This window comes from Wolffia australiana, chromosome 10, assembly GCF_029677425.1.
Source record: "Wolffia australiana isolate 7733 chromosome 10, ASM2967742v1".
In the NCBI taxonomy this organism is placed as follows: domain Eukaryota; kingdom Viridiplantae; phylum Streptophyta; class Magnoliopsida; order Alismatales; family Araceae; genus Wolffia; species Wolffia australiana.
In genome coordinates, this window is record NC_135844.1 from 6537070 (window position 1) to 6608899 (window position 71830).

General features: G+C 39.6%; 5 protein-coding genes across 8 annotated transcripts; 3 read left to right on the forward strand and 2 right to left on the reverse strand.

The window, feature by feature from the left end:
* The first annotated feature begins 14675 nt into the window (after window positions 1-14675).
* On the forward strand, window positions 14676-17308 carry LOC144708557 (putative B3 domain-containing protein Os03g0621600). 3 transcript variants are annotated; one of them, XM_078581932.1, is made up of 3 exons: window positions 14676-14940; window positions 15340-15880; window positions 16881-17308. In XM_078581932.1, the coding sequence occupies exons 1-3, from the start codon at window positions 14888-14890 to the stop codon at window positions 17157-17159; spliced, it is 873 nt and encodes a 290-aa protein (XP_078438058.1). In that variant the 5' UTR covers window positions 14676-14887; the 3' UTR covers window positions 17160-17308. The 3 variants fall into 3 exon arrangements, with proteins under 3 accessions (XP_078438058.1, XP_078438060.1, XP_078438059.1); XM_078581934.1 differs by having other exon boundaries at window positions 14677-14940; window positions 15062-15880; XM_078581933.1 differs by having other exon boundaries at window positions 14677-14940; window positions 15389-15880.
* Window positions 17309-24141: 6833 nt separating this feature from the next.
* LOC144708605 (putative B3 domain-containing protein Os03g0621600) lies at window positions 24142-26654 on the reverse strand. Its single transcript, XM_078582006.1, has 3 exons — window positions 26369-26654; window positions 25009-25503; window positions 24142-24542 (listed from the first exon to the last, which is right to left on the reverse strand). The coding sequence occupies exons 1-3, from the start codon at window positions 26495-26497 to the stop codon at window positions 24240-24242; spliced, it is 927 nt and encodes a 308-aa protein (XP_078438132.1). The 5' UTR covers window positions 26498-26654; the 3' UTR covers window positions 24142-24239.
* Window positions 26655-40877: 14223 nt separating this feature from the next.
* On the reverse strand, window positions 40878-43074 carry LOC144708593 (B3 domain-containing protein Os08g0324300-like). 2 transcript variants are annotated; one of them, XM_078581991.1, is made up of 3 exons: window positions 42820-43074; window positions 41634-42208; window positions 40878-41330 (listed from the first exon to the last, which is right to left on the reverse strand). In XM_078581991.1, exons 1-3 carry the CDS (start codon window positions 42880-42882, stop codon window positions 41252-41254), a joined length of 717 nt encoding a protein of 238 aa, XP_078438117.1. In that variant the 5' UTR covers window positions 42883-43074; the 3' UTR covers window positions 40878-41251. The 2 variants fall into 2 exon arrangements, with proteins under 2 accessions (XP_078438117.1, XP_078438116.1); XM_078581990.1 differs by having other exon boundaries at window positions 41634-42256.
* A 3615-nt stretch (window positions 43075-46689) lies between these two features.
* Window positions 46690-51522, forward strand: ALE1 (PA-domain containing subtilase family protein). The gene is made up of 9 exons (XM_078581510.1): window positions 46690-46893; window positions 47185-47576; window positions 47682-47777; window positions 47864-47933; window positions 48833-49115; window positions 49585-49907; window positions 50335-50581; window positions 50650-50919; window positions 51101-51522. The coding sequence occupies exons 1-9, from the start codon at window positions 46690-46692 to the stop codon at window positions 51520-51522; spliced, it is 2307 nt and encodes a 768-aa protein (XP_078437636.1).
* Window positions 51523-64637: 13115 nt separating this feature from the next.
* On the forward strand, window positions 64638-66399 carry LOC144708258 (B3 domain-containing protein REM16-like). Its single transcript, XM_078581511.1, has 3 exons — window positions 64638-64700; window positions 65279-65764; window positions 66043-66399. The coding sequence occupies exons 1-3, from the start codon at window positions 64638-64640 to the stop codon at window positions 66322-66324; spliced, it is 831 nt and encodes a 276-aa protein (XP_078437637.1). The 3' UTR covers window positions 66325-66399.
* The last annotated feature ends 5431 nt before the right edge of the window (window positions 66400-71830 follow it).

The window sequence follows — 71830 nt, forward strand, 5'->3', positions numbered from 1 at the left end:
GCCGTCCTGTGTTGCAACGCGCGCCGTCGATCCCGGCCGTCCGTGTTGCATCACATCTCCACAAGGACTGGCCTTTAGAGGTGTATTTAATAGTTGAGTTATTAGCTAATATGCAATAATAATAAGGATATTAAGTATGAAAATAAATAAGTAGCTTCTCAGTGATAAAATATTATGTAGGTGAGAGAGCTAGATATAGAGAGAATATCAAATATGAATGATACACATATTTTTATAGATATTATATATAACAAAGAAGTAAGATATCAGATAGTATATTTAACTATGATGTTAATATAGATAGTGAAGAAGTAGATAAGATAGATATATTAGTAATATACTATTGACAGAAATATGATGGTATTTATTTAACTAAAAGTAAGTTATATTTTAGACTGGTAATAGTTATATTAAAAAAAAGGTAGTAAGATTTAATTAGATAGTGAAGATTAAGATGTGAGAAGTAAAGAGTTCCTCAATAAGGGTAATTATTTTAATATGAGTAAAGAAGAAAAGAAGATTAGAGTAGAAATTTGATAGATAGGGAGAGAATATTTAACTAGGGTTAATTAAGTAAGCTAGAGAAGTATTTATAAAGGGTAAGAAGATAGGTAGGGAGAGAATAAATAATTATCTAACTATAATATAACTAAGTAAATGATTAGATAGGTATAGAGAGATTAAGAGAGGATAAAGCAGTTACTAAAGGGTAATTAGGGAGTAAATGTCTTATATAGTTATAATATTTATTATCTAGTTAAATATAATATGATATAGTCAATTTTTGGCTGTTAAAGGGATAATTAAGTCGAACACTTGAGAGTTGTTCGAAAAAAATGCCTGAAAGAGGCCGAAATCATAGATGTATTTTTAATATAATTTTTATAAAGTGAAGCAATAGGAACTTAGGAAAATCATGAAAATCCCACGACGAATGTCGGGTGTTTGATAAAATGCCCCCAAAGAGGACATCGTGACATATCTTGAAGAAACTTGATCAATCTATAATTATGAAAAAAATCAAGCATCCATGATAAATAAAAACATAGAATTAACCAAATAAAATCAAAGACACACCATAACTGCCTGAATTCGACAAACAAAGGTGGCAGCGCTGATCGCCACCACCTAGCTTCGGTGTGTGGTCTCCCTTGTTGTTCTCCTTCATCCTAGAGCAAATCCAGTTTGCTCCAGATTTCCTTCGGCGCCACCCAGAGCTCCAAGAGTGGTCGGAGGGGTGTCACTTCCCTCTTGCTCTCGCGGTCGCCAGATGGGATCTTTCTCGATGCTGAGAGGGATGGATGAAATATGATGAATTAAGAGCCTTTAGGCTCCTTCAATGGATTGGGAAGGTCCTCTCAGGCCGTTTGATGGCCTCAGTGGTCAACCCCCTTATCGGCCCCTAAGGCGTTGACAGCTAGGGGCAGAGGTGGACAATATTGCCACCGACTGTTTGATTATCTTCATCAGGGATCTGCTAGCTGCGATTAATCGCAGCCATGGAACCATATCCCTATGGTGCACCCTCGTCTATGTCAACCTGCCCTTCAGCCACCTCATCATCACCTTTCCTTCTGATGCGTCCCTTGAATGGGCCCCGCGATCTTTGTCATTGAACCCAGCCAGTATGAAAGCCTGAAATAAATAAAACAAGTTAAATAACATGGATCGTTTGATCTTCCTTATGGAGATCACATGGTCATGATTAAAACAATACTTATGAAATGGACTGTATATACACTGGCTTCAGGCCAGGTCAGCTCAAAGCCCGGGTCTGTTTTCTTCCTAAATTTCATTCACGTTGTGGCCCATTGGACCATGATCCCTTTGTCTCTTATCGGCCCAGCCTGATACGAAGATGAAAGAAATGTTCAAATCTAATCCCATATCGGAAATATTTTTAAATAAAAATTACAATAAAAAGCTCTTTGATATTATAGACTAAAAATAAAACACTTCCCTCTCTTGTGACCGTACTCGATGGGCCTCTGCTGGCTTGTTTCTCGGGCCTTCCTGCGGGGCCTTTCTATGTGCTCAGTTAGCTCCTTAGTGATCCAAGCCTTGGGCTTGTGCCGGGGGCCGCCCCTTGCAGGCTGCGGGTGTGCTTAAGCGCCCTGTGCTCATTTGCCTATGGCCGACTTGGGCGCTTCCGTGCTCTGGCTCCACCCTAGCTGGACACATAAAACCAATATCTTTTAATTCTTATATATATGTATATACTTTCTTCCTCTCTCCTCTCTTTTATCTCCTTCAACCTTGATTTCAACCCTGCAACATCATGTATTGATACGCTAGAGATAACATTAGTCTCATTATAATCAGAAATATTTTAAATATATTTTTACTAAGAAATACTTGGGCTTGTAAGATATGTAAAAATGACATTAAAATGCATTTTTTATCCCTAACTCTATTTAGCGACTGAAATGAAAATCTGTGTACAGTTGAGATAATACACATACAATTACCCCAAAAATGACTTTAAAATGTGTATCATTGCATTCCATATTTTGGGTATATCACTCCCAATTATCATGCCGAGAATTTAGGCCTCGCTCCAATATACTGTGTATATCATTTAGTACAAATCATGCAGAAGCTGCTCAAAAACTTCCTAGAATATTTTCACACGTGGATGTATCCCAGTAGACATCTCCTTTGATGTCTTAATGAAGCTTTCACCTTCATGAAACATCACATAATTTAATACAAATAATTTTCTTGATCTAGAATGTTTGCATGCGTACCCTTTTGGTTGTGCGAATAAACCAACAAAATACTTTTCACAGAACTGGGACTGATTTTTTCTTCTAGATAACGAACATGTACAAAATATTTATATTCCTATATTTTTAATTTTATGTTTGGCCTCCACGGGTAATGAGACTGGAACTTCATCATTAGGTCTACATGACTCTCATAGATTAACGGTATGGATGGAAACTTGTCAATTATATGTGTCAAAGTAAGACAGCTCCTAACCAAAATCATTTAGGCATATCACAATGAATGATAAGTGATCCAAAATTAGTAGTCAAATGACATATTCACCTCAGCTCCAGCATTCTGTTGTGGTATACATGAGTTACACCATGTACCTTGAAATATTAATAAATATTTTCATTGATGAAATTGTGTAAATTATGTGAATGATATTGTTTAATCAAGGTAGCACACTTATTTCTCACCATGTGGAAGGACCACTTTGGCAACATCTGATATGAATTTACTGAATGTTCCCAAGTGAATTTTATTCAATCATCAATGAATGTAATTAACTATCTAGCATTTATAGGTTCTAGGGCACAATATTTGGAGTAACATAGTCTTCAATAATAATCTTAGGATCACTTTTGTCCATATAGTCATGAGATTATCATAATTCAGAGCTTCTCAACCCTTTCTTTCAGAGTAATACAGTATTCGATAGTACTCTTAGTAGTCATGATGGTATCATTGCCTCATTTTTCTCCATCATCTGATCCGCTTTCTTTAGTGTCCTTGATGTAGGCTTGTGCAAGCTTATCAGGTCTTTAATACATAATCCAGCAAGTATCCTTAGTATGGTTTTTCTTCTTAAAATATGAACAACATAAGTTGGACCTAAATTGCTGTTCACCCCCTTGTGCCCTTTGATATGGAGCTTCCTCTCCCTGTTTCCTATGATTTTTTTCAGCAGTGCCCTCAAGTGCATGCCTCTACTTTACTGTTCCCATAGGTTATGAATCTTTCTCATCTATTTTAAGTTCAACTACCTGATGCAGGTCTGGAACATACTATTGATTGCGAATCAGACTTTGGAGTCCCCCATATCCTTATTTAGTCCCATAAGGAACCAGGACATATGATCCTAAAAATAGATTGCGATTATTTTGTATTCATGATTGGTATCAGATGATCAATCACTCACCGTAGTGCATGGAGTTCATTAGCAACCTCAGTAACTGACATATCACCTTGTACAAGTGTGGTTTCTCTAGTCACAAGCTCAAAGATTCTCCACGAATGGTTTTTCTTCACATTGATCCTATGTACAAGGTCCCACATTCTCTCTTCTAGTTTCAAGTTTGGTATTTCATGTATCTGTTGGCTACCCTGCAAACCAGTAACCATGCATTTACATTCGCATCCTCCTTTTTCTAGGTTCTATAGTTTGGAAATCTAGATCTACCTCTTCCATGAGATGATGAACTATCCATAGAATGGCTCTAATCTAATAAATTTAAGACACTTAACTTCATGACATCAAGAAACATGAAAGACTACATGTTCCACAACCTCCCGCTCTTTGCCATCCATTTTCATACTTCTAAGACTCGAGATTTACACCATAACTTTATCCCATGATGTTTGCTTCTGCTTTGAGCCTCCAGGGATCTTAACTCGTAACTTACTCCAAAATCAACCTTGTACAAACTTGGTTGTCATTGCTTATACCTTGTAGTCACCAAGCCAAATTTTCCATTATTAAATTTACAACATTTTTTATACTCTATGGTTCTTGGTATTCCGATCTTGACTTATCAAGATGGAAGAAACGCAATCTTGATGCCATGTCACACCACAGTGCTACTCCAATCAACTGTCAACCAGTTCCACTGCGTAATCAGATAGTATAATTTACAATTTGATCTGATACAATGTAAAAATCTAAATGAGGGGGATCTAAACATTAACTAGGGTTTGAGGATAGATTGCAAAAGAAAGACCATACTTGTGGGGTTACAAGTGGGCCCAAATATCATTGGGATCTTTAGTGGTACAACAAAAAGAAACGGAAACAAAAGGAAGAAGGGATACAATAAATTATGGGATGGGGTTGGTTTAATTTGAAATAAATAATTCTTTCATCAACGATTGACAAGTTGTCAGAATTCATTAGGCCAAAGGGAGCCACTCTCAAATTATAACAGCATTCATGTATATTAAATGTGGTTTTGGGTATATCTTCTTCTTTCATATGGATCTGGTGACAAAATGATTTAAGATTCAATTTGCAAAAGACATGGGACCATAAAATTGTTGGGACTTTTGGGGGCCTTGATTGACATGATGATAACTTGGTTGTGCAATGGAATACCAAATTGATGACAGATCTGAAAACTATAAATTCAGAAAAATAAAAGACATTACATTTTCATCAATCAAATGCGTGATTTCTTGGTCCCCTGAATAAACATCTTCAAGTTTTTCTAATGTCTAGAATCAAAACATATGTACACATTCTTCAGAGTTCTGTTTCTTCTCTTTTTTCCATGAACTTTATTTCTGGAAATCCAACTTTATCTTCATCCAGTCTCCACTAAAAGCACTACTAGGGAAGAAGAATAGAAGAAAGAAGGGGACATACACTCAACTCACACGGTTATCAAATAAGAGTGCCCCCTCTATTTAGACCTTCTGGGGAAATTTCATAGAAGTTCCATCTTTGGGAACATTTAATCGAAGTCACTATCTTTGGGAATACTTAGAAAAAGTCCCAAACTTGAAGTATATCCACCGACTTTCAAAATCCTTGGGCATGTGGCCTCTCGGCCTATTTATCAGTATAGTTAATTACTTGAATGGCCCAATAACCTTTATTGGGCTGACTGATAACATGCATGTTTAGCGCTTCAATATGATCATATTTACATGTATATTTGGATTAAATCACTCATATTTGCATGTTATCAAGCTTAAAATGATTAAATCTATTTTTAGAATGATCTTCTGAATTTTTTGCATTTTTTGGATTTTTCTAAAAATAGATTTTAAAAGAATATAATTTTTGAGACAGATTATGATTTTTATGGAATTTTTAGACATTAAATTTGGAAAGATATAATTTTTCTGAGTCAAAATAAATATATTTATATGTATTTTTTGGGCTTTTATTTTATTTAATATGAATTTCTGAAGTATTTTTTTCTTTTTTTTTGGCCCAGGGTGACGTGGAATGCTCTCTCCTCTCAGTTAAAACAAAAAAGAAGAAGAAAGAAGAGGGTGACGTGGCGTGCTGATGCGCTGGCACGTCAGCACTTGAGAAAGAGTTTTTTTAATGCTTTTTATTTTGTTTTCTTTGTACTTTTCAGGTATACATGGTCCGGAATACGAAGAACGCTCACACGGAATATGAAAAGTGCATAATATCATGCACTTTGACTTCTTAACGGGCACAGAAAATGAGGACGCTGATGAGGAGAGAGAAGGAAATCAAAGGCTAGGATTGGCTCAACTTCAAACAGCCATAACTTTTAAATCTACAACTCCGATTGAGCTGAAATTTTCAGCGTTGCTTCATCTTCCTCTCCTCTTTCCATCCATACCTATGATATATAAATAGAGGCTTGGATAATTGTGAAATTTATATTGAACTTGCTTCCTACTTGTGTGGGCTGATTGAAAGATAGTGAGTTTTGAGATCCATCAAGAGTGTTCTTGGTGTCCTAGGTGTGTGGGAGGAAACATTAGAGAAGAGGGGGAGCCTACCAGCACTCGCAAATCGCCATGATCCTGGCTGAACATAAGGATCTAAGGTAAGTGTCCTTACCTTATGTTGTTCTCTCCTGACATCATCGTTATCATAATTAGAGTTTGTTATCATCTTTTCATTTATCATTTCACTTACGCTCCCATTATTTCGTCTCTATCTTTGCCATCATTCCGTTCGTGCATTCGATCACTTTAGTGTCCATCACACCATTTAGATTCAACCACTATTATCATCCATGCACTCGTCCATCATCGTGTCCGTCACATTCACTTACTCTTTTCTTTAGGTTAAATCAACACAAAACTTATGTATTTTCAATTGATATCACTTGCTCATATCTTCGAATATCATCCTCATCTATCCTCTCGTTGATCATCACTAGCATAAGTAATTCATCCCTTAATCATCGTTCCCTGTGGAGACGATCCGTACTCATCACTACGTATTCTTAAGTACGGTTAAATATATCTTATTGACTAATCTCAATTACCAACGATAAAAATTAAAACCCCTAAAATTAAGATTATCACTGACCATATTGCTTAACTATATCACATATAGATGAATCCATCAAGGGATCGATTCAACCCAATCAATTTGTTAAGTTGTTGGCTTGTGGGGTGCAAAGGAGGTATGTCTACAAGATACAAAGGAGTATGTCAATTCTCTGATGAAAATTTTATTATCCTCAATTACCATGTGTGTATAATCCCTCATCCCCGTGCCACTCATAATTACGTAGGATATGGTCAATTGTGGAAGCCTTATCACTTATTTGTAGTTAGTACTGATGTTGTCAATTGATAACATCAAATTTGATCAATAAAATTATACTTTTATACTTATTTTATGCACTAGAATTATTCACCATTATGCTCTACTTTTATATATCTTATTAATTTTTGACACTAATCCCACTTGACTCCTTAGAGTCAAGTGGATTTGTCACATCGTCTTAGAGTTTGATTTGAAAAAACAGGACTTAAGTAAATAAAATGGTGAATTTAAATACAAATGAAAGGAAAGTAGAAGCATAAGCCATCAAATAGATAATAAAAGAGGCCCAATACACAAGAAACCCACTCTACAAGCCCATTTAAACCTTCTTAAGGATCGTGTCAACTAAAGGAAAGAATTATGGAACTACCCAACAATTTGAATTTGAAAGGCCTGCTTTCAATCTGGGAAGGAGAGAACATGAGTTCAGGATAAAAATCAAGAAATCCTAGCCCTCCAATCCCTTAGAAGTAAATTCAATGGCTGGGAGACTTGGGGCACTTATATTTATTCTCTTCTCCTTTGTCTTTGTATCTCATCTTGGATTTCTGCTGCCAAGTTTGGAGGCCTAGTGCATCAGTTTTATTTTATCATTTGTTTTTCTACAAGATTGTGGTAGAGAGAGTTCAAGAGTGATAAAGAGTCATGGAGAAATAGCACCACTTGTCCTTTGGGAGAAGTGACAACAAGGTTCGTGTCATTTCCTGAATATTTGATTTCAATTTTCTCACTTTTTTCTCTATGTAACATACCAGTGGATAGACTAGACTTCAAGATTTCCAACACATTAAATAACAGTGAAACATTCCTCTTGTAGCAAAAGTTAAACCATTTCAGTCTGCTACCCCTAGTGAAGCACTATTGCCCACAAATTGTGTTCGAAGGTTTTCTTCAATGTTGAATCTTATTGTCGTCCTAAAAATTCACTAAAATTTTCTATAAAATCTCATTTAATTATAAATTATATATAACAGGATAAATACATATTTAATTTATTTAAAATAGTTTTGGCTAGTTTTCATTGATTTTTCTATTTAGAAAATACTTAAAATTCAGGGAAAATATAAAATCACCTAAAACAATTATTTTACAATATATTTGAAATCCTATTCACTCTCTCATTTCTTGCTCCTTATGGATTTGACCCTTGCCTTATTCTAAGTAAGGAAAATTTTGTAAATATTATTGGATAAATCAGACCCTCAAAATGACTTATTTAACCCAATTTTGGTTTATCAATCATCATAAAATATCTTCGTTATTTCCACTACCCTGCCCAAGAAGTCAAATACATCTTATTCCTTTAGCCAATATCGTCTACTATTGAGAGTGGATGATCCCATATTGACCACACCTTCATAGACTTGTTGCCGTATCCGACCTAAGATCGCTCAGAATTGCCTAACTAGAGTGATGGAGCACGAGACCCCGCTCCATCAAAGACAATGCCGAAGCCCCCGCCGTCGTCGGCGACACCCACTGGCTCGAGCCCCGCCTGATTGGCACACCAAGGCGAGGGCGAAGGTATCTAAATAGTTTTGATTTTCTCGGGCCCTTATCCTCGCAAAGCCCCTTTTTGTTTCATTTTTCCCCCTTCAAACCCTCTTCCTTTTTTGTTGTTTTGTTTTAAAACATTTGTATTAGTGGTCTTAACAGGGGCCCCTTTCTTAATGGGCTCCCCCCTCTTTTGGTCCCTCCTTAGGGCCCAACACCCTCCCTACATAAGGGAAGGAGAGGGCACCCTAAAGAGTTAGAAGACATTGAATTTTTTAAAGAAAGGATAGCCGGACGATCTCTTGAGAGAGGAAGGGAAAAAAAGGAGGAAAAAAGAGAGGAGAACAGAATGGGGCCGACAACCATCGCTCGTTCCCTGTTCCACCGAATCCCGTTCCACCAGACTCAACTGCCGAAACCCTAGGCAGCCGCCTCTTTGCCGTCAGAGCCCGGGGCTGCCTCCGGTGCCTGAGTTCTGCCAGCTAGGTTCGTGACATTGACTCGGAAGAACCGCCGCGTCAGAAACCTTGGCCAGCCATTGCTCTACCGCCCGAGGCGCGGCCGTAGCTAATCGTGGCAACAGCCTGTGGCCGTGTCGATCGCGGCCACAGCCCGCAGCCGTAGCTGATCCCAGCCGCAGCCCGCGGTTGCAACGAATCATGGCCGCAGCCACAACCCACGGTCGCAGTCGGTAGCTGCCGCAAGCCATGGCCGTCATCAACTGCGGCCGCAGCCATAGTTGGTCACAGCCATAGTGGTAGTCGATCGCGACCACAGCTGCAAGCCGCGGTCGCGGCAGCGACAACTGAGAGCGCAGCCGCAACTGCTCTCACCCGCCCTCTGCTGTCCGCGGCTACCGTCGGCCACCCATGGCCGCCCTGGACCGCCCTTGGCCGACCTGCACTGCCGCCGGATTCCCACCGCCATCGGACCTCCGCGGGCCCGTCCGCCATGCCCCGCGCCTCAACCGTCGGCCACTGCCTGCATCGCCATTTCTCGTACCGCCGCTTGAGCCACCGCATCGGGCTGCCGTCACCAGCGCTGCCGATGCACTGCTGTCGGGCTGTCATGCCATTCGTGTCGTCGCTGCTCGTGCTCCATGACGCCCATGGTCTGCGCTGTGCCTCGCATGCCGTGTCGTGTGTCGATCACCGCTGATGTTCACCGTGGCAGCCGCGCACCACGGTCCACGCCGCATCGCCTCACTCCTCCTTCCAACTCCGCTCATGCGTCGCTGCTCCTGAGCCACGCCACACCGCCAGTTGAGTAATGCCATGGCGCCACCGGCACAGCTCCACCGACCCCGCTTGCCGGTACTCTACATCAATAGGCGTACGACTCTGGGACGATGTCGCCAAGAGGTACCTTGCTCCTCTAGCCTGCCCGTTAATTATCTTTGTCATACGCCCCTTGATTGCACTCCACTGCGCTCAGGATAGAGTAGGTGAGAGGGTTAATGGACACGAGATTGTCCAACGAGCATCTTCCCTATGTACCGGCCGAGCCCGTCCATTACGTGAGAGCACCGACGGATTTAATCCATTCGGCGCCGTAGACTCCTTCGTCATTCCGATGAGGGTCAGGAGGTCCCCCCCTGTTATCGGTCACCCGCCTTGGAGCACAGAGCCTGGCGAACCCCACGAGTCAGGGGCGGCACGTATCGTCACCTAGGCTTGCATCGCATCATGTAGAAGTCACATCTCAGTAGATCCACACCGACGGATGATGTCCTCAATGACGTCCGCGTATCATCTCCCTCGGTACCCGAGCATCATCTTGGGTACCCCCCCATCGAGACAACGTCTGCGATATCAACCTGCACTATCTCGGTACCCGAGCATCACCTCGGTACCCAACCCCGTCCGGACGATACCTGCACGGACGACGACATCGCCGTCGTTCTGCATCATAGAGACTCATATGTCATCGTCATAACACAATTTTCCATCCACAAAGCATCTTTATTGTCTCCTGCCTAATGACCACTTACATAATTTTGACATGAATCAATTTAGGTATAATACCATTCCCAAATTCAAATAGATCAATTAAATGAACTCTTTCCCGGAGAAAAACCCCCATAGATCATTAATTGCTACGCACTAATGGATAAAAGATCATCCATGTTCATCATATGAGTGGGGCTAAACAGTGTTATTCTGTTCATATATTTCATGTCTTCCATTATAATTCACTTTGTCATTATATGTATTTGTGGTTTTCAATTATAAGCATCACACATGCGTTATAATGAATTTTAAGTGTATTAATGAATGTTGACTGAGAATGAATATGCCATGGATTGTAGACCACATATATTTCCAAAAATAATTTATATACGAATTCTTCCACAACTGAAATAGGTTATTGATTTCGTAATATCTTGTGATATGAAGCTCGATAATCAACACATACATGGCAACTTGCATCAATCTTATTCACAAATAGTACAAGGCTTGAAAATGTACTGTGGGAGGGTTGTGTAAAAGTAGATCTTAAAAATTCTTGGATCAATTTTTTGTTTTAATCCTTTTGAAAAAATGAGTACATGTAGGGTCTGAGATTCAAGGGTTGAGCATTTGACAATAGCTGTATGGAGTGGTCGACCTCCATTAGTGCTCAACACAGATGAAATGCTTGGGGATACTCTTGAGTTCAAATTTTCTTATAACTCCTTGCTCTCATAAGTCTTTTGTGAATATTTACTCCCTCCAATGGATAAAATTCCAGTACCATCAACTTTTTTCGCTTCAAAATCTTGCTGACAGACTTTGGAGCTATTTTACTTCCAGAGAGGCTTTGATCACCTCTATGACTTATCCTTTACCTTGAATTTGAATATCAGTAGCTCCCAGTGAATGTGGGTCCATCCTATTATGTAAGCCATGAAATCCCTAAAATGAATTCAATATTTCTGGATTGAAGGGGTAGGAAATTGGTTGCCATTACTACCCCTTCTACAAAGAACTGCATGCCCCTCCCCTGCACATGCATTAACTCTTAGTGGCCTATCCATTTCCCAACATTAATTCAAAGATATGGAAACATCGTGATTGAATAAATGTTTGCCACTCAATTTTGGATCAATGAATTTATGGGAATCCCCTTTAAGTAGCATAAAAAAGTGACTTCACTCCCATGTACTTCCCCGTTCATATTCATAAAATTTGAACTAGATCGGCGCATAATATAGTTGAGTGACACATGATAAATCATTAAGTTTCTGTCTACTTGCTTCTCCCCACCCCTTTTCAAAAGTATTCATCCTCATTACAAGCTTCTAACAATCCATATCTACTTTATTTATAATCTGGACCTATGGCCTAGACCTAACATATCATTACATTGGTTACATAGACATTTATGTACTCTTCCTTAGTAATGCGAACTATCCCATGTTTAACTTAGTTCTTGAACACTTGACTATGCTTGATTACTCCACCTTCAGTTGCATCACCCCCATTTAAGATGGCTGGTTAGACTTCATTTTACCATCGTAAGGTTGAACATGGTTCCATCGAGAGCCATCATAGGCGTTTCAAAGGTTTTTACCTTTGAAATCTAAGCTAGAATATATAGTTTTTACATTTAGGGAATTTTTATTCTACTACATATTCTTTAAAAAGGGGGGAAATAGATAGTCTTTCATATTCATCTCTATACTCTTAGAATGTTTTCAATGTGTGTGATGTCCATAAATTGATGCATGTCGTTTTTGGGTTATATGGCCTTGATTTGGATGAAACTAAATGAACTCATGCAGTGGAAGACTATGAATGGAATCAAAATATCATTTAAAAAAATGGTCAAATCATCTGTGCATTGATTCAATCTCTGATTTCTCAGTTCTTTGAGTGAGATGTGTTGAGCCACTCAACTACGCATGGATAAAATAAAATTGAACGAAACTTAATGACTCCTACGTGCCATTTCAATTGCATCGAGAATGAAGACAACCAAAGGGAGAAAGGGCAAAAGGGTAGGGTCATGAAAAATTATGGCCTTTCCCCCTTTATATAATGTGAGAATATTTCATAAAAGCTCCTACACTTTAGTACCTCTTCCAAAAGACCATTTTTGTGTAACCCTCTGCACCCATGTATCAATCTAGTTAATGACTCTAATGGCCCTATAGCCTGTATTGGCTTTTAAAAGTAATTAAATATATTATCATACATATAAATTATTGACAGATCTATTTAACCAAATCAATAAGTTGAGTTTCCAGCCCGTGGGGTATCTATACCTTGTTCTCTAGAAGATACAACAAATTGTATTGACTCACTCATAGATCTTGTCTATCATCAATTAGCATGTACAAATAGTCCCTAATCTGCTTTACGCTCCACGGATGACTTAGGATATTGTAAAATGTTAAGTTAATACTGAAGCATTTGGAAATCATTAGACAACTCTTCTATGATATTCCAATTCCTTGGTCGAGGACTTCATTGCATCGCCTTCCTTGAGCTGTCTTAGGTATATGTACCACTTACACAACTGTGATGTTTATCAACCTGATTGATATTTTTGTTATAATATCATCAGGGATTCATACATATCAATTCTGTAAACTCTTTTTGCTTATGAGTACCAACTTTATATCCTAAGTGTCTCCACACATGGCTATGAGATCATCCCATACTAATAAAATAAGTGAGACTAAATAGTGTTACTCTACATAAATAATTTTATATTCTTTTTAATAACCTTCAAATAAGAATATTTAACATATACACTTAAAGATTAGATATCAAGGTATTATGATCTCATCATAATTCACTTATTCAGATAATGCATTCATGGACTTCATAACAAGGGTCACATGTGCACTATAATCAATACATTGTATTAATGAACATGGACAATAAAATGGAACGTATTTTTGGCTTGCTGGCTTCATATATTTCCATCAGACATTACCAGATAATGTGTTGTCAAAAGATTCACCAATTCGTAATTTGATGTCATTCCAATTCTAAAAGGTATACCTACTCACTAAACAAGAAATCGTTATTTCCAAAATATCACATTCCTCAAATTTGTTCACTTTGAAGTACTTCTTCCAACTGAAAAATCATCCTTCAATATCCTGACCCTTAAGAGTTGGTGCCGCTATCGTGCTGCTAATGATGTGTATCTTAACAATGAAAATTGAGCTCCACTCTTCTTTGTTCGTTTTCAGTCCTCCTTGTTTGTGGATTTCCCCTTTTATTCACCTTACCTTTAGACTTTTACATCAGGTTGCAATGGGTCAAGTCTGGAGTAATATTTTGCATTATGTGAATCAGTATGTCTGTATTCTCATTCCCCTATTTCTACAAGTCCCCTTTCATATCATCCCCTAACAGTCTTCAAATCCGCTATAATAGTCTCAATCTCCTCAATCCTTTACTCCAATTCCTTGAGAGTTATGGTTGACAAGACCACTGCTTCTGATACTTATGAAGAACTGAATTCTTCATAAGTATCAAATCAAGAACTGAATTCTTGAAAGAAAACAACTACACCCAGATAAATGTAAGAAATAGTTGATCCTCAGACAGACATGGAAATTCAGACCAGAAGAGTCTCCTCAAACTCTTAAGCCAGATACAGTCACCAGCTCTTAAGATGCCTCCCCCTCCGCAGTTCCCAGTAACAACCTGATGGCCCCTTTCTTTCTGCTGGGGCCTCCCTTTTTTCGCAGCAGGTATTGCTAAATCTCAACTATAATGTCTCTTGTTATGAAATTATTGGGAATAGCAAGGTGCTATTTTTTTCCCCCTTCCAATAGGATATCTCTATGTCTCTCTCTAAAGCTTAGGAACGCAAAAAGGAGAGCAAGCTTATTTACATTTTGTTCAGATCCAGAGAGTTTCTTTATCTTTGTCTAAGAGAGTCAGAGAGCGAGATTGTGGGGAGAGAGAGAGAGAGAGAGAGAGAGAGAGAGAGAGAGAGAGAGAGAGAGAGAGAGAGAGAGAGAGAGAGAGAGAGAGAGAGAGAGAGAGACGAAGAAGATCCGTCACCGATCCTCATCATATCATCCCCTACTAAACCGCACTCATCAGACTGCTGTGTATTGCCCCGACTCCGCCGCTTGCTGTTCCAGCAAGCAAGCGCGAGTCTTCTCCACTTTCCTTCTCTCGCCGATGGCAACCGATGAACACAACTTCTTCAAAATCATCCTCGCCGATGTCGACAAGCAACGCCTGGTAAGAGCTCTCTCTCTCATGTCTCTTCCTCTCGCTCTCCCTTCTCTTCCTTTCTCTCTCTCTAACTTCTTCTCTCTTTCTCTCTCCCTTCTATTCCTATCATTCTCTTCCTCTCGCTCAGTCGTTCTCCTCTCTCTCACTCTCTCTTGCTCTTTCTAAATCTCTATCGTCCGACATGGCAATATCTCTCTCCCGCCGCCTCCAAGCTTTCTCTTCTTCTTGCTCTCCTTTGTATGTTCCTTCCTTTCCCTCCCCCATTTCTCCGGAACTCTCTATTCCTCGCTCTCTCTCTCTCTCTCCATGAAGTTCTAAGCCGAACTGATAAACGCCTTTCTTTCTCTCCCTCTCTCTTTATCTCTCTTCCTCTGTCTCCCTCCCGCTTTCTTTCTCTCTCTTAAGGCCGAGACCTTTCCTCGGGGGGATTAACCCGTCCGAGTGGGTTCGACAGAGCCTCCCGAGAAAGTTCATGGCGGAGCTGAAGACGCAGGAGCTTCCAGAGACGGTGGAGCTCGAAGACTTCTCTGACCGGCGATGGCCGGTGAAGCTGAAGAAAACCGGCTCCGCCGTCTTCCTGGACGAGGGCTGGGAGCGCTTCGCCGCGGCTCACTCTCTGCAACCCGCCGACTTCCTCCTCTTCTCCTTCACCGGCGGTTCTCGCTTCACCGTCGTCGTCTTCGCCCCCCACGGCGGGGAAAAACAGGACGCGCCGCCCATGCAGGCCCCCATTCCCCCCACCGCTCACCGCCCAGACGACGTTAAGTCTGAAAGATCGCCGGAGAAGACGACGACGGCGCGGCCTCCCATCATGCCCAAGGTGCAATGCACGCTTGCAAAACGACTGCGAGAACGGGCCCTTCTCTCTGCGGAGGCCCTTAATCTCTCTCGCCCAGCCTTCGCCGTCATCCTGCGGCCGAGCCACCTCTCGGGGAGATTTCAGATGGTACGTCTTCATCTTCCAACGTTCTTACAGAGAGAAAGAGGGAGATAAAGTGAGAGAAAGAGAGAGATAGATAGATAGATATATAGATAGATAGATAGATAGAGATAAAGTAAGAGAGATAGATAGAGAGAAAGATAGCGAGATACATTGAGAGATAGATAGATGTACAGAGAGAAAGAGAGATATATGGATAAATAGATAGATAAAGAAAGATAGAGATTGATAGAGAGAGAGAAAGAAAGGGAGATAGATAGATAGAGAGAGTTAAAGAGAGTGAGAGAGAGATAGATGTATAGATAGATAGACAGAGAGAAAAAGAGAGAGAGATAGGCATATAGATAGACAGAGAGAAAAAGAGATATATATATATAGATAGATAGAGAGGAAGATAGATAGATAGACAGATAGATAGATAGATAGAGAGTGAGAGAGATAAATATATAGATAGATAGACAAAGAGAAAGAGAGAGAGAGATAGAGAGAGTAAGAGAGATAGATATATAGATAGATGGATATATATTTATACATAGATAGATGGATAAATAGAGAGATATATAGAGAGAGAGAGAAAGAAAGAGAGAGATACAGATAGACAGATAGATGGATAGATAGATTAATCGAGAAAGAGATAGATGGATAGATAGATTAATCGAGAAAGAGATAGATGGATAGATAGGTAGAGAAAGAAAAAGAGATACAGATAGACAGATAGATTAATAGAGAAAGAGATAGATATATAGATAGAGAGAATAGAGAAAGAAAGAGAGAGATACAGATGGACAGATTAATAGAGAAAGAGATAGATGGATAGATAGATAGCGAAACAAAGAGAGAGATACCGAAAGAAAGATAGAAAGATTAATAGAGAAAGAGATAGATAGAGAACGAGATAGTTTGAGAGAGAGGGAGAGATAGATAGAGAGATGCAAAGAGAGAGAGAGAGAGGGAGAGACAGAAAGGGAGAGTTCGAGGAGTATGAAGTGTGGGTGTGGTGTTGCAGTGGGTTCCTTCGAAGTTTGCAGCGGAGTGTTTCAACAATGATGAAGGAATGGCCGTTTTTAATGGCAACGGTGGTGCATGGAAGGTGCAATTTCGACGGTGGAGTTCGAGGACGATATTTAAGACAGGGTGGAAGAGTTTTTCAAAGGAGAATAAGCTCGCAGCTGATGACATTATCGTCTTCGGGCGTACTTCTTCTACGAAGTGTACTATACGGCGCTTCGACTTCACCATTTTCCGCGCTGGTTTTGGTTTTGACCAACCTTTTACCTTCGGGTGAACGGCGGTCTTTGAGGAATAGGGCAAAGTAGAGAGAAAGAGATATCTAAGTTTGTTCTTTTTTGGTTTTCCAAGGAACGGAGAGAAGTAGAGATAGAAATGGTAAGTCTTTCATCTGAAGTTAAATAAGGCTGCTCCCTTTTTTGCTCCTCTTGGCTCCATGTCTCCAAGCAGCGTAGAGAATCACAGAGAGGCGGAAAGAGTTGTCTGATAACACCCTCAGAGTAATATCAAAGTAACCTCGCCCTCCTTTTTGCCAGACTTTGACTCTGCGAAGTGTAGAGATGTAGAGAAAGAGAGGAGAGAAGTAGACAGACAGAGAGGAGAGCAGTGGAGAAGTATAGAGAGAAAGCACTCTCTTAAAAAACCACCAATTATTTTCTATGCTGATCTCCCCTCTCTCTCTTTCTACTATATACTTCGCAGAGTCAAATGGATACTTATGTATTCATTAAAGGGTACTAAGTTTCTTAATGGTAGTGCACTAAACATAGATCATTAAATGGATTTACTTCTTGGCCCAATGTGCTCCTTTGAGCTCATTATCCTTCAAAGCATCCCTTGAAGATTTGTTCCAGCTCTGAGTTTATTCCACATGAATATTGTGCACCAAATATCAATAAATATCTGTCTGACAGAAAAATCCCAGGTCTCTATGAAGTCAAGAATTTTTAATCGTATGGCCAAATAGAACATGATCATATACTGATGTTCACTCGATATTGGTGTGGCTAAGAACACTTGCAAATAAAATCTTGTTATTGGGTAAGGTCTATTATACAAAGTTTGACTGGTTGTAAGTAGTTTCTAGATTGACTGATAAGGATTATTAGTATCATCTCTAACCTGTTATGTTAACTGAAAACCTCTGTTTCTTAAAAGTTACTAAAAAGTAAAAATAAAAATGGTGACATCGGCCTAGGTAAACTTTGATCATAGGTCAAAAAAGAAATTACACCAAGAATTGAGTGAAACTGATTTTGATTGAAAGTCAAGGACATTACATTTCCAAGAAAACAAAATGTGTCATGATGAAATAATGAACTTGAGAGATTTACACGAGATAGTAGAGAGTAGTCAAAATTTAATATTTTATTGGATAAATCTTTCTCGTGCCCTAATTAGTCATCCACTGGTTGTGAGATACCAAAGATGCAATTGACGTTGGTGTGTTTTTTCCTCTGAGTTGAACCTTGAGACTGGTGGATGAAAACTCTGGCTTCAAGTGTGGATACAATTGTTTCACCTTTTGAGGCAGGGTGTAGTGCTAGATCTCTCTCTTGTGAACCCCAACAATTCATGAGGAAAACTAAGTAGGATGGGGGTAAAAGAGAGGAATGACGTGTCGAAAGTGGGAAATATAAATCCAAATCTGTAGTCTGAGGGATGGTTTAGGACTGGCTAAGAGAGGGAGTTAGAAATAGGAGAATTTAAGAATGAGGGGTTTTAAGGAGAGGTTTCGAGTGCTATGAATCAAATCATCTTCATGGCGCCTAATTTGAAGGTTAGTTTCTGGTCGATGGTCTCTTATTGGATTGCATAGGCCACAATGAACCTATGCATATGGTGCATTAGAGTGTTTAGTATTCCATTTGGGAATTGATGATAGAAAATATCATGCTATTTTTAGTTGTAAATAATTTCATGTATGTTATGTACTTAATTTTATTTTAATGACCATAAATCCGTATTATCACAGCTTAAAATGGCTTATTCTGCTTCTAGAAAATCTCCATTTTGCTAATTTTATAGTATTTTAAATTATTTTTAAAAATAATTTCATCAATAAAATAATTATAAATTTATAAATATTTATTTAGATTACTTTAATATTTTTGGGGTTTGTCATATTTTTTACGTTAAAGTCTTTTAGGCACAAAATTTGTACATAATATTTATAATATTACATTGGAGAGCATATAAATTTCAGCCTAAATAGACTCCCACATATGAAGAAATATAAATTAAAACTTGTGTTAACCTGCATTTATGAGTAAAAAATACCTAAGCATATGTGGGTGCAAACACAACTTGAGCATGTGTCGTGGGGGCATGGTCACGGCTTGCATGTAGTGTGGGAGGGTGGGCTACAAAAGCTCAAGCCCTAGCTCCCACTTGAGGCCACCATGAGCCAGCTCAGAGCCATTGTTGGGCTAGGGTAAGCCAGCTCCAAGCCACCCTAAGCATTGGTCGAGCTACCCTTAGATAGGGCAAGCCAACCTTGAGCCATAGTGAACCAACTCCAAGACACACTTGACTCAGGGCAAGCCAGGTCCGATCCACCCTCGAGCCAGGATGAGCCAGCTTTGAACCCCCTTTGAGCCAGGACAAGACAGCTCCTAGCCTCCCTTACGCCAGAGTAAGCTGACTTGAGCCAATGTCAGGTCACTGTTGAGCCTTCCTTGGGCAAACCCCAAGCCACCTCGAGCCAACCATTGAGCCTTTGTGGAGCATTCCTCAATCCAAGTGTGAGTCAGCTCAAATGAGCCCAGAGACAAGGCCGATACATCCTCACATTTGAGCTACCCATGAGCCACCCTTAAGCCCTAGCCAAGGCCAAGTCACCCTGAACCCATAATGAGCAGCCCTGAGCCAAGACACTCCAGTTGATCACAATAGTCAGCCAAGTCAACTTAATCACTCTTGTTGGTCAAATTGAGCAACAATACCTTCTCACGAGTCGCTGAAGTTAGTGAAATTGGTTTGGCGGGATCCAACACAAGGGCTTGCTTGATCATAGACATCATATGGGAAGGTGACACTAGCCATGTGGGTTTGACCAAGCCATATGGACCATTGACGTCTACTGAGTTTGTCCGACCAGTCATACGGGTCGGTCAGTCAGTTTTGTTGAATATGGAATAAATATCATTCATGTTGGTTAGAATGGTTGGAGACATCATATGGTTCAGTTATATCTCTAATGTAGATTCAGTCAGACCTGTCATCCAAGTCACATTTGTGAAGTCGGTTTAGTTAGATCCATCATTCAGAATAGTCACATAGGTTAGGTCATAGACCTCATATAGAATATTCACATTGGTTAGTTCCATATAATCAGAGGCATCAAACAGTTTGGTGACATCAGTCAAGTAGGTTCAACCCAACTTGTCATACGGGTAAGTCACGCAGGTCAAATAGGTTTGCCTGAAGCCATCATACAGGTCAGTCATATTGGTCAGGTTTGTTTGGCCAAACCTGTCATAGGGGTCATTCGTGTCGGTTAGGTTGGTTTGGATGGACCTGCCATATGAGTGGTTCACATCGATTGCGGTGGTTTGATAGGGCCCGCTATATGGGTGGTTCACATCAATCACATCAATTCAACTAGATCCATCACATCAGTTGGTCAACTCAGTTCGGTTGGAAACATTATACGGCTAAACCATATGAGTTGGTGACATCTGTTGGGTGTGCCCAACATGTCATATGGGTTGATCACTTTGGTCATAAAAGTTTGGTTTGACTGTCCTACGGATCGGTCACTTTGGCCACATCAGTTTGGTCGGAGACGTCATATTTGGCAGTGATGTTGATCACATCCTTTTGTTTTTTACCTATCATATGAGGTGGTTGGGTTAGTTTTGTTGGACCCATCCTATGGGTTTGTGATGTTGGCTTGGTTGGTTAGGCAAGACCTGTCATACATCCTTGGCCACGTCGATCAAATCTCGACCATCAGACCTGATATACATGTTGATGCCATCATTTAAGTCAGTTAGGTGGGACATATCATACGGGTCTGTCATGTTGATCAGGTCGGATTGATTAGAAATTTTATATGGGACAATGAAATTAGACATGTTATACCTATCATATTGGTTGACAATGTCTATTGAGTTGGCATATTGGTCAGGTTGGTTTCGTTGGATTTATCAATTGGGTTAGAGACATCAGTCAAGTTGTCTCGGTCAGTTGGTTCGAGTAGACTCATCCCAAGGGTAAGCAACATGAAATATCTCTCTAGTGCTTTTCTTAAGATCACCACCCGATGGGCCATGATATTTCAAAATTTTGAAAAAAATGACTGGGAATGAGCCGAACTAACCCGAAGTCCACATCATAACAGACATATTTTAAATATGAATATTGTCTCTTAATTAATCATATTATTATTTATTATCTTGCATTATTTTCTCTATTCATCTATATAATATCTTAAGTTCTTATAAAATTTAGAATATATTCTCTCCCTATCTCTTTAGCTCTTAAATTTCTATCCTATATCTATAACCTACCTCACCCAATCAATATATGTAGACACAATCAATCTGTCCATACTATCATTCTAATCCCCTTTCCTCTCATATTCCTCTTATATCTTACCAAAATCAAATACACTTATCTACCAATCTATCTATCCTATCATATATTTAACCAATATATCACTCAACTCATTAACCACACTAAGAATATCTCATACTAGGAATATTATCATTAATAATATCCTTATTTTGATACTATTACATCTTAACTAAAAATCTAAAAAGACCTATTCCACTATACTTAGCTTACTTCCTTTAGAATAACACTGTAAATATATTTCTCCATCCCACTCATTCACTACCTCTGATACGTATAAAAATATTAATCCTAATGATTATAAATAAATTATTTTATCTTATAGAGACCTTACCTCTGCTTTTCTCTAGTTCTTCCTAGCTTTACTTGTTATTATATATTATCACTCTGTACCTGACTGTAATTACTTCTTTTCATTTATTACATACTTTCTCTTTCTATCATTTTATTCCTTTCATCCTGCTATATAACTAATTTCTCTTATTATATGCACTATCCTTATTAAATCTATTGTTAGAGGCCAGTCTCTCTAGAGACAACCTAACTCACTGCTATACATGATAGAAATATATATGTGGCCGGCAAGCCAATCATACATTCCACGTCTCGTTCAATGTTTATCAATAAAAAATATTTATTACAGTGCATTTGTGATGCTTAAAATGACGCCTATGAATACATGATCGGACTTAGTGAATTATGATGAGATCATAGTACGGAGATCACTAGTCTTTAAGCATGTGTTCTAAATATTACTATTCGAAGGATATCCGAGAAGGACATCAAAGTATCCGAATAGAATAACACTATCTAGCCTCACTCATATGATGAGTATGGCCGTTTCCGTAGCCATTAGTGTGGAGATGCAGAGGATAGATAGTGGGTGCTCTTTAGTGGAAAGAGTTCACTGAATTGATACGTACAAATCCCTGAATGGTATTATACTGAACTGTGAATCAGGTTGATTCACATCACGATTGTGGTCCTTAGACCTAAGACACCAAAGACGTCTTGTGGATGGACAGTCGTACGTTGGCTATGGCCAACGAGTCTCTAATCATGGGATTCTAAACGATCTTAGTTTGGGTACAACAAGAAGTTCACGAAGAGGTTTGAGTGGTAAAGATGGGATTGTCCATCCTCGGTATAAGAGGTGATAGCTCAATAAAGATGATGCAATGAAGTTCTTGGCCAAGGTAGTGAAGTATCGAAGAAGAGTTCTCTGATGATTTTCGAATGCATTAGTACTCACTCGGATGACCGATTAGGGTTTGGCAATTGACCATACCCTAAGTCGTGCGAGGAGCGTCAAGTGGATGAGGATTATGCATACAAGTGGATGAGGGCCTATGAGTGAGTCGATACACACTCCTTTATATCTTCTAGAGCACGAGGTGTAGCTTGGCACTCCACGTGTTGGAGACTCGACCTATCGATTGGGTTAAATCGATACGACATTAATTAATATATATATTGATATAGTTAATTAATTTGGAAGGCCAATAAAGGTTATTGGGCTGCTGGAGTCGTTAACTAGACTGATACATGGGCCTAAAGGGTCACACACAAATGATCTTTTGGACGTCGGAAGATATACTTAAGTTTTGGGAGTTTTTATGAAAAATACTCATAGTATAAATAGGGGAAGGCCTTGAAAGAAATTAACCTAGGCCAGAATTGTTCAGGTGCCTTTGTCCTTCTTCTTCCATCTCCCAACACCCCATCTCCATCCCTGATGTGATCGGGACGACATAACGACGTCAACGGAGAAAGCACGGGGCTCGTCAACGAGAAGGAGGAGGTTCGACGTGACGAGATCACGTCGATACGTTTAGAGGCTGCACACATGAGCAACTCGAATCGTCGTGCTCAGGGATCAAAGAAATAACGAATGAGATTTGTAGAAAGGTACTCCGTTTTTGTTGATGTCATTCAATTCGTTCAAGTCTTCCTCTGCGAATCATTTTCATTTATTCATCCATATCAAGTCCTTTAGAATCCAACAATATATTTTTGAATGAGATTCGATAATTACAAATTTCATTTGCTTTGGGCAAATTAAAATAACTCTAGAATTTTCCTTTATCACATGGCTTTCTTTTCCCTAATACTCTATTGCGGAGCGACATATCAATGTCTATCAATGCCATCCATAATGGGAACAACCGAGCTATTGGCTCCCTTCTCATATGTACTTTAAGACATCTTAACTTTGACATAATTGTTGGTTAGTGATAATTATAGAATTGCTGTATGTGGTTGTGTGATCTCATGATTGGGCAGTTTTGAACCATCTAATTTTATTAAATCAAGAGCCTCTGGATCATTTCCTTGGTTGGTCGATCCAAGGTCCATGGTTGACAGGGTCAGATTTCTGCCCTACAGGATAAACCCATTAGGATCACCCTCAAAGTATTCTCTCATATATAATAATTAATATTTGCATGAATCCGCATGTTTATCCCACATAGCTCTTGACTCAAAGAAAAGTAATTTCTTACTTTCTGATTTGGTAGTTAAAACAGGCAAAGAGTAGAACAAGCTAATAAGAATTGCATCAGACGAGGAATATTATTATCACATTCTGCTGCCCTCAACCTCCAAATATCATCTTCTCATATCTCATATAATGCTGAGGTGGTTATCCACTCTCTCCTCTCGATTTCTCGAAGTCCAAGAGAAGCAAAAACGAGATCAACCTTACATTCTGATTTCGGTGCTAAAAGCAAGTAAAGACGGAAACAAACTTACATATTTTACATTCTGACGGAGGAGTTTATCATCCCTTTCCTCTTGCCTCTATTACATTCTGATCGGAGTTCACAGAAAGACCATCGCCAGCGCGGAAAACGGTGAAGTGGAAGCGTTGAATGTCACACTCCCAAGAAGAAGATAGCTCGAAAACAACAATGTCATCCACAGCGAGCTGATTCTCCTTCACGAACAGCTTCCACCCGGTCGCAAACTCCACCTTCGAACACCTCCGGCGATACTGCACCCACCATGCACCTCCGTTGCCCTTGATAACGGCCCTCCCTTCATCTCCGGCCATAAACTCCACCGCAAACTTCGAAGGAACTCCCTGCAACAACAAGCGCGCGGTTTATTCTTTTCATTCCATCTCTCTCTAGGAAAGCGGAATATCACAGAACCCTTTATCGTTATCGTCTATCACAATCGACCGAGATCAACGAACAGACGATGACGATATCGTACTTGTCTACTGTTTCAGACGAAAGACGATGACGATTTCTTCATCATCCTCATCTAGAGAGAACGAAGACCCTTTATCGGAACACTCCACAATGCAAATCTGCATCGTCCGCAGAACTTGAAGTACAAACGCAACCGTCATCGAGAACCTGAAGCCGGCGATAATGGTTATGGCGTCGTCTACCGTCAAGTTTGCAAGACTTACAGAGACACTGACGATGACGATTCTGTCTCTGCATCGTCATACTGTCTAGGAAGAGAGATGGCGACGATTACGTTGGAGCCATCTGGAAGAGGATGAATTAGGGGGCAAACAAAGACACTTTGCGACGGACCAAACGAAAGTTTCCGGAGACGTGGGTCGGCTGCACGATGGTCAAGAAGGCCGGGCGAGAGAGAGTGAGCGCCTGCGCGGCTTGAAGGGCGCCCCGCTCTCGCAGCTTCTTTAAGTGGGTGCGTCGACATTGGGGCATGACGAGAGGACGGACCGTCGTCGGCTTCTCCGGCGGTCTTTCAGACTTAACGTCGCTTCGGCGCTGAGCGGTGGCAGGAATGGAGGCCTGTGCGGGTGGCCTGCGTTGTTTTTCCCCTCCGTGGGGGGCGAAGACGATGACGGTGAAGCGGGAACCGCCGGTGAAGGAGAAGAGGAGGAAGTCGGCGGGTTGCAGAGAGTGAGCCGCGGCGAAGCGCTCCCAGCCCTCGTCCAGGAAGACGGCGGAGCCGGTTTTCTTCAGCTTCACCGGCCATCGCCGGTCAGCGAAGTCTTCGAGTTCCACCGTCTCTGGAAGCTGCTGCGTCTTCAGCTCCGCCATGAACTTTCTCGGGAGGCTCTGTCGAACCCACTCGAACGGGTTAATCCTCCATGGAAAGGTCTCGGTCGTGGGAGAGAGAGCGAGAGAGAGGGAGGGTGATAGAGAGAAGCGCTTACTAGTTCGGCCATGGACATCATGGAAAGAGAAAGGTGATACGGGTAGAAGAAGAGAAGGAGAGGGAGACGAAAAAAAGGAAGAGAAGAGCAGGAGGAAAATAAAGCTTGGAGGAGACAGGAAAGAGAGATATATCCATATAAGAGATTTAATCGAGTGAGAGAGAGAGGAGAGCGACTAAGCGAGAAGAAGATAAAGACAAGAAGAGAATGGAGAGAGTGAGAGCTAGGACGTAAGAGAGAGAGAGAGTGAGAGCTAGGACGTAAGAGAGAGAGAGAGTGAGAGCTAGGACGTAAGAGAGAGAAAGTGAGAGATAGGAAGTATGAGAGAGAGAGAGAGAGTGAGAGATAGGAAGTAAGAGAGAGAGAGTGAGAGATAGGAAGTAAGAGAGAGAGAGAGAGAGAGTGAGAGATAGGAAGTGAGAGAGAGAGAGAGAGTGAGAGATAGGAAGTGAGAGAGAGAGAGAGGGGAAGATAAGGGAGAGCGGGGGAAAGAGAAAGATAGGATGAGAGTCATGAGACGGGAGAGACGCATATATAACAGAAGAAGAAACGTCTTCAGCTCGGCGATGAACTTCTTCGGGAGGCTCTGCCGATCCCAACCCGGCAGGTTAATCCACCGTGCAAAGACCTCAGCTTTAAGAGCAAGAGTACGAGGAGCGAGAAGAACAAGAGAGAGAGAAAGATAAAGAGAGAGAGAGAGAGTGGGAGAAAAGAAAAAATAGAAAGAGGGGGGAGAGAGCCGGAGAGAGAGAGAGAGAGGTTCTTACCAGGCGTTGGGTGTCGACATCGGCGAGGATGATCTTGAAGAAGTTAGACTTGCTCTTTGCCATTCCAAAAACGAGAAAGCGAGGAGAAGAAGACGCCTCGGTAAGTGTTTTACTCGGAAGATGCCACATAGCGTGTGTGTAGGAAGAACTTAATGATGGTCTTATTAGAATCGGCGGCAAATCTTCTTCATAATGCTTCGTCTCTCTCTCTCTCTAACCCCTGCGTGATTCGACAAGTGCATTTGACGGGACAGAAAAACAGAAACCCAAAACTGTCCTAGAAATGCTCTCGAGGCCCTGAAAAGCCGCCGCTTGGTACTATTAGATGACTTAGGGGTGTTAAATTCACCGTCTTTGTAGTTGGATCAGTTCTTTCTCTACTCTCTAAGGGAAATGTCCGGCTGATTATTTAATAACGCCTTTTTAGATCTCGTGAGGCAGACTGACGTCTTCTTTGCCCAGCAACTTCAACTGGGGAAACAGTGGAGAAGAACCCAAAAGTAAATAGGGATCACCCTCATAGATGACAGTGTTCGCCTGTCCATCCAAGAGCCCAAAATTGAATGGACGATATCAGACAGGCTAATCATGCACGCCTTTACTGAACCGGAAATCTGATGTTGGATACTGGCATAAGTCTTCATCAAGGATATTAATATGTTGTTGGATATTAGTTGGTGCAGTACCTATATCTGATGTTGTTATTAATATTTCCTGATATTGGCACCCATCTTCATATCAAGGGTTGGATGATAATATGTATTTATATCAATTTATTTGATAACAACATTTATTTACACCTCTAGGGTTGGATGACAATATTTATTTACATCTTAAGGGTTGGATATCAATTTTTTCGACATCCGACATTTTACTGGGAACATAAATATGTAATTAAGCTATTGGGAGTCATCTAATGTACTCTGTTTGAGCGTTGGTTATATTTCTTAATTGATTTTATCAACATTCAATTAACTTACACTGGTTGCTCTCGTAATAATGCATATTAGTTCATCCTAGCCCAAAATGAGCCCAGTGCCATGTGAAGACATTGGGGCCAAATATGTGTCAAGTGTTGGGTTCTGTAGTTTGGTTCAACCATGAAAAATACATTCCATGGATGCGGAAGCGTGGTCGATCGATTCTCAATCGATCTATCAAAATGAAATTTTGTAGTACCTTTTGGGGAATACGTTCCACCCTTCGTTCTGAAGCCGTTCACGCGCCCGGCCTCTAGAAGTATCAACGCGATCACTCGGAGCTTGGATCTCCACGTCTTCTTTTTCACTTCTTCTTGAGAACCTTAAAGATCTCCTCACCATGAAGACACTCTTCCTTGGAAGTGTAGAAGAGAGTGGAGAGGGGAGGGGCTCTCAAATGAAACTTGCATGGGTGTCTAAAATGAGACCCCTTTCTCTCTTTATATTTCACTTAAGGTTTTTCTCAAAAACCCTCCAAAGAAAAATATATCCACCAATGCCCTTATGACCTTGTGCGTGTGACCCTCTAGGCCCATGTATCGTTCTAGTTAATAACTTAAATGACCCAATAACATTTATTGACCAACCTTATAAATTAACTATATCAACATATAGATTAATTAAATAAGGATCGATTTAACCCAATCGAAAGGTTAAGTTTCCAGCGCATGGGGTGCCAAGCTACACCTCGTGCTCTAGAAGATACTCAGTAGTCTCAAACTCTCTCATTGAACCTTTACCATCATCGGTTACTGTGTATGTATAATCCATCATCCGCGCGAGACTCTCGAATGAATTAGAGCATGGTTTATCGTCAAACTCTAATCCGTCATTCGATTAGTATTGATGCGTAACGAGGATCATCGAAGAACGCTTTCTCCAATATCCTCTCTACCCTGGCCAGGGATTTTCTTGCATCGTCTTCCTCGAGTCAATCTCCTCTTATATCGAGGGCAGATGATCCCATCTTGACCACTCAATCATCTCCGTAAGCTTCTTACTAGATCCAATCTATAACTTATTTGAATCTCATGATTAGAGACTCATATATCACAGTCAAAATCTAGTCGTCCGCTTACGAGATGTCCTTAGTGTCTCAAGTCAGTGGATCACTTATACAACCGTGACTTGAATCAACCTGATTGACGTTTAGGTATAATACCATTCAGGGATTCATACGGATCAATTCAGTGAACTCTTTCTCCAAAGAGCACCCACTATCTGTCCTTAGTGTCACCACACTAATAGCCACAGGATCAGCTATAGTTATCGAATAAGTAGGATCAGCTAGTGCTATTCTATCCGGATAGTTTGATGTCCGTCTTGACTATCCTCAAATAGGAATATTTAGAATACATGTTTAAAGACTAGTGATCACTGTATTATAATCTCATCATAATTCACTATGTTATTGCACGTATTCATGGACTTCATTATAAACATCACACGGAATAATAATGAATGCAAATAATTTATTCAATGAATTTAAATATACATGGTAGTGTGATTGGCTTGACAGCCACATAATATCCATCATCAAGCATATGTATTTATTATAGGGTGGGTAGAGCACAGAGTTATTTTCAATTTATATTTATTCAAAACGATGTTTGCTCTTTTTAACTTTTCTTTTATTCAAAACTATGGGATAGTGGGTGAAAATTTTTAAACCGGTATGCAGATGCTGGTTATCAAATATCCAAACATCAAATTTTGGTACATTGTTCAATATCTGACATTTGGATATCAGATTTTGATATGGGCTCCAAACTTAGGTATCAGCATGCTATGTCCAAACCCTTACGATATCCATCTCATTATATTTAAATATTTACCCTAAATAAAACATTATTAATTCATATTCCCAATAGAAACTAACTGTATTATTCATTATGATGTATGTTTATAGTGTAGAGCTCAACTCTTCAAATTTGCAATAATTATGAATTATATCTATCAATGATTTTGTTAGATAGTTTGTATGTATGGAGTCATGTTAATTATATCAATGAATGAAAGGGTATTAAATTTCTGCCTTTTATATGGGGAACAATGATTTTGGGCTCAGTCTGGTATTTTGAAATTTATCAGATCCTTGACGAAAAGGGTCCATTCTTAGACAGATTCTTAATCAATACAGACTAGTGGTTGTAATATCTTATAACTACATATTTCAAATCAAATAAAAAATTCAAGAGCCATAAACCAACGAGCTAAACAGAGATAGGGACCTAAATTTAGGTCCACCCTTAGTTTTGGACCGAAATTCCTAGTGTGATTGATCTAGTTTTCCATTATGGAATGCAATTCTATACTTACAAGCCCAGAAATCCAGTAATGATCCATTAATGACATGCATCACCCTTTTCTCCTATACTTATAAATACATAGTTAAATTCAAATATAATTTCAAATAAAAAATTCAGTTTCAGAAACCAACATCCAACACAAAGGTCAGTTCCGAAAGTTAGGTCCACCCTTTGTATTGACCAAAACTCCTATTCTGGTTGATCTAATTTTTATCACGTAATGTTAGTCCATACCTGCACGCCGATAAATACAATAATGATCTGTTTTTCCTATCAAGATACTATGTCATTATCCATCAACTTCTGGTCATATCAAGGATGGTAGGCCATATATAATGTGTCTATGTATATATATAAATTTATGTGTGTGAAATTTATCTGTGATAAATATCCTTCAATAGTAATTAGATGGATCACTATATTCAAAATATTTCACTACATATATCCAGAAAATAAAAAAAATTTGATATATTTTATTGGACTAATGTTCTTTTAAATTAATATGATCATTATCATATTAGTTTTGAAAAAGTAAATCACTCAATGGTGACTAAAAATATAAATAGTAAATTATTACTCATAAAATTTAGAAATCAATTTGCTACTTAACTCCAATCGATACAATTCAGTTGCAGAATGGTTTCCTGAAAAAAAAGTGTAGTTTAAAATAATTTATAATCGTACACCAGATATTTGGGAAACCAAGACGATTTTTATCTTGATCTTTTTGTTTAAAGGTCACAACACCCTAGAATGCAGATTGGGATGTTTAATCAGCTCAATTATCAAGACTAAATGTCATAAGATTTTATCATTCATGAATAATAGTGTGATTGCCAAATTAAATTTTAGCATCACAAAATAAATGTCGAAAACTATTAATATGTGTTTAGTTGATAATACATTGAAAACAAGTTGCCTACTCAAGCAGATTTGACGATGTTCTCATCCCAATCACTTTGATTTTCTTTAAAAAAATGATATCATGGCTGTTCAAAATAAAAATGAAAAAGTGTTTTCTTTCCCACAGTTGATGTCTTTCACTAAAGCATCCAGGGAAGACCACTATCAATTCAACCTATTTCAGACCTTGAAGGTTTGTAAAGATTGTAGGATTCATAGTTTATCGTAGCCTAATTTTTTTGTAGGATTTTCAAGAAGATTAGAGATTATTTACATGGTAACTTGTGAACAGAAGGTTCTATGAGAGAGTAGGCATAGCCTTTTTAGTGCCTACAACATGATTCATAGCGTCACGCCCCGTGAGCTATCAACTAAACTTATTGATTGGATTAAACTAAATTTTGATTAATTAATCTCCATCTTGGTATTTTTGAGAAATAAGGTGGACAAAAAATATGTTTTATAAAAAATTCTCATTCAGGGTAAATAGGATAAATGCCTGAACGATTTTCACCCATATAAGAGCCTTTAGATCCCATCCTTCTTCTCCTTTCACTCACCGGTAGACATGGTTGTTCTGTTCTGTTCATTTAAAACAAACAAAAAATTCGCACAAACAAACCGCACAGGGGTCTGTTCATTGTGCTGTTCTTTTTATGTGCAGAAATTAGAACAGATGTTCGAACAATTCGCACAAATTCACACAAATAGAACAGTTCGCACAAACGAACAAATTTGCTCAACCAAACAAATTTGCTCAAACCTAACAAATTTGCTCAAATGAACAAATTTGCACAAAGCAAACAAATTTGCTCAACCAAACAAATTTGCAAAAATGAACAAATTTGCACAAAACGAACATAATTTGCACGAAGAGAACATAATTGACACGTGGAGTCAAAAATTGCAAACAATTGTTCGTAGATTGCACCAAATTGCACAAAATGGCAAAAAAAAATTATGCATCTACCAAAATATATTATACTAAAAGTATTCTAATTTATTATATATTATACTAATTCACAACACACCATCTTCAAATTTGGTTCTGTTACCTTTACAAATTAGAAGATTGCCAAAAGTTGTTCTTTAGTGAATCTTGGTCTATAGTGGATGTCTAACTAAAATAGAACTAATTAATCTTTAGACCGGAGATCCTAATTCATCAACAAGGGGATTGAATTCTCACTATCTTCGAAGTTAGTATTTTCATATAGAAATTCTGTGGATCAACCAAGTTCTGAGATCTGGATTGTGACTAAGATTAGCTGGTGATAACTCGTGCATTCTGGCTGGTAATTTTTTCTCAATATCTTACATTATTATAACTAATGCAACTGGTTACAAGTCGGTATGTCAAATCTCAAGTTTTAGAGGGAGAGAGAGCCAGAGTTGGAGAGTGGGAGAGAAAGAGAGATGGATGGAGAAACGGAGAAAGAGAGAGAGAGAAAGAGAAATGGATGGAGAAATGGAGAGAGAGATAGGAGAAATGGAGAGAGAGCTAGAGAGAGAAAGAGAGACGGAAGGAGAAATGGAGATAGACAGAGAGAAAGAGAGAGATAGAAAGAGAAATGGATATAGAGAGAAAGAGAGAGATAGAAATAGAAATGGAAGGAGAAATGGATATAGAGAGAAAGAGAGAGATAGAAGGAGAAATGGAGAGAGAGAAAGAGAGAGATATAAGGAGAAATGGAGAGAGAGAGAAAGAGAGATGGAAGGAGAAATGGAGTTAGAGAGAGAAAGAGAGAGATGGAAGGAGAAATGGAGAGAGAGAGAGAGAGAAAGAGAAAGATGGAAGGAGAATTGGAGAGAGAGAGAGAGAGAAAGAGAGATGGAAGGAGAAATGGAGAGAGAAAGAGAAAGAGAAAGAGAGAGATAGAAGGAGAAATGGAGAGACAGAGAGAGATAGACGGAGAAATGGAGAGAGAGATAGGAGAAATGGAGAGAGAGAAGAGCCGCGCCTCCAGCCTTCCCCTCCCCCCCTTCCAGCGCTAATGGCTCGAGGACCAGCCCCAGCAAGGCCAGCGCGAAGAGCTGCGCCTGTGAGTCCCCTGCGACCAGGATCTGCTTGCGATAGCTGCAGGAGAGAGATGGAGTGAACGAGAGTATGAGGGAGAGTGGGAGAGGCAACGAGGGAAGAATCGAACGTAATTTTTTATAAAATCCTTTAGAAAAAATTCCCACAATGCGAACCGCACACGGGTGTGTGCGATGTTCTGTTTGCTTCCAAGTTTTTTCTATTTGGAAATCCAAACAGAACGCACAATTCGCTCTAATTCGCATAGAAGGAACAGAACGACCATGTCTACTCACAGGGGACTGACCCTCCTGATGGTATGAAAACCACAATATTATGAGGGGAACTTAATGTAAGGGACGATTAAGATGAAGAGGACAAGATTCAATGTGTAGAGGATTGCGTGGAAAGGCTCAACATGGCTTGCTTGAAGAACGAAGAAAATAATGTATTTTGATCTGACCAAAAGTCACTTAATCATCATGGCCTCAAAATGATTTAAAGATCTACTACAATTCTGCTTCATATTTTACTATGTAAAATTGGTGTCATATCTCATCAATCATGGCCTTGAAACCCATCGCTTTCTCCAACCTTCACCCATAATGATTTGGAGGAAGGGGGTGGTTATAGCCTCAAAATTAGGGTTTTAATTCATCATTGGTATTTGAGATTATTCAATGAGAAATATAAACATGTACTTCGTAATTTTAGATATTCACAAGAACAGATCATCTCCACATGAAATGAGGAATAAGGATTTAGTATTATTCATATGGTGATTATTGATATCGGAAGAGATAATTCTTAACACAAAGTCAAGTGATGAGGAAATACAAGGTGAGATAGCAATATCAAGTCGAGGACACAGTAGTTAGTATAAAGTGATAATTCAATTTTGAGACGAGCAAATGAAAGTGAGAATGTAAGGATGATGATACGAGGCGCGATAGGAGTAGGGTAGAGAATGAGTCATATACATAATTGGCGCAAAATGATAAGACATGATTTCGAAGACATACGAAGGTGGTGTGACATCAAGGTGTGATCATGGAAACAAATTAGGCTACCGACAATGTCGAGAAAGAGAAATGTAAGGTGAAGGTGGTTACCTTAGATCATTACCTTCTCCCAAGATCACGACAGTCTGAGAGTGCAGATAAACTCCCCCTCTTCTAGGATGGTTCTTCCCACACACTTGAGGCACTAAAAATACAGTTGTGCATATCAAAAACTCATTATCTTTCAAATAGTCCACATGATTAGGAACCAAGTTTAATAATGATTTTGATAGTAATCCACACCTATAACATATCAGAGGGTATGGATGGAAATAGGAGAGGGAGACAAAGCAACCCTAAAAAGTTCTGTTCAAATCGAACCTATGGATCATCGGATATCGTTTTTGAATCTAGAGCGGTCCAAGCCATTCGTTTTTTTCTCTCTTCCAGTCATCGGCGCAGGCGCTTCCTCTTTTTTCATTTTTAGTTGACCCGTCCAATCAATAGATTTAATAATTATGTGATGGTCTCCTCTTCGGCAATCACACGCTTCGAAATTACCATGTGTACCTGCAAGAGACCAAAAATCGCTTTATCTTTGTTTTAACTATTATGATCTGGCAGCACATCTCCACGTGCCACATGCAGCACGTGTTTTGGTATTGCACATCAACAACCTTTATAATTTTTAGTCAATCATGGGGTTGCACGTGTGCGCCACATCCACCACCACAATTGGTGAGTTCTTTTTCCTCTTTTATTGTTCTTCTCTCTGTCAATTCTTGTATAAGATTTATTGCGATTTAAAACAGCTCTTTTTTTATATTAATTCACGCCATTCCTGCTAAAATAGGTAGCTCAAATGTCAGCTGATGATTGTCACATTATGGCTTCACGACTCTTGATGCCATAATTGTGCCTTATATAGTGATTAGCACAGCTAATATTTGTGAAAACGCGTAACTGGTCACCATTCAATGAATTGAATGGTGGCACATGCCTGGAAAATATTAAAGCGGAAACAATCCATTATAAATCATTCTTAAATAAATACAGAATCATAAAAATATAACAGATATATAATTAGACTTAGACAATTCATATCTGATTGAATATAAGTCCAAAATATTCATAAAAAATTCAATCAGAAAATTCATTAAGGTTATGATGTTGAAACAAATCCCAAAAAATCAATTAAATCCAAAAAATTAGAAAACCAATATAGAATAGATTTGATCATCTTAAGCTTGATAATACACACATATAAGTTTTTATTGCATAAAATATGTAAATTTCAGAGAAATAAACCGATAATTTGTGTTTTCAGGTGGCACAACATCAGTACAATGGGGGCTAGAAATGTTTGTAGATGAGGGGTGATAAAATAAAAGTTAGGGATTAAATTCATCATTTTGCCCTTTTAGGTTTAATCAATAAATTTTTAAAACTCCTTTACTCTATTAAAATACAGCAAGTTAGTGATGAGTACGAATAATTTTCATATAGAATGGTGATTATAAATTTATATTATTTAAATTGTGATTAAAACATGAGAAAATATTCTTATTAGATACTAGGTGGAAATACAAGGAAAATTTGGGGCACAACAATGCTAGTAATTTATTATTAATATTTAACATGATTAGTATAAAGGGTAGTAGATAGGATGTAATAATATGAGCATGATTATGACAAAGAGAGAGGGACGGGGTATAGTGTCATGATGACAAGAAAGAAATCTATTAGAGAGATAAATATGTATGTGATGAGATAAGGTTTTATAAGTGGGGGGACGGCAAAGATAATGAACACATACTAATACAATGTGCATAAGAAAAGCAAGAGTGGATTTTCATGATATGATGGTGTGTTACGATTTTAACCTAATCAGGGTGGTGAAGAAAAAACAATGTAAGGTGTCCCTCTAGGACCATGTAATTTTGCAAGTGCGGTTAATCTCCTCCTCTCTGTTGTCTCGCCTTAATCACCGAAGACCCCACGAAGAAACTTGGTGATAATTTTCAATCAGCCCGAAAATCTAGGCAGCATGTTCAATGATAATTGTTATAGGTATTGGTCAACCGATTTATAGATACGAGGGAAAGGATCAGAAATAGTGAACTAGTAAAAATATACCTACAAAAGTTTAGCTGAATCAGCCTTTAAGGGTAGTAGATTCCTTTGAAGTTGGACCAACTTGGCCATTCATTTGAGTAAATATTCTCTCACAGGAGCTCAGGTTACTTCAGATTTAACAATTAAACATTAGCAACCTTAAAAATCTGACAATCATCAGCTACCAATCCCCTCGTTATCCACAATTGACGCCTCTGATAATGAGATCTGACATATGCAAATGAAGAGTAAAAATAATATAATGGAAATGTTTTTCTTATATGTTCTACATGGTAATGCGTTATTGCAGCAAGTAAGCACTGATAAATAGAAGCACTGATGTAATCATTATAAACATAAATTTATGGAGTGGTGATGCAGATTCCGGTGCCACATTAATGTGATTATCTCATTCTTCGCCCATGAACTGATGCCATATGAATGGTTTAAGATTTTGATTGTTTAAGCATTGGGAAAAAGTTGGAATAAGAATTTTTTTCCCTTTCTGTTCATCCTCACTTATTATGAGTTTAATCTCATATTTTTATTTTACTCCATGTCACCATGTTATTTCAAAAAATGCAACAGTGTTAGTTTATCATTTGCCTTAATGTCATCATGATTTTCTATGCCATAGTGACATCGTTTTCCAATGAATTGTTGTCGTAATGATTTTGAATGTTGATGATTTTTTGCCATTCGATCAAATCAAATGAAAGATCAAATGTCAAATAAGTGGCAAGTATAAACATAAAAAAGAGGTAGGCCAAGAAATAAATTATATTAAATAAAAAATTGATAGAAAATGAAAATATAGATTCCAACTTAGGAAAATAATCTCTATGAAATATTATTTCAAATAATTGAAAAATAAATTATTCTGTCTCAACAAAAATAATACATTTGAGAAAATGATGTTGAAAAACCTTAAAATACCAATAAATCAAAAATAAGAATATCATCCTAATTATTGATTTCATTATTTCAGGCTCAATAAAACATCTAAATTTAATGATATGGATCTAATAATTAACATATTATCAAGGAGGCATGCCATAGATGTTTGATGTTGTTCAGGAAGGATGGGACAACAACAACATTGACAAGAGGGCCAAGGAGGGCACAATGGCACAAGGGTGAGGAGGGAGAACTGGGTGGGGAAGTTACTATGTGGGTAGGGTGGAGGGTCGATGGGAAAAGAGAGGGGGAAAAGCAGCTTAGGGTAAGGAGTGGGGGAATCAAATGATACGGTTAACGTCCCTTGATTTATATATATAAATCAAGGGTAAAGTTCAACAGAGTTTAAAGACTGGGGGGAGTCCTATGAGAGAGTGAGCTTGATCACAAGAGATGTAAAGTCAAACATTCATTGAGAGTATTGAGACACCATAGGATCATTGTGCCTTCACTGGATATAATTAATCCTTTCTATTCATGTCTTTTATCTATGTCCAAACCAGCAGGGGTCAATCTTAAAATTCCTGAAAAGGCTAGCGTACAATTTTTGTATACTTTTTTATACAAATCATGTGATAATTATTTCTTATACTTCATGCACATGTCTATTTTGTATGGGTCAAGGGATGATTTAAAGATGACTAATGGGATGTTTCTTAGTAAATTGAAACGATGTACCTAGTGGGGTATACTAACATCTTAATTATCTCATTAGCATCATCAATTTTACATTTAAATTTCCAAAATATACATATTCATGTTATAATGGCGTAAAATGTGATTTTTCCATTCAACTAAACTTCTCTACATTTTATAAGTTTGCGTATGTCTGCAGATATATTTGAAGGCTCAAAATAAAATCTATGTTTTTAATTTATGTGTTATCCCTCTGACGCAGTAACAACCGTATCCTCTAGTTTTCATCCAATGATTGGACATACCAGTCACTGGGTAAGGCATATTTTGGTTTCACAAGTTGTGAAGCCATAATGCCCAATCGTAACATTATTTGTCTTAGTTACAAGTGCACAGGGATGGATAGCATAATCATTAAATTAAAAAAAAAATCAAAATAAATGCAATGGACAAGAGAGACTCATGTTGCCATTATAAAATTTGAAGAATAAAAAATAAGTAAACCCATGTTGATGCCCTCCACACATGACAACATGTGAATGCAACTACTGGCTGAAAAGTTAACAGTTTATTTAAACTTTACTTCTTATGTTGGCTCATGTATAGACCTGATTAATGATGATGATAGCCAGGAAGAAAGTGAGAAAAAAATTCCCCAACCATGGTGTCCCATTGTATTTGTACTCGGACATGGTGTCCTAAAACTGGTGTCGCGCTGGGATGGAGGAGAGAGAAAATATCCAATGGCTCAGATTAGCTCAACTTCAACAAGTGATATCTGAAAATCTCAAGGACTTTTGAGATGAAATTTCAGGATCAGTATATGAGTTGAAACCTTGTTGTACGTTTTTTATGCAACATGCCAGGCTTGGGAAGAATGTCTATGCTCTTGTTTCAATGGTTAAAGCACGAGCATTACAAAGTTGGTTGTGGTTGCAATTAAAATACATAAAATAGCTTATAATTCTATTTCATTATGTTATTCGATTAGATAAATGGACTTCTGTTCATGACTCTCATTCTACGTTTTTTCTCACACCTCAAAATTGTCATTTATAGAAGCTCAAGAGATTCAAGATAATCCCACTACCTTATCTCTATCTCTATTCCTCTCTCTCTTTGGCTGAAACTAAAATTTGGATATATGAATCTCTATCTTGTCTGGATAAACCCCTACTGCAATACTCTGCACTAAGTAATTTAGCTTGCACTACAAACCTCATTGCATAAATCTCATTTAAATAATGACAAATTACCCGAGAAAAATCAAGTCAATTCAATCATTCCAGGAATGTTATTAAAACCTAATACAAGTAAATAAGAACTAAATCACAAATATCAAAATTAAGTATGAGTGTTCAACGTTAATATTAGGGGTATTTTAAGGCTTTGGTACGATTCAAGCAATCTGCCTCATGGGCCACCGATGTGTTCACTTAATCTGTTGGAGATGGGTGGCCCAATAATTAAAGCTAACTTATAGAACAAGTCCACGACATACTTTGACTGAACATTAACTCATTGAACTGAGTTATAAAATGCCCATAATAATGAATAACAATTATAAATGGTACTTCAAATTATTCTTCAAATATGAAGAAAAAACTGAAAAGATCAAAAGAGAAATAAGTGAATGAACCTCAAAATGCATTATGATATTTTCCTCACTATTTTCCATGCGCCACTGATTTTTTCCTATTTTTCAGAATTAACGTGGATTAAAATTTATTACTCTAGGGTTGATGATTAAATCACATTTTTTCAACACTATCTTAGAATTCCACCATAAAGATTAATGCTCACTTTATGCTGTTAATACCATGACAATGTCATCATTAAAAACTGTACGACCATGTAAAGTTCGTGATATCATTAGTGGATTTGTCTTGATATAATGGACCACTTTTCATACTACAGCTGATGTTGCAAACGTGACGAGGGAGAATTCTGAATGGATTGTTATCATGCATTAATGCCTAGATTCTTGTGATGATTTAGCAAGTTAATACCTATGTGGTCGTGACATTATACCTAATGCGTATTCTATCTGTTTAGTCTGGCCATTAGTAAATCTTATGGTTGACTTTAGAGGGATGAAGGTCAGTCATTTTTTAAGAGACTCCTCGTTAGTGGATCTCTGATTTTGTGGAAGCTCTAACAAATTAAGGACTTCATCCTTCTCCAACACATGGACGCGTAATGAAGACTTTTTTTAAAAATCTCATAGATCACAATTCTGCCGTATGTTTAAGAGAAGCATCTTGACTCCTACATATATGTGGCTCACATGTCGGATATGACAATAGTCGCAGCCTTATTCGGTCTGGCGTGGAAATGACCAATGTACTATCAATAAAGTTCAGGGACGCAGACAGGACACTTTTTCGTCCCTGGACAAAAAAACCATCCCATCCAAGGATACGGATGAATTTCAGGATGAAAATTCATCCCAGCGACCACCGGACGAGATGATTTTCATCCCGTGGGATGAAAAAACCGTCCGTCCGGAGGTCTCGGACAATGGACGGACGGATGTGGACAAAAAACTGCAGGATTCTCATCCGACGGTTGAGACCTCGCCATGTGGCCTCGCTATGACAATTTGCATCAAGGTCCTTGTGTTTTTTTGCACGTGCAAACTGACACCGCTCAGAATTAATTGTACATAAGTCCATTTGCATTCTATCTCCTCCATATTTCCCTTAAAATACTTAGAAATCTATATTAACTTATTAAAAATATAAAATGGGTTTTTTTTGTCCGGTTGGTATTCGTCCTAGGAGGACTGGACGGGACGAAAAAACCGTCTTGAGATTGTTGGACGGGATGGTTTTTTTGTCGGTGGTCAAAAAACCATCCCCTCCTTTGTCCCTGAGCTAACAACGGACGTAGGTCGGAATGAAATTCGTTTTGTCCCGTTCCAGGATCGAGATGTGATACTGTGTATCCATTATACAGATAGTCTTTCACGAAAGTAATGGATACCAACTGTCAATACATACTCTGTTATCTTTCTTGACTATTTCACATTTATTTGGCTCATTCATTACACTCAAAGCCGTAGCTCAATATATTGATTGAAACAGGCGCTCCTACTCAAAATTTTGGGCTTGTCAAATTTCTCTTAGATGACGCGAGCAGCTCCTACGGAACGCCATCTTGTCTTCGTCCCTCTTTGATACCTTATTGATCTCAGATGCTACTTCACCATATTATATCATACATTCAACATGCCAGTCTGGATTCATACATCTGGATCTCCAGAATGTTTTCCAGCTCCATTCATGAGAAATAACTTGGGTCTTCATCTCCAAATAGTGGAAGGAGATCTATGAGTTTGGCATTGAAAACCCTTATCTTAGCAAAATATCAACTTTCATCGCCAGTTCTAAGTTTCCCGGATTCCCATTCCTTTTTATGTTTCGGGACTGGTTATGCCGCTTCTACATCGCATTTTTTAGTTACATTAACGAATCTATGTTCCATTTCAGCTAAACTTCTCCTCTTCTTAGCATTGGATGAGGCGGTCTCTCTCTCTCTCTCTCTCTCTCTCTCTCTCTCTCTCTCTCTCTCTCTAGGTAAAAAGAGAAGGAAAAAAATGGCACTCTCATTTACATTCTTGTTCCGGAAGGTTATTATGATTACCATTTTTTGTTTTCCGACCAGAAACAAGTAAACAGGAGAAGAAGCTTACTCATTTAGTCTGATGAGGGAGCCGATATCTCTTTCTGAAGTCTCCACTTCTTTATTTCTGAGTGTCAAAGACAAGCAGACTTCATGCGGCGGCAACGGTCGTAGGCGCGGAAAATAGTGAAGTCGAAACGGCGAATGGTACACTGAAGGGAAGAAGTAAGCTCAAAGACAACGATGTCCTCCGCTACAAGCTGGTTCTCCTCCACAAAGATCTTCCATCCGATCGTTAATCCTGTCCTCGATCTCCAACGGCTATACCGCACCTCCAACGGCTATACCGCACCTGCCCTTGAAAACAGCCCGTCCTTCAATTCCTGCCATAAACTTCTTCGCAAACACCGATGGAACGGTCTGCAATAACAACACTACCGCAGTTAGTATGTTCACCCATCTCTCCCTCTCTTTCAAGGAACTTCAGATAAGATCACAATAACGAATGACGATGACGGCTTAACCCCCTATTCATTATACTGTCGAGGAATAAGGAGGATGATGACTTCGTCGTTATCGTCATTCTGGAGAGGAAGAATAACGTGACGACGACGATTCTTCATCCTTCTCCATCATCGTCATCGTACGTGTAATTGGCGAACAGCCGAACACTATAACGCACAATCTGAAAGTTTCTGGAGACGTGGCTGGGCTGGAGCATACTTGTCAAAAAGGATGGGCGAGAGAGATTTCGCCCCTGGGCGACGAGAAGGGCTCGTTTTAGCAGTTTTTTTTGCCAGTGGGCGTTGCACTTTGGGCATTACTGGAAGACGGGTAGTCTTCTTCGGCGATCCATTTGCCTTATCGTCGCCTCGGCGGTGGTAGACGGCGGGGCCTCGTTCTCGCAGCGTCCTCAAGTGGGCGCCTCGACCTTGCGGCATAACGAGAGTGGCCGTCGTCGTCTTCGCCGGCGATCTTTCAGACCTAACGTCGCTTCGGCGGAGCGCAGTGACAGGAATGGAGGAGGCCTGTGCGGGCGGCGCTTGCTGTTTTTCCCCGCCGTGGGGGGCGAAGGCGACGACAGTGAAGCGAGAACCGCGGGTGAAGGAGAAGAGGAGGAAGTCGGCGGGTTGCAAAGAGTGAGCCGCGGCGAAGCGCTCCCAGCCCTCGTCCAGGAAGACGGCGGAGCCGGTTTTCTTCAGCTTCACCGGCCATCGCCGGTCAGCGAAGTCTTCTAGCTCCACCGTCTCTGGAAGCTGCTGCGTCTTCAGCTCCGCCATGAACTTTCTCGGGAGGCTCTGCCGACCCCACTCGGAAGGGTTAATCCTCCGTGGAAAAGTCTCGGCCTTAAGAGAGAAAGGGCGAGAGAAATATATGAAGAGACGCATGAGAGAGACTCTGCGAGAGGAGGGGAAAGATAGGAAGAGACGGTGGAGAGAGAGAGTGTGTGAAAGCAGAGGGGAATTGGAGAAAGATAGGACTAGACGATGGAGAGAGAGTGTGAGAGAGGAGACTTGAAGAAAGATAAGAAAAGACAGTGGAGAGAGTGAGTGTGTGAGAGAGATTATGTGCGAGAGGAGAAATATAGGAAGAGAGCGTGTGAGAGAGACAGTGGGTGAGAGGAGAAATATAGGAAGAGAGTGTGTGTGAAAGAGATCATGTGGGAGAGGAGAAATACATGACGAAAGAGAGAGAGAGAAAGCGAGGAGAAATACATGAAGAAAGAGAGAGAGAAAGAGGCAGTGTCTAAGGAGAAAGACAGTAAGAAAGAGAGAGATCGAGAGGAGGAGAATGATTTGAAGAAAGAGAGAGAAGGATAGAGTGCGAGAGGAGAGATATACGAAGAAAGAGAGGATTGTGTTTTCGAGAGGAAGAAAAAGATAGTTAGAGAGAGAGAGAGCACTGTTACCAGGCGTTCCGTGTCGGCGTTGGAGAGGATGATCTTGAAGAAGTTGGGCTCGCCCGTTGCCATATGCCAGAGTGGGGAGGATAGGAGGAACAGCAATGAAAAACAGTTGTTGCAAGAACAATTATACTGGTAATTGTCTCGCAGTTAATGAAGTTATGATGAGAATCGGGCCAAATCTTCTTGCCACGTCCCAAGAGAGGATTGACTGATGACGTCTCTGCCTCTGCAATCATTTCATAATGAGTTATATGAACAATGCCTCTTCATCTGGATAATGAGTTATATCAAACAAGCTTGAGGGGAGACCTTCTGGATCATAATTAAAACATACTTAGCCTCTCCACAATTAATTGCCATACTTATTGTTATAAATATCTTACTCCCGTCATTAAGTGAATCATATATAAATTGGAATTTATAACTGATAACTTAACAATATGCAATTATATACATATATTTAATTGTCCATAGATTAAGAAATTAATCTAACACAACCAACTCCACATAGTTTCATAAATATACTCATTTGAGCCTTTTACATGCAGACTCTGCCTACAAGATATACTATCAATTAAGATTGACGTTTTCTTTCCCTGACAACTTCAATTCCATAAATAGTTAATAGGACTCCTGGAGGACTCCAAGCAGAAGAGGACAAAGATAATGAGTTAATATTAATCCATTGATATGCACTAGACGTGGTTGTTTTGTTCTGTTCTTTTCAAACACACAAAAGAACTGCACAGGTGTCTGTTCGTTGTTCTGTTCTTTTTTGTGCGAAAATAAGAACAGATGTTCGAACAATTTGCACAATCCGAACAAAATTCGCACAATTCGCACATTCACACAGTTCGAACAAAATTCGCACAATTTGAACAAAATTCGCAAAATGGGTAAAAATTTGCACAATTCAAACAAAATTCGCACAATCCGCACAAAATTCACACAGTGTTCAAAATTTGCACAAAATTCGCACAAATCGCACAAACCGAACTGCACACGGGTCTGTGCAAAGTTCTGTGCGAATTTGATTTTGTTCTATTCAGAAATCCGAACAGAACGCACAATTCGCACCAATTTGCACGAAGCGAACAGAACGACCATGTCTAATATGCACAACGACAACACTAACAACTGGGCTTTCAGAAACCACTTCTTTTTGGTCAGTTCTTTCATCTAAACCACATCCTGATAGTTGTTCCGCAACAGCAAATAAATATTTTTTTACCTTCAAAATCTTCACGATTCTTAACTATTCCCCACCCTATTCGGTGGTGTTCCGTGGATGCATTCAGCGAGACCTTTTAAGAGTGGGGAAGAAAGATTATTTTCGATTGATTTGGATGACCACAATAGTATTTATTTTCAGAAAATGCAGTGCTTGGGTTGAGTTCAATGACACGTCTGCTTTTGCCTGGGGGATATGATTTCAATGCATCAACAAGTGATGCAAATAGGGTGTTGTGATTTCAATGCATCAACTCGAGTTGAGCGCACATTTAAATCTGCATATTAGGGTGTTGTGATTTTAAAACAATAAGATCAATATGAAACTACTTTGGTTTTCTTAATCATGCTTTGGTTTTCAGATTCATACTTTGGCTTTCATAGTGATACTTGGTTTTGAAAAAAGGACTTATCATATTTATTGACATTAACATTCTGGGATTACATACCAAAAACCATGATATAAGGTCCCACACAAAAAAATCTTTTTTTTGAGTATGTAGAATAATACTATGAGTCCAATAATCACATCTCACAACATTTAAAGGATTTTATCCAGCATATCATTGATGTAAAAAACAATACCTTTTCTCTGGGCTACACTAGATAATACTGGAAGGCAACATAGAATGATATATTATCTTGGTAGGTGAAAATGACCAGGCATGGCCATAATTGGTATCCCAAGATTGAAGTTGAACATTTTTAGTAATTTAGGCTTTTGGGTGTCTGGTAATTTTGCAGAACAAAAATTAGATCAAAACAGACAGAATTTCGTTCCTAAAAATTGAATGGACCTAAACTTTGGTCTTGGTCCTAATTTGGACATTTGGTTTAAAATAGTGAGTCGATGATTATGCTTCATTACTTTGAGAATTATAGTTTGCCTTTTTAATTTTACTTTGAGCTTTAATATGTATTTATCAGATCAGACTGAAACGGTGACAGATCATAAAGAAATTGACCACGACAAGATCACATTCTAGCTAGGACCAGCTCAACATCAAAAAACAAGTTTGAGGCATGGACTATTATTCTCGACAGAACTGTATAGCAGGTTAAATACTTGCATAATATCTAATTTTATGACCACTATCTCCATCCTGAGACACCAATGATAATCCGCGGATGTACCATTGTATTTACAATGTGTACTACAAATTCATGAGGGATGCAAAAATATCTTTGATTTGATGCGGAAAAAATTCTACAAAAATGATCGTGCGACCATTTTCCTCGGTACAAGAGAAGACAGATCAAGCAAGGCAATACGATGAAGTACTCAACCATGAAAATTGAAATGTTAGAGAAATAGTTTTTGGTGATTTAATATTATTTATTCATTTCCGGATAATATATGAAGTTTTTTCTTTGAAAAGGTTATACAGAAATAAGTATCTTGAAGAATACTCTGTGAGAACAGTTTTCATAAAATAATTGTTTAATTCAGACCAATTCAAAATAAAGATCTAAAATTGACATTTGAGTTTCATAGTTCAAGGAAAGATCTATTTATTCGAAACTGCTTTCCATAATTTGATACTACTTCTCACAAAAGTTTTCAGGAACTCAGAGATCATTATAAGCTTATCTTGAAAATGCGAAAGTTTCTGTGTGTCCACTAAATTGTGTACAGTCTTTTGTACGTAATAGAGAGAGAGAGAGAGAGTGTGTGTGTGACAGACAGACAGACAGACAGCGAGAAAGAGAGAGACACACACAGACAGAGAGAGAGACAGACAGCCAGAGAGAGAAAGAGAGAGACACACACACAGACAGAGAGAGAGAGAGACAGACTGACAGACACGGAGAGAGAGAGAAAGAGAGACACACACACAGACAGAGAGAGACAGACAGACAGACACGGAGAGAGAGAGAAAGAGAGACACACACACAGACAGAGAGAGAGAAAGAGAGAGAGACACAAACACAGACACAGAGAGAGAGAGACAGATAGAGAGACAGAGAGAGAAAAAGAGAGACACACACACAGACAGAGAGAGAAAGAGAGAGACACACACACACAGACAGAGAGAGAGAGAGACAGATAGAGAGAGAGAGACAGAGAGAGAGACACAGAGAGAAAGAGAGAGAGAGAGAGAGAGAGAGAGAGAGAGAGAGGGAGAGGGAGAGGGAGAGAGAGAGAGAGAGAGAGAGAGAGAGAGAGAGAGAGAGAGAGAGAGAGAGAGAGAGAGAGAGAGAGAGAGAGAGAGAGAGAGATGAGAGGAGACGAGAGCACTGGAGAGATGGAAAAAGACGGAGAAAGACAAAACGGACATCCATGGGTGGAGGGCACAGCCAGCGTGAACTATACTAGCTTCCATTTGTAACGGCTGAGTTGGCCGTTGCAGAACCACACTCGGCCTTCATTTGGTTGTTGCGTAAAAACGTTTCTGACTAAACTTTCCAATAATCACTCTCCTGTTTCGAATTTCGGCCCTGTCCTTCTTCTTCCATGGCTTCCGCTCGGCTTTTTCTCCGTCTTCTCCTCATATTTTCTATTCAACTTGTGGCCATTTCTTCTGAGGTTAGGGAAAACCGTGCGGTGTACCTTGTCCAGGTTTACGGTGACCAACCGGCGAAGCTTCTTGAGGAAAACTTTGTAAAGTCTTCCCATAAAGAGTAAGAAGATGATAACTCTCAATGCGAAAATTTGTCAGGAGATGTGGGATTAGTGAGGAAACTCCAACTTCTGTTTTCAGTGACTCCGCAGAGTTTTTATTGGCGCGTCAGGTTGTCCTCCACGACGAGCTTCTTCTGAGCACTCTCGACGAGGGTACGTACAGAAGGCTGTATAGTTTCAAGCACATTATAAATGGCTTTGCGGTGCACTCAACGACATCTCAGGTTTTCTCTCTTTCTCTCTCTACCCTTCTATCTATCTATCTAATCTCAATCTTTCACTCTCTCTTTCCCCCTCTCGCACTCTCTCTTTCCCTGTCCGTCATCCCTTCTCGGTCGTCTGTTGCTCCCATCTCTCTAAGACTCTAACAGAAGAGTCAGTATACTCAATCAGAATCGTCCTGGTCATCTCAAATAAGAATTATAATAAATACCATAAAATATCAATGTACCCCTGAAATAAGAATTATTTCAAATAAGCTTTATTGTTCTGAACAAACCATTATAAAATGACAGGCTGCAAAGCTGGCCAAATCTCCCTGGGTCAAGAGAGTGGAGAGGGACAAGCAAACCCAGCTTATGACTACGCACACTCCTTCCTTCCTGGGTGTACCAGCTGTGTGGGCACAGCAAGGGGGAGAGAAAACCGCAGGAGAAGGGGTTCTGATAGGAATCATCGACACGGGCATTAACCCTAATCACCCCAGCTTCGCTAATGATCTGGAGAACCCTTATAAACAGGGATGGAGACCTCACTTTAAGGGTCACTGCGAAGTGAGCTCGTTCGGTAGGTCTTTCTGTAATGGGAAGATTGTGTCAGCCAGGCATTTCTCCGCTGGTGCAGAAGTGGTATTTCACCTCAACTCGTCCAAGAACTTGTCTCCTTTAGATGAGGTTGGGCATGGAACGTAAGTGAATCGCCCATCGACTGAGGGCTCTGACCGGAAAATCAATAATTAATTATTATACTAACTCTTTTAATTTTGGAGAGTTGATCGTTTTGGGTCGTGCAGACATGTGGCTGCTGTGGCAGCGGGTAACTGGGGAGTTCCAGTTGTGGTTGGTGGATTTGACTATGGCATTGCAAGCGGAATGGCCCCTCGAGCGAGGCAAAAACCTTCTCTTGTTTTCCCTTTTTTATGTACTGTTCTTTTGCAAATATCTTTTGTAAGTAGTGTTTTCTGTTTTATCACAGAATCGCGGTCTACAAGGCAATTTACCCGGAAGGAGGAACCATATCAGATGTCATTTGTGCTGTCGATCAGGTGCGCTTTTTCTTTTTTGGTTACTCCATAAAATTGACACATTTGCCTTCTCCACTAGATTAATTTAAGTCACGGGAAGTGTTCCCAAAATTAACTTAAATATACGCAAACTTTTAGATTAATTTCTTAATCTATGGACATTTATAAATGTGTATATAATTGCATATTATTAAGCTATCAAATACATATCCCGATTAATGTGACTCAATTGAGTATAATCGCAGACGCAATCATGTATATAATTGGATCGATGTATGTTTTACATCCATTTACATGCATATGCGGTCTTCTTCATCCTTAAGAACGGGCGCAGCCTCCAGCCAACAAATACATAATTATTAAAACATGCAGATATATGGATAAATAAATAGATAGATAGAAAGATAGACAGATCGATATCGATGGACGGATAGATGGATCGATATCGATGGACGGATAGATGGATGATAGGTAGATAGGCATAGATAAATGGATAGATGGATAGATTTAAAGACATATAGATAGTTATAGATGGATGGATATATAGAAAGACAAAAAAATAGTTATAGATGGATGGATATATAGAAAGACAAAAAAATAGTTATAGATGGATGGAAATATAGAGAGATGGATAAATAGATGGATGGATTGAGGGATATAGAGATGGGTAGATTGATGGACATATAGATGGATGGATTGAGGGATATAGAGATGAGCAGATAGATGGACAAACAGATGGATAGATAGATGGATGGATTGAAGATAGATAGATGGGAAGATAGATGGACATATAGATGGATAGATAGATAGATGGATGATTAGATAGATATCTATCTATCTAGGTACGTGTATAGGCACGTTTTTAGCTTGTCCTTCACATTTAAAGGTACTGGACTAACACTATTAATTTACAACTGGAGGCTGCACTCGATCGGGTGGACGTACTGGTCCTCTCCATCGGTCCAGGTAAAGCAGCAGAAGATGCAGCTGATTTTCTGAGCGCCTTCGAGGTTTCTCTTCTTTTCGTTCGAAGGGCAGGCATTTTTGTGGTTCAAGCAGGAGGAAACAACGGGCCAAACGAAGCAACGACAATCGCGATAAGCCCCTGGGCCTTCGCTGCAGCGGCAGGGACAACAGACCGAAAGTTTGGGGCCACCCTCGAGCTCGATGATGGCAGTGTTATTCCTGGAATCGGTCTTACAGGCGCGTTTCTTAACCTTCCCCTGGTTTTTTTAACTAATGTTTTATGATCTTCTTAATGTTAGCCAAAATATGAATATCTTAGTCATAGTTGGCTTTCATTTCCCACTTTCTTGGAGAGAGCCTGTTTTACAACAGGACTTAGGTGCATTTTATATGTTTTGGGTGAATTTACTTACCTTTTAGAATGATTTACGTCTTCATTTACAAAATTACTATGGAACTTAACAGTCTCATCTATATCCGTATGGGGAAAGGGGAACCTGGATTAGTAAATGTCATATTCTCAGCAACGAAGACGAGTAATGAAAATAAAAGCGTTCTGCTTTTTCCTCTTATAAAAACTAGAATACTAAATAAAATGGGAAGTGTACTACTTTTTTGAAAAAACAAGTTCTATGTATCCTCATGAAACCGTTTATACTTGGCCATTTTCTTTGCTTATATTGGTTGTACTTATTTTGTTGATTAGGACCCAGCTCGGAGAGCGACGCTCTTTCGTTTAAGACGCTTGTGGCGGCCAAAGACGCAGGGAACTGCATAGACTGTGCTGATGAATGCCAGAGAGAAGACGCCCTGGACCAAACTTTTGTTCAAGGAGCTGTGGTCATATGCAACTTCTCTCATGGCTTCGCCAATGGAAGCTCAACTTTGGCTGTCGCCACGAACACGGCAAAGAAGCTGGGCTTCGGTGGGCTCATCCTGGCTGCCAATCCTGAGCTTGGAGACTTCATCGCCGAGCCATTACCCTTTTCCGTGCCCGGCGTCATGATCCCCAAAGCCTCGGATTCAAAGGTAAACAAACACGGTCAGAACGAAGTATCGTTGAAGATATCCTTGCATTGCACTCTTAAGAATGAATTAATTGACTAAGAGAAGATAGAGAAGATACCTGAACCGATTGAAATACGTTGATCTTGAGGCATAATGTTTTTAGGAATTCCCTTTGAGATCTTAAGAGAAATAGTGGATTAGAGAAGCTCTGCCTTATATGTTAATTAAGAACTGGATCCTATTTACAAGCCACAAGAGAAACTTAATTATATTCCACACTTTATGAAATATCTTAATCCCAACGTTGCCAAAAGTGAATCGCTTGATCAGGGCATCACACGTGATTATCCATTAACCAAATTCAAAGTCAAACTCCGCAGAGAGAACTCAACCTTAGATTTTTGACGCATGAACTACGTTTAACGAAAGCAATATGCTGTGCATGTAGATTATGCTGGATTACTACGCGATGAAATCTCACAGGGACGGAGAAGGTAAGGTGGCAGTCTGGGGAGGGAGAGCCAAAATCGGCGAAGGAAGAGTAGCTTCTTTTGGAGAAGGAGCTCCAGTGGTGACCTGGTTCTCTTCAAGAGGACCCACCTTGGCGGACAACCTGAAGCCGGATATCTTAGCCCCTGGGAACCAGATTTGGGCGGCTTGGAGCCCTATTAGCATCCACGAGCCCATGCTGAGAGGTCACTGAAAACCCTAATCTTACCTTAATTTGTTGCTTATCCGCTCAAAGAGGTTAAATGCTGCACAGGAGAAGACTTTGCGCTTTTGTCTGGCACGAGCATGGCGGCACCGCACGTGGCAGGAATCGCCGCTTTAGTCAAGCAAATTCATTCTACGTGGGAAGCCTCTGAAATCGCTTCTGCACTTAGCACCACAGCGACCAAATATGACAGACGAGGGATCCCCATCTTCTCTCAAGAAGATCCCCAAAGACTTCGACACTCAACACCTTTCGAGCGTGGGGCAGGCCTTGTGAACCCCTCAAGAGCTGTCAACCCTGGGTTGGTCTTTCCTTCAGGTACCAGGCAGAAACTCTTAGAACTAGATGGGAATTGATGTAATTGTTCTAGGATCTACAGGTAGAAAAACCATTTTGCAGAAACATAATACCATATTATTCAAATAGAAAATTCAATCAAAGCTTTACTTTTAGCATTTCTCTCTTGTTGTCTATGGTTTCTCAAACGGGAATGTTTCAGGGTTTGGAGATTATGTTCGCTTCTTATGCTCCATCCCGGAATTGGATCTGGAGATGGTGAACAGGACCATTGGGGAAGATTGTTCCGGCTTGAAGTCAAAGTTTTCTACCATGGCGGACTTGAATCTTCCAGCTATAACGATTTCCTCTCTGAAAGGAATCCTAAGACTGAGACGAAGAATGAAGAATGTGGGCCGTGCAGAGGAGATTTACTTGATTTCAGTGCTTGAGCCGGAGGGGGTCCGAGTCCACATCAAACCCTCAGTGTTCACCATTCAGCCCCAGAAAACGCAAGACGTAAAGATCAAGCTCAAAGCAATTAAGGCGTTGAAAGGATACAGCTTTGGCGAAATTGTTCTTACCGGAAGTTTGGATCACATTGTTAGACTCCCTCTATCCATATTTCCTGTATCGGAAATATGACATTCCAGCCTTTGTTATGCTTTTGAATCCTACTTCTCTACTGAACAAAATTAAGAGGAATTTCGAGAAGAAGATGGAAAAGAGAGAGAGAGAGAGAGAGAGAGAGAGAGAGAGAGAGAGAGACCAGCTGAGCACAAGTTACTAAAATTGTATTCCACCAAAAAAATCCTTACATGTTGGTGTATATTTATTCAGTTTAAACAGACCTTATATATTTAATACTGTTTGTGTATCTTTCATCATGTATGTGTTTGAAATTATACTGAATTCTTGCCTCTAATCCACAAAACAGCTATAATATCCGACACAATGAGATCAATGGGATTTGAAAAGAATCGTGAACTCCAATATGTAGTTAAGTTTTTATTCCGCTTCTACAGACAGACAATATGAAGTCCTCAATCAAAGTCAATCAGAAACATGTTTACTTCTGCATTGGTTTTAGATCTCGCTGAAAGTATCCGCGGTCCGCCACTGAATAGTATGGGGAAACCGTTCAAATCGTGAGGATTTGGAAGGCAGAAAAAATAGTACTTTGCGTTCTGAGGAACAGCAGGCAGAGTTTTGTTCCGATGAAACAACTGACAAGCAAAAAGTATTTTCTGTTAGCCCAAATATTGGCGTTGTAATGGTCTAGATGAATAGATTAAAAACCCACGACGTTTGTCCGTTTCTATGCGGTTAGCCCAAACACTTGCACTACATTCGGATTCTTACCCAGTTTTTATGGAGTAGAAGTAGCAAATCAGAGAAAACGTCAAACTGCTTCATGAAATACAGAAGACCGGAAAAACATGACAATAAACTCTCCTCCTTTCTTAGTCCTGAGAACTCTGACCTATAAGTTATTCTCCTTCAATGATCTCCTTAAACTTCATGAAAATGACAAGAGCTTCAGAAATTTTCTTCGCAAGGCAACATAAGTGAGTTGGCTAAAATCATCAAAAATCAATATAAAAATAAGAATTACCACCCCAAGTAGAGGACGGGATTAGACCAAACACCTTAACGTGAAGCAAGTCAACATGAAGCAACTCAAGTGCTGTCTTGGCTCTATATATTCATGAAGATGGAAATGGAGCACTTGAATGTTTGCCTACTATGCAACTTTGTTATAACTGGCCAGGAGACATTAAAGAGGGTAGTCTGTCTATTATCTCTCAATCAGCCAACAACTTCAATGCATGGTGGTTGAGATGCCCATAATGTTCATGCCATACTCGAGCAGAATTATCAACCAAAACCACAAAACTACCAATAGTGTTCAAATTCGATAGATATAAATGACCATTTGTCTTTTTAACAGGAGCCAATAGACTCCCTTGATGGTCATTAAATGTCCATGCTCCATAACAGTCTTGTAGTTCTCTTCATCAAGCTGCCCAATACTCAAAATGTTCGAGTGTAATTTAGGGATAAAGACAATGTTACTAAGTGTCATTTCTCCTCCAATCCGACCCTGCAATATAAACCCCAGGTGTCTTGTACATCCCTTTTTGACCTGTTACCAAAGAAAACACTGCCCATGCGAGCTTCATCTGATGGGGGACCATCCGCAACCGGAAGCGCCAAGTCAAGTCGCGCCAGCACGTCCGCAGCCACATCGCGAAGCTCGAGCTGATGAGAAGAACCCGGAGTTCAAGTACACGGCGTGACGAGAAGGCGTCCCCAATTCTATTTTCCTTGCAATTTCTGAACTTTTTTCGTTGTGTTTTGTTTGGGGAGGGCCTCCGTGTTTAGGCCCTTCCGTCGTACTCCGAACTATCGTTTACGGCCCGATTAGGGGGTTGTCCCTAATTACGGGCCTCTCCTAGGGTCCCTTCTCTCCCACTATAAAACGAGATGAGAAGCCCTCGAGGAAGGGGGAGAAAAATTGATTAAATTTGTTTTGCAGTTGTTAGAATGGAGATCACTTGATGGAGTCCCCTTGAAGGAGAAGAGAACCCAGTCGCCGCCTCACCACCACCCACGCCGCCAGTCGCCGACGTCTACAGAAACCTCCGGGAATCGTCACTGTCGCCGCCTGAACGACCAGCCTCTGTCGCTGCCTCCGCCGGCTCCGGTGCCCGCGACCCCCCGCCGGCGCTAGCTTGGATTGCTGCCCACCCGGTATACGCCCCGCCCCGTCTTGCAACGCCCGCCCGACGATCCGGTATCCCCGGCCCTAGGGCTCGCTCGTCCTACGTCCAGTTCACCATACGACGCCACGGGCTCGGCCGGCCGCCGGACCGCCGCCACGGGCCGCCAGAACGCCGCTTGTTGTCCGGAGAACGCCAGGCAGCTCGGGCCCCGCCATCGGGAAAGAGGCAGCGAGTTGTGACCGACTCAACTCGGTGCGTCGCCCCGACTCGGCTCGACCTGAGCCGCGACCGATTCACGACTCGGTCACCCCGACTGAGTCGGCCCGGGTTTAAGTAGCGGCATTCGCAGGTAAAACTCATCAACTGTAGGGGCGTTTTCGTCAAGATTTAAAAAAAGAAGGGTCCAGAGGAGGAACGTTAGGGCTTCTGCGGGCCGTCGCCGCCGCCCGGCGCCGCCGCCCCAGCGGTAACAAACCCGCTCGCAAGCCCCGGTCTGGTAGCCGCCGTGCGCGAACCCCGCCGCGCTCATCTGACGCCAAGAGGGAACCGTCCTCCCGGCGCTCTCCCGTCGAGAAGCTAGATCCACGCTCGACGCCACCGAGCGCCGTCGGCGCTCCGGACCCAGGGGTGCCCGCTCGTCTCTCGTGCGGGACGCGCCTCGCCCGCCCCGTCCCGTGGTCCCGGAAAGGCGACGTCGGACGAAGTCGCCTTTCCGGCTTCAACCTCCAGGACCCGCCCGGACGACCACCCTCCCCCGCCTCCCGTCTCGCCACCCCGGACCGCCACGCCAATTGGGACACGATGCTAACCCATCTCGCCCGTTATTATCTCTTGCAATACTTTACTCACCTGCACTACCTTCGAATCTTGCCTTCGTCTTAACCACATATTGGGTTTTGGGGTAGTGTTACCACTCGTTCTTTTCCCTGCTCGTCATTTCATTCCCGGGATAGATAGTTGGATCGAGGATACCCCGCCACGGCTTCCTTCGATTGGTCTATCGGGTTTTAAGGAGTCGAATCGTACGTGACACGTGCGGAAGCTCTTTCAGCGCACCACCCTATTCAGTTATAGCGGTACTTGTTATTTTCTGCATAAACGTGCATCCTGCATTCCTCGTCAAACTGCGTGTTGTTCTTCGCCGCCCTGTGTTGCAACGCGCGCCGTCGATCCCGGCCGTACGTGTTGAATCATCATCTACCTAACAAAACAAACTTTTTTATACCAATTGTGTTTGATGGCCCTGCTATCAAGATACCACGTATCGGGCATCGGAAGATCTCCCTCTCTTCCCTGGAGTAATGCATGATAAAGAGACTCTAACAAAGTAATCAACAAGGCTGACTCCCCCTTCTCCTTGGTGTTGGCCAAATTGGACTTCTCTTTCTTGTCATTGCTAAATTCATAAGAAAATACCCAAATATGTCTTAATTGTAACATTTAAATTTGGACATATCACATGACTTGTAATCTTCATATTTGCCTTTTCCATCGCCTTCATTACTGTGGCCATGACCTCTTCTTCTGCCATGACCACGACCACGACCATGTAAGCTTTCAACATATTCATTGTTCTTACCCTTTCTGTTGACTCTTACTAGATAACTTGCTCCTCCCTCCTTGATTATCAATATCTAATTGTTATTCATCAGTTTTGAATGATCCCACTGCTTCTTCCAGCTTAATTGTATCCATTTCCTCAAACTACTTAATGGAGGATGTAAAGGAATCAATTTTTTTTGGAGTAGCTCAGATAAGCTTGGCCAACACGCCTCGTTCTATCTTGTGTCCCATAATTTTTAGCTGAGTGACAACATTGGACAGCTTCCATGCAAAGTCTGCCACATGCTCATATTCTCCTATGAAAGTAGCTCAAACTCGCGTATGAGGGCCAGAACTCCAGCCTTTTGAACACTAGCAGATGTCAAGTAGTTCGTCTTGAAAATTATCTACATCTCATTGGCTGTGAACTTGGTTTCCATATAATGGCAAATTTCTGATGAGCGACTTCAAAGCAAAGAACTTTGCTAACTTATCGAATATCACTCTAGGATCCTAGTCTCTCAGAATATGATAAGGAGCATGATCGAAAAAACACAAACGAATTGTGCTCACAACTTCCTATTAAATTTCGTGCTACTAAACTGACATAGCACTATCAGGTTTTGGCCAGTCCAAGATCAACATCAGACACTGGATCAGCAGAACGCACACCCACCCCCGCCATAGTTGAAGTTTGACAAGTTATCTAACCTCTCAATATTAACATGCAATATTGATGAGACCATATTAAGTCTGAATAAAACAACCAAATAGCTCTGAGTCCACTTGTTGATATAAATCCCATGATGCTATGGTAAAATGTTAAATATACCAAACAGTGTATTGAGATGGAGAATAAATTTCTGTGCATCGCCGACGTAATGTCAACATCCAAGGTCCCTAGGTGCTGGATGTAGGCTTTCCGTATTCTATAGTAGAGGAACTCCACTTTGAACTCCCAAGATGAGTAACTACGAAAGAATAGAAGATAATAAACCAAGGTACAGATGGAAGAGAGAGAGACATGAACATGAAAAACAGCTGGTAGCTGTAAATTGAAGTAAGGTTTACAGGGGATAAACCCCCTTTAAATTAACAAGGAATGGGACCCAAATGGGAGGGGGGAGGGGTCTAGGTTTCCCAGTGTGCCCTATCTTAAAGGTTGACAAGTGAAGCCCCCCCTATCCCTCTTTCCTACATCTGGGGGCTGAGACATTCCCAACACTTGTTGTTTGTTGTATACTCCAAAAAACATAGAGTAAGCACAAAAGATTTAAATATTAAATTCTCAATTTCCAAGAATGATCGTAATTAAGGTCGCTCTATTTTTTATTTCTATTTGGCTCCAAAAAATGCAGGTTTGAGAGAGAGATTACCTCCCTCATGATAATGTGAACTAGAGGGAGGAGATGATGGCAAAGAAAGAGACAAGATATGGAAAACTATAGGAAATGCTTAAATGTAACATATAAAAGTTAATGTATCTCAAATGTGCAAAGTAAAGAGGTATAACCAGCCAAAAGAGGTAAAATGGACTTGAAATTTGGGCTATTCAGCATGGTCGATGGAAGTTGGTCTTTCCCTAGATATTAGTTTCCAAGGTCAAATTCATAGATGTCCTTCAGACATCTGTATATTTGCATAAATATGTCTCTTGTGAATAAAGTTGAAAAATAATCTAGAGATCCAGATGCAGGAATCCATATTGGTATCTAAAAGGTTCAAATGAAATATGTTGAAGCAGTATTTGAGATGAAGAAGTTCTCAAAGAGGTACAATGACGATATGGCATTCCCTCTCAGCTTATGACAGTTAAAAGTAACAACCTGAAGCATTTTGTGCTAGAGAAATATTTCCTTAAGTGAGCACCTAGAGCTTCTAGCCTCTATATGACCAATTAAAGAAGCCAATTATATTGAGGATTTTGAGTGTGATGAAGCAATGACCTTGCCGTCGGAATAGGATGTTCCTTTAGCATCTTGTACAGGTGGCACGAAGCCACATTCTACGTATAGGCCTAAAGCTGGCACGTCTCAATTATCATCTATGGCATCATCAAGTGATAGCAAAAGTTTATGCACATGGACTAAGGCTGCACCTCACTCATGAGAGACTGACAGGAGGGCTAGTCCTTTATGATCTAGAGCAATCTTTGTTGAAGCAAGATATGAGTGTTGTGGCCACAATAATGTCCTCAAGGATAGATTAAGTCCTCATCATTGAAGAATGTGAAACAACTAAATCAGCTTGGACTACACTCAGTTATGAGTTCTCTTCGAGTTAATAACAAAGGGTAATGGAGCTGACCAACACACTCCAGAACCTGTAACAAGGTATGTGTAATATTGATGGCTTTTCCCCGGATATTCGAAACATTGAAATGTCTTTACGGTTTGTTGGATGCTCAGGGAATGAACACACCTTGACTTTCATTCTTCTCTGATGCCTTTGATCAAAATATCAAGCCTTTCCCACTAGTATAAACGCCAATATGTCACAATTATCTTTTGACACTGTTATTACAATGCTACAACATGACGAACACACGATACTATTTGGAGAAGGAGATGATGGACGAAACCTATGGAAAATGAACACACCATACAAGATAGTTACATTAGAGGTTAAACAAGTAACAACAGGGGGTGTAGGCGATCTTGAAGTGGTTCAAGGTGTTAGATATGAGGGTGTGTAGGGCAACCTAGAAGTGGTTCAATATGTCAGATATGTGGTAGTGTAGGAAAACCTAAAATTGGTTCCACAATTCAGATATGCGGTCATGTAGGACAAATAGTTCAGATATTATTTGATAGATTTTAACATGTTTAGGACGCCATACAACAACACCCACTATTGTACCACTTGTTGCGCTACCTCTGCAATCAAGCTATGTGATAAGCCAAAAAATGCACGTAAATATGTCGTTGATTTTGGATTTAGACTTATACAATAAAATTTATAATTTCCATTAATAACTAAATATGGAATATAGAGCAAGTAAGGGGTCGAACCACAGAAGGCAGCAAGTGAGAATTTTATCCAATTTCAATGAATTAATTCAAAGATGAATTAATTTTGCAATTAATAATCTTAATTATACTTAATAATATTTTTTATTAATCAAAATTAAGTAAGACTTAATTATGATTTTAAATATTTCGGTCAGAAAATTCAAGATAGGAATATTTTAATTTTAAGATCAGATTAATTCAGATTATTAATTTCCCAATTATTATAAAATTTAAAAACAATTTTTATGAATTAAAATTAGGAATTAAATAATCAAGAAAGGGATTTTTTTAAATTGGACTTCAAGATGGATGAATTTTCGATTCAAATTTTATTTTTACGTTTTTATAAATTGAATTAAATTCCTAAACAATAAAAATCAAAATCTAGAGAGAGAAACAAGACAAATTAACCTAGAGAGAGAAAGTGAAGAATTTGGGGAAAGATGAAATCTGACCCTAAATTAAAAATCTAATGAAGCAGAAATGTTCTAAATTGATTTAGAATTAAGGATCGAAAACCAGATCTTGAATCAGAATCAAAATGAAGTGCTAATTTCATTCAAAACAAACTTCTAGGGCATGTACATTTCGCCCATGCCTTGGCGTTTTAGAATCGTTCAAGAAGATGATTGAAATACAAATCAGAGACTTACAAATTTGAGTTCAGAAGCAAGATCTGTCAACTTCAAGAGCCCCTCTTGTGTCCTTCCTGGCCAATTGCTTGAGGAGAGACTCCAAAAGTGATTTTCGCCCTTTCCAAACCTCTATTTAAATATCCAACCGTCTGGATTGTAGAGAGAGAAAAGACGAACCTACCCTCAAAATTTCCAACGTCTAGATCTCAAGATATCAAGGTTTTAGTGAGGATAAATCTAGGCCGTTGGATTGTTTTATCTCTCCTCCAAGAAGCTTGGAAATGGCGCTTTTTGATTGGCCCGCATGATTATTTCTCGTTTTTCGCTTTCTCAGATCACGTCCTGACACGTTGTTGTGCGTGTCCAAAGTGCAATCATTGGCATATGATTCCGAAATTTGAAAGGGCTCAAAACGGTCTATGTCACCCTGAAATAATAAAAACAAAAGAAAAGGACAAAAGGTCTCTTTTTTTTAGATGAGTTTTTTTTTATTCTTTCGGCCGCAATTTTTTACCGCATCGTTCTTTTAAAAAAAAAAATAGTAATCAAATGGGCGGTAAGCTGACCGCCTTTATGTTTTTTCGGCGTCGATTTTCGCGTGCATTTAATGCACGCGACGAATCGACGCCGTTAAACGTCGTCATTGTTTTTTTGAAATAAAAAAGTGTCGGTTAGCGCGTGCATTTAATGCACGCGCTAATGACCTTAATATATATATATATATATTGCACGTGCATCGGTTAGCGCATGCATTAAATGCACGCGGTTAACCGACCAATGTGCAAAAATTCGTGCGCGTTGGTTAACGCGTGCATTTAACGCATGTGGCTAACCGACATTTTAATATATATATATATATATTGAATATTTTTCGCAACTTTTTGTTTATTTAGTATATATAAAAAATGCATCCACGTATTTGCCCAAATTTTGGGCGAATGACGTGGATGCCCTCTTTATATCTTAATATATATATATATATAAATAAAATAAATGGCATATGTATCATTTAAATAAATAAAAATCATTTCTTGGTTATATAATGGTCAAAAAATTATATAAAAATATAGAAAAAATTCTAGAAAATTAGGAAAGCCCTTACCAACTTTAGCCAAGTATTTAAAGCCCTGCAAAAAATATTTCTTCACTAAAATGAGGTTAAATTATATGTGATAACTGATAAAAAATCAGAAATAATAAAAAATGAAAGTGTAAGTGATTTATCTTTATTTTAATAGGATAACATGCAAATATAGTCATTAAAACACATAAATATAATGTAAAATTCATTAATTAATCATGTTAATTTGCAAGTTATCACTATGTGCCTCTTCAGAATGGACCTTAAGCTTAAATATCACAATAGGGACTTCAGTGGGGCCGGCCGTCAACACTCTCACCTATTACCCCTAACTGGTCCCCAAATAGTTGTGCCATGCACCATGTTATATCAAATGCACAACAATTTATCCAAAAATTGTACCAGGGACAAGACAATTGCTATGTGGGTGACAAATCAGGTTTGCATATTCTATACATTGGTTCTTCATCTTTATCCACTAAAACTAGAATATTGGTCGACCTGATGTTTTGCATGTGCCAAAAATAAAAAAATATTCTCTCTTTATGACGACTTAGTTAAGGCAATAATGTATCTGTTCAATTGTACAGTGATTACTGTCTCATTAAGGATTGTAAGAATGGGAAAATATTTCTCAAGGGAAAAATAAATGAAGGATTCAATCGTCTGATCTCATCATCACCTAAACGACATCTTAGTAGGTGAACCTCGTCCACAAACTGGAATCACCATCTTGAACACTTATCCTATTGTATTTTGAACTTTGTTTATTCTTTTTGGGTTTCCCCTTACAAACAGTCCTTAGCAATATGGGTTTCCATCATATAGCATGGCCAGAGACAAATATTTCCCTTTTTCTTTGACTACTAAACGTTTCAACACATATATAACTCATACACTCTGATCTATGGGGCCCAATGCGAATTCGTCTCACTCTGGTTTCTACTACTATGTTTGCTTTATTGATGCTTATAGAATATTCACCTGTATCCACTCAAGAAGCAATTCACATTGCATCAACTTTTGTTCAATTCCAAACCTAGGTAGAATGACAACTCGACCAAAAGATCCAAGCCTTTCGTATCGACTAGGGAGGAGAATATCAGTCACTTCATCAGCTTCATACCAATGAAAATATTGAAATTTGAATCTCTTGTTTTCAATTACCCTATCAGAAAGAACTACGGAATGAAAGCATCACCATATTAAAGAGACTGCATTCGTATAAATAGTTCATGTATGAGTACTTCAAAAATTCTGGGATGAATCCACTGAAATGGCACCATTAACTCATCAACAGAATGCCAACTCCAATGCTTTAAAATTACTTTCCATTTGAGATATTTCACAATGAAACAGAAGATTACATTTAAAAAAAAACATTTGGGAGTGCTTGTGTTTTTCAAATTTCAAGTCCTATGCATCCACAGATCTAAGATCATGGTTAAAAAATGTGCTTTGATGGGCTATAGTGTTCCTCAGAAAGGATCTAGATATTACTCTCTAATCCCAAATCTGGTTTATGTGTCTCATTATTTCATATTCAATGAACAAGCTTCTCCACATTCTGATTTTATAATTGAGCAAATTGATTCATCTGTGCCTAGCATCCGTGAAATTCCATTAGCATCACCCCTAGCTAATTACCAACACTTGAACAAGAACCTGAACCCGCACCTGAAATAGCATCAGAAATAATCCCAGCTACACTTAACCTCATCTGGAATACCATCAATCGCTAATCATCACTTAACCTCACCTACACACTCATACATTCCCAATCAACGCAATCATCCACACCTCGCCATTTTTGTCTAGTGTCAGATCTCTACCCATCATCTACACTTTACGCTCATCTCCATAAAACATATTTTATAGTCTACGACAACCCCTGAACCAACTTCAGTCTCTATTGCACTTGGTGACCCAAAGTGGCACTAAGATATGTAATACGAGTATGGAGCACTACTCTGTCTTACATTTTTCTTTCATGAGTATTTAATCTTTTGGTATACACCCAAAAGCTAAATAGTTGACTTTATGCACATATCGAGGTAAATTAGGATGCTCTTCTATGATCTCCTCATGATACAAACAATAAAAAATGCTTAGGGAGATTCAACATATAATATATTCACATACCAATTTCCCAATTTAGTATCCAAATCCAATCCATGTAGTCTTGAAGTCCATATTATATGTAGGTTGAGATTCATTTTTATTAGGTAAAAACTTAAAATCAGAATGATTGGAATAATTCTCTTTGTATCATTTTAGTAATGTTTGAGAATCTAATTTTTAAATATATTGCATTGGTTCACATATGTTTAAAGTCATATCGACTTAAACATATAAAGTATTCAGGTTCTGGAAAGCATTAAATAGTGTCCTTCCAGTTAAACAAATATTCAACACATTTGTTTATCCATCAATATATTATCCATATATGTTGGAAATTTGATCAGATGATTTGTTTCATAAGAATTCAGTGACCTAGCTTCAAAATAATATTCACTTTTTTATCCAATGCTCAAAGGCATATAAATGTTTGTTTGTAAAAAAATATTATGACCTTGATCATCTGACAATGATTGATATTATAATGACTTGTTAATAATTTTACAGTTATTATTGTCCTAAAATTTATATTTTTTTACATGTCCTATCTTTGTACTTTTTCTCTTATTATTGCAGAAATTTTCCATTAAATTTGAACTAAAATTATTTTTCACATATTTTAACAAAACATACTGTATAAGTGCGCAAAAACTTTGAAGTTAATGAAATTTATTGTTTCATTTACGACTTGTTGGAGTTTGTGCTCTTTTTTAGTGATAGATATAAAAAATTGAAAATTGTTTCCCCTGAATAGGTCTCCTAGAAGCTTTGGATATCTTTTTTTTAATTATTCTTTAATAAATTATTTCAAGACTGTAATATATTATTCTAGAGATAGAGCTTATCATTTTTTCTGTATCTTAATCAAATATTTCGCCGCTCCCTCAAAATTGTCTACACTCTGGTTTCAGTTTTGGATTGGTGTCGTCTGACATTTGTGATCCACATTATCTTTACAAATAGCATTGATGAAAAAAATTGTTAAAGATGATTCAAACAATCTGTTTTCTAAAGTAATTTTAAAATACCTTATATCTGTTATTGATCACATGTATAATTGTAATTATAAAGTTTATTGGTCATTTTTTCTATTGAGTGTAAAGTTTAACTATATCTTAATCTTTAATGACATGGGCATTGAAGCACATCCAATAGTGTCTTATCAGATACTAAACATGTAGTTCACTTCAACAATAATGTGATTATTATATATTTGTTACCCCAATTAATGTAATAATGTGAATATTACAGAGGACTCTGTTTGAAAGTATTATTTAAATTATTTCATTCTGTGATAGGTTCTTAAAATATATTGATATTGAAAAAAGTGATTGCTTACCGATAAGCCACGGAATCCTAATTATGGTCAATACAAAACTAACAGAACTGATGAAAGTCATACTATGTCAATTACACCCATTTAGGTGATCAGTTATTCTCCATCAACTTCTTGTCACATCAAGGAGTGTAGCCCAAGGAAAAGGTGTAATGTTCAAATTTAATTATATGATTGATAAAATACTTTAAAACGAGTTAAATGAGATAATCGGGTTCATACCATTACACAGCATGTTTCAGAAACCAAAGCATTTCTTATCAATGTGTTTAGCCATAGTAGTGTAGCATATATAAACACAGGAGTACTAATCTGAATTATTGTGATTTTGTAGAATAGTTTTGAAAATATTACTAAAAAGTACTATGACGATTGAAAATCTATTTGTATTAATTAAATCATACTTAATCTGGTGACATGAGTTAAAATATATGGTACATACTTCAGTAGTTTACTCAACTTACCTATCACGGTTACTTGCAGAGTTGTTCTCTAAAAAGAAGGAACACATCTAAATAAATCAAATCATTAGGTCACATAGTTGGGGACCCGACATACTTGTTATCTTGAACCTATTATTTAATTTCCATATCCCAAGGCATGAAGATTTCCTCGTCTGCTCATCTAAAATATTAACTTTGATGCAGAATACTTTCTGAAAATAAAGAATAATATGTCAAGCTGAGTGAACCGTATCATTACGTAACAAATGTCGACACCTATTAGCATCCCTTGCCTTCATTATGCATTGAAATCATGACGTCTAAGAGAACAGACTTGTCATTACTCCACCCAATAATTGTATTTTTTTTCTGAAACTAACCAGTAATATGGTTAGCAGAGGCGGCTTTTCAGAGGCCCGAGTGAGTCTTTCTAGGAAACTTTCTCGAGGCTGTTGACATTTCCTAAGAGCCGCGAATATAGCCAGCCTTCCTTCATTCAACCAGCCTCTACGATCAACTTTGAACCTCTACAGCCAGCCTTCATTCAACACAATAAATCAATGGAATGACTCTGAAAGCCTGACTGCATCTGAAATGACAGCTAAGACCGAGACGTGATGAGTGAACCCTCAATTTGAGGTTCAAAGTTGAAGTATCTGTCCGTCTCTCGACTCGTTCGCCGTCAAACGACCGTTGTCGAATCACCCAGGGGTAGATGTACATAGACGGAGAGATAGAGCGAGCTAAACAAGGGAGATACGAAGAAGATTTGCCGCGATTCTCATCATCACTTCATTAACTCCTCGACACATTCTAATATACTTGTTCTTCGATATCTTGCTCTACATCCTCGCTCCTTCTCTGGCAGATGGCACCGGGCGAGTCCAACTTCTTCAAGATCATCCTCGCCGACGTCGACACGGAACGCCTGGTAAGAATGTGCTCTCTCTCTTTCTCTCTCTCCCTCTCTTTCTTCTCGTACTTTTGCTCTTAAAGCTGAGGTCTTTGCACGGAGGGATTAACCTGTCGGGGTGGGAGCGGCAGAGCCTCCCGAAGAAGTTCATCGCCGAGCTGAAGACGTATCTTCTTCTCTAATATATATGTCTTTCCCGTCTCATCCTATTTTCTTTTCCTCTCGCTCTCCCTTATCTTCTTCTCTCTCTCTGTTTCTCTCTCTTTCACTTCCTATCTCTCACTTAGTCTCACTCTATCCTTTCTCTTTCTGTCTTTAGCTTTTTCTCGCTAAGTCGCTGTCCTCTCCCTCACTCGATTAAATCTCTGTCGTCTCATATGGCAATAGCTCTCTTCCCGGTCTCCTCCAAGCTTTATTTTCCTCTTGCTCTTCTTCTCTTCCTTTCTATTCGTCTCCCTCTCCTTCTTTTAATCCACCCCTCTCACCTCTCTCTCCATGATGTTCATGGCCGAAATAGTAAGCGTCTCTCTCTCTCTCTCTCTCCTACGACCAATACCTTCCCATGGAGGATTAACCCGTCCGAGCGGGTTCGACAGAGCCTCCCGAGGAAGTTCTTGGGGAAGCTGAAGACGCAGCAGCTTCCAGAGACGGTGGAGCTCGAAGACTTCGCTGACCGGCGATGGCCGGTGAAGCTGAAGAAAACCGGCTCCGCCGTCTTCCTCGACGAGGGGTGGGAGCGCTTCGCCGCGGCTCACTCTCTACAACCCACCGACTTCCTCCTCTTCTCCTTCACTGGCGGTTCTCGCTTCACCGTCGTCGTGTTCGCCCCCCACGGCGGCGAGAAACAGCACTCGCCTCCTCCGCAGGTCCTCGTTCCCGCAACCGCTCACCCCGAACGAGCCGATAGATGGCTGGAGAAGAAGATGACGACGACCCGCCCTCTCATTTTTCCCAAGGTGCAAGGCTCGCTGGCAAAACGGCTGCGAAAACGGGCCATTCTCGTAGCGGAGGAGCTTAACCTCTCTCGCCCAGCCTTCGTCATCGTCCTGCAGCCGAGCCACGTCTCGGGAAAATTTCAGATTGTGAGTCGTAGTGCTCGCCGATGATTCGTACGACGACGATGAAGGAGAAACGATGAAGAAGAGCCTTCTTCGTCCCCGTAACTCGTCCTCCGAAGAACGACGATGACGATAAAATCGCCATCGTCTTTCCTCGACAAATTATCAAAGAATAAAGCTGTCATCGCCATTCAAGCTGGCGAACGATGACAACGACGATATGAGACTCTTGGATGACAATTTTCGTGCCCATCTTGAGAGTTCGTAGAGAGAGTATAAACCGTCCGTATATGGTGTTGCAGTTGGTTCCTTCGAAGTTTGCGGTGAAGTATATGGCCGGAGATGAAGGTAGGGCCTTCTTCAAGAGCAACGGCGGCCGTTGGGAGGTGCGATATTGCCGGTGGAGCTCGAGGACGGGGTTAACGAGCGGGTGGAAGATCTTCGTGGAGGAGAACCAGCTCGCGGCGGAGGATATTATTGTCTTCGAGCTTACTTCTTCCCGGAGTACAATTTGCCGCTTCAACTTCACGACTTTCCGCGCTGGGAATGGCTATGGTCTTCTCCGACCCTTGCCTTCACTGTAACTCCGCCGGTGTTGGGCTGAGAAATAGAGACTACATCAGACTGTGAATGAGTAAAAATTTTATCATTTTGCATCATTTTTGCTTTGGAAAACTGATGGAAGTACAAAAGATAATACTCTCTTTTTCCTTCTATTTGGCTCAAAGAATAGGAGAAGAGAGAGAAAAAGTAACCGGTCATTGGAATGGGAAGTTGAAGGGAGGGGATACTATCAGTACAGTCCATGTCCAGTTGTCCACGTCCAAGAGGACGGAAGAAAGAAAAGAGAGAAGAAGAAGGATAGAGAGGGAAAGAGAGAGTACACAGGTGTACTTAAGATCGTTGTATTACTCAGCATTATCATTCCACAAGACATTGGTTGTATTTATATTGTCCATAGGTAGTCTAAATATGGTGTACTTAAGATCGTTATATGTATCCGTCGTAACGACTTACAACGGATACTTATATTTTAATTTCTGTTTTAAATCTCAACCGTTGTAACCACTTGGGTGCACCGATCACCACCGTTGATCGGTGCCGTGTACCCCTTTATTATAATGGTCATACGAGATTAGATCCTGGCCGTGTATTCCTATCTAAGTATGGTCCTTGCTATGTTTGATCCTATTCTATGTTTAACCTTATATGATTTCCTAATATTCTATCCTCTTACGAGTATAGTTATAGTGCTTTTATTACTACTCTAATCTTGCTTAAGATCCTATCTGGCTGCAGTCGTCGTCGCGAGTCTCCGACTCCTCTTTAGAATGCACAGTGAGATGAGAGATGGTAGGGATGGCAATGAACCGTTCCACTGAATGGAACTCGCAGATTTCCCTGTGATGGAGGATTTTGTTCCATGCCATTAGGGCTAAACGTCTCCATGACAAAACGGATGGGGGGAAAGACACAGAAAGCGGCATACGAGGTAGCGGTAGTTCTGGTGGGCCCCCAAAGATTAAAGTTATCCAGTTCCGGTGTCCTTCTGATGACAGCCCATGGAAGATCATTATGGAAAAATTGTGAATTTCTGTGAATTGCACTCAAGGTATAAGTGAAGAAGAACAACGGATATGTCACTACGCCATCGACCAATATGACATTAAAATAACTTAGAGTAGTGAGAAACGGATATGTATCTATACTCGTTATGAGAAATAGAGATTCAGGATTAAATATAGGAAAACATAGAATAGGTTTAAATCTAGTTAGGATTAAATATAGTTAGGAGAAATCTAGTAGACAGGATTAAATCTAGATAGGGTAATCTAACCGTCAAGAGAACAACAGTAAAAATTAAATCTGAAAAGAGAAGTTACAGATCTCGATCTGTAACTTCTCTTCTAACCATTCAACACTTATCTATAGCGTATAAATACAAACACATTTGTTGCTAATCATTTCAATGAGGAAAATTTGTGATCTTGCTTATCGTCTCTTCTTGCCTGTGCAATCTCTCCTTCCCTCCTATCTCTATTCTTCTTCTATTTCCCTACTCTTGAGTGATCTTCACAATAAGTCACTTGTTCAATATCCATCCGATATCCGATATCAACAATCTGCTATCCGATACCAGGATGAAATCTGGACGGCTTCAGATACCATTTATCGTACATTGGACATATCTCAAATATCTATCCAATGTCGGGTATCTGGATGGATATCCTACACCTCCAGAAGTGGCGAATGCCGGTGCAGGACACTGAAATCCGATATTCATACCAACAAACTGTATCCGGATAACAGACATCTGATATCCTCACACTGGTTTAAAGACATCACATATTGCCCCATAGGGAAAAAATGTGAAGTTTACTGCAGTATAAATACTTTGCATCACTCAAATGGTCATTAAATGCCTTGGGGCTCTACCCATTACAATCATGGAAGGTTTAATGGACTCATATAGGGCTCTACGGGAGTGCACTCTACCCCATTTTGTTATGGGCCAAAGCCAAACATTTGGGATATTAAATATGCTCAAAGTAACATTATATATGGCTCCCAATAACTTAGTCACACAACATGATGTATTGTACAATATATTTATATTCATATGTCGGTTATCGAAGAAACTAATATCTGACGTCGGTATCCGATATTGTACTCCAACCTTTGAGACGAGGACAGATAATGTCATCGAGATAGATAACTGTATTGGATATAGTTATTGTAGCAACCAGTACACATCGGTATTGAAAGATATCACAGATACATATTTCTGAGATCCAGTGCAGCATCCATCCCAATGTCATCATCTCATATCTGGATTGGGATGGGCGAACACTAACTCAAGGCCTCCTGGTTATCACACATTGGGCTGGGCTCTTGAAATTCAAAATCGTGGAAACTAACATGGAAATTGTGGCATTAATTTCAGTACTCTCTCTTTGAAGACAAACAATTCAAGATAGTAAGGAGTCCTGATGCTATAGTAAGTCACATCTATGAGTGATGATAATGGCCTATGAATTCAGAAGTTGGCTTGGCCCAGGCTGGCCTAATACTAAATGTCTCGCATACCATTTGATTTATAGGATAATAATTTTTTTTTGACATATTGGGGTTCACATGTCTCACGGAACCTAAAGACAATGGTAGTTTAGCTAATGGAATTGAACATATACCTTTATTGTAGGAGTCATACAATTTATTTTTTCTAAGCTCAGCCTAATGAGGCCATGGGCTCCATTTTTTTTGCCAGTAATATAGGAAACAAGGATGGTGTGTTTCAATACTCCGGTTGACCACCTCAATTTAGCCCTATGTTTTTTGGATGGCATTCACATCTATGTTTCTATATGCTATTAATTTCTTTCCAAAATGTACTCATGAAGATGAAGCCTCTATCAATAAAAATGGCATGGGGGATGCCATTGAGCTTCGCTATTTCATTCGTAAATTTCTCAATCACATGTTTGAGGTGGTCAATGATGAGCATGATTCAATCACCCAATTTTGGTAAAGCTTCTATAAAATCCATAGATGTCTCCTCCCATAGGTGTTGTGGGATTGTAAGTTGTTGTAATAGCCTGGCCAGGGAGAGAGCAGACGATTTTAGTTTCTGGAATATTTAGCATGAAATGATGTTGGTTGTGATGTTATTTTCTCATACCACACCAATATATATGATGTGCCACTCGATTGTGTATTTTGTGGAAGCCCCAATGCCGCTTGATGATACCATCATATAAATCTATCAAGATGCGCTATATAAGAATTGATCATGCCCTGAGACCCAGGAGGAAGCATGGAGAACATTTTTGTTTACAAATAAATAGTTTCCAGGTTCTGTCTGCATTTTATAGGTGAAGCTCTACAATATAGGGTCATGCTTCAGGATCATCTTATGGGGATTATAACCATCATCAACATAGACTATGACACTAATCGTATGCGACGAGGACTGTCATCAAAGGGGGATCACAACCGTCATTAATCTGGACAACTGATGTTGACAAGGATGATGCCCATCATAGATAAGGATGTTGGCTATTATTATGATGGAGATTGACAGTTTTGGACCGGGACAAGGACCTTCATCCAATAGGGATGACGACCTTTGTTGTCAAGGACAATAACCATCATTTATAGGAGATGGTGACTGTGATGTTGTGCCTCTAGATCTATCTCACTATATCTTGCACTCTCTATCTCTCGGTCTCTTTCTCTCTCTATCTCCCTCTCACTTTCTCTCTCAACTTCTCTCCTAAGCTCGGTGTCTCTCTCTATCTCTCTTGCTGTCTCCCTCTCTCTCTCAACTTCTTTATATCTATTTTGCGCTTCCATGTTTTCCTACTGTCTCTGTCTCTCTCGTTCTCGCTTTCACGCTCCCCTTTCTGTCTGTTTCTCTCTTTATTATTTGATCTCACTTGCTCACTCTTTTTGCGTCTGTCTCACTCTCTTACATTATCACGAAGACCACAGTCAATAGAAACCTCACTGATAGAGGACTGGAAGGGGTGTTACAAAGAATGAAGAAGCTGGATGAAAACCAAAATTACAGTGGCTTGAAGTTCTGAAATTAGTCCCATACGTTTAAACAAGAAATGACCTGTTAAGGGAGGGAAAAATAAAAAGGCTAAACGTTAAAAAATAGACACACTAGAGTCTTCTTTAACCGAAGTGATCAATTTCATTGTGCTCTTAATCATGATGCAGTTATTTCACCTCTACAACCCCTATCTTCATTCACACCTCTTTAAACCTGATTCTTCTCAACATCTTGGTGAAGGTATCAGCTAGTGGATCTCTGACCTGACATACTCAAAACAAATATGTCTCATCTAAAAATGATTTTGAATTAAAAGGATACCTACTTTCAATACAATTCCCGACTTATTGTCCACAAGGATTTTCACTTTCTTGGGCGACTCTCCTTCATCTTAAAATAAGATGACTTAACCAGACCGCTTCACAGGTTACAATGGTGAATAAAATATACTAAGCTTCACAATATGACAGAGCCAATACCTGATGCTTTATTGTTCCCCAAATGTTGATCATAGAACCCAAGAAGAAGACCATCCCTGATGTGCTCTTTCGGTTCGTCTCATCTATACTTTGGTCATTGACACTATGGATGTGCAATTCTGCTTCAATTTTCCCCTTATCATAGTAGATACCCATATTGAACGTCCATCTCACATATGGTAGAACCATCTTTCTCGTTGACACATGCAAAGACCTTGGAGATTCCATAGATCTGCTGAAAAATACACAAAATACAAGAGTTATGGTCTGGTGCGAGTCAAATACCTAAATTAGCTTACCAGAATTCTGAAAACTATTGAGCCAATGGGTATGGGCAATTTTTAATCTCCATAAAGTCCTCCAATCTTTTAGAATCATTTGCATGGTATTTGCATCAAGAACACCAGCTTCCATTAGCATTGATATTGCATACATTTTCTGAAGATCCAAATGAAGATGGAGATCAAGGAGGACATTTAAAAAATAATCTTTGTCTAGACCTTGAAGAACCTTATGTGATGATTTGGATTATTTACAATAAAAGTAAGATCATTAGCATAAACTCCCAAAATGAGCATTTTACATTTGAGGCTTCCTATATACATCACATGTGCTTTTGATCCTTTTTGTAAACACAATAAAGGTTAACATCTGTACATCTTTCAATACCAAGGTTGTGGGGCCTGCGTTAACCATTATTAGGTTTTTGGCATCTTTAACACATAGTGATCTAATCCTCTTTGTGCAAAACCTTCTGACTATTTCAAAACGACTTTTTCAGCATTAAGGATCGCCTTATTGACACTCATGTGATGCACCTCTCAATATACAGGTGCTGTAGAAGCCAATATAAACCTTATAGTCTCCATTCTCTAAACTGGAGCATATACTTTTTCAAATTCAAAACCCATTTCTTAAACAGAGCATCTTGTGACAAATATGGCCTTATACCTGTCAACTTACCCTTTGGCATTCTTCTTGAGTTTGAATTTCAAGTTGAGACCAATTGGATTACGGCCTTCTAATGGGATAACAGAACCCAAGTGTGATTCC

Bases quoted from the DNA above. Each gene is read 5' to 3' on its own strand.
- LOC144708557 (XM_078581932.1), top strand. From the start codon at position 14,888: ATGAACACAACTTCTTCAAAATCATCCTCGCCGATGTCGACAAGCAAC. The intron at 14,941-15,339 runs GTAAGAGCTCTC...CTCTCTCTTAAG, and splicing joins ATGTCGACAAGCAACGCCTG to GCCGAGACCTTTCCTCGGGG. The intron at 15,881-16,880 runs GTACGTCTTCAT...GTGGTGTTGCAG, and splicing joins TCTCGGGGAGATTTCAGATG to TGGGTTCCTTCGAAGTTTGC.
- LOC144708605 (XM_078582006.1), bottom strand. From the start codon at position 26,497: ATGTGGCATCTTCCGAGTAAAACACTTACCGAGGCGTCTTCTTCTCCT. The intron at 25,504-26,368 runs GTAAGAACCTCT...TGGGTTCGACAG, and splicing joins ATGTCGACACCCAACGCCTG to AGCCTCCCGAGAAAGTTCAT. The intron at 24,543-25,008 runs GTCCGTCGCAAA...TTGTTGTTGCAG, and splicing joins TCTCCGGAAACTTTCGTTTG to GGAGTTCCTTCGAAGTTTGC.
- LOC144708593 (XM_078581990.1), bottom strand. From the start codon at position 42,882: ATGGCAACGGGCGAGCCCAACTTCTTCAAGATCATCCTCTCCAACGCC. The intron at 42,257-42,819 runs GTAACAGTGCTC...TTCTCTCTTAAG, and splicing joins ACGCCGACACGGAACGCCTG to GCCGAGACTTTTCCACGGAG. The intron at 41,331-41,633 runs GTATGCTCCAGC...TTGTTATTGCAG, and splicing joins TCGCCCATCCTTTTTGACAA to ACCGTTCCATCGGTGTTTGC.
- ALE1 (XM_078581510.1), top strand. From the start codon at position 46,690: ATGCGAAAATTTGTCAGGAGATGTGGGATTAGTGAGGAAACTCCAACT. The intron at 50,582-50,649 runs GTCACTGAAAAC...AATGCTGCACAG, and splicing joins CCACGAGCCCATGCTGAGAG to GAGAAGACTTTGCGCTTTTG. The intron at 50,920-51,100 runs GTACCAGGCAGA...GGAATGTTTCAG, and splicing joins TGGGTTGGTCTTTCCTTCAG to GGTTTGGAGATTATGTTCGC.
- LOC144708258 (XM_078581511.1), top strand. From the start codon at position 64,638: ATGGCACCGGGCGAGTCCAACTTCTTCAAGATCATCCTCGCCGACGTC. The intron at 64,701-65,278 runs GTAAGAATGTGC...CGGGTTCGACAG, and splicing joins ACGTCGACACGGAACGCCTG to AGCCTCCCGAGGAAGTTCTT. The intron at 65,765-66,042 runs GTGAGTCGTAGT...ATGGTGTTGCAG, and splicing joins TCTCGGGAAAATTTCAGATT to TTGGTTCCTTCGAAGTTTGC.